Here is a 72,089-nt window from a genome sequence, read left to right as displayed (position 1 = left end):
TAGGGGTTGATTGTGGTCATGGTTTTACAAAATCAATGTCAACTCAAGGTTGGAAACGTGTTAAAGTATGATGTCTTATTGATCCATCCAAGCACCCCGATCTCCTCCCTACACTGACTCGGTCGTTCTTTAATAACAACATCACATCATTTCCTTTTTTGCTCCGTCATAATTAACTAACTATAAGTACTGCTGCTAGAGGACTTCTGTCACTTGAACGTAAACCGCAAGGACAGTCTCAGCTGAACACAACTGAACTGTCCATTGCTTGAACACAACTATGGTAGGAATCAGCTCTGTAAAATGCAATGGGCAATTATGATGGACAATTTGGGTAAAAAAAATTTCCTCTTTGATTTTTCTTCGTCTGAATACATTATGTCTGTGCTTGTCCCATGCAGTCAGCTGCAAACACAAAATTATTATGGATGATGAGATCAACAAGAAGCTGAAGCACAAAAGCCTCCTTCTCTTATTCTACCAATATGACCTGAACCTGTCAGCACTCTGTCAGCCAGGAAAGTCAGCACAGAAGTGTTAGAGTGAGTCCAGTTAAATTCTCCACTCAAAAATTCATGCAGTCTCCGCAGTGTGTCTGCTTGCTAATGAGACATTTGCCAACATGCCTAATGTGCTCAGAGCTGTGTTAGACCCTGTCTTCAATGGTTAGTGCTGCTAATGCTCCACACACACACATGCACACAAACACACACACAACACAGTTTGTTTTCTTCAACTTCATGCAGGTTGGAGATAGATGCCGCAGCATTATGCTAATGAGCATCACTGCTGTCCAATCACACGCTTCACTGGCTGAAAGGGCAGAGAGACAGACAGCAATAGAGAGAGACAGCAACTGGGGGGGGGGAGGGAGTGGGAGCAGACAAGATGAAGGGAGGAGAAGTGCAGGGTTACACATGGAAACAGTTTTATGTTTTCAATGTACTGCAGAGAAGTACCTTGTAAAGTTTCTTTTTTAAGAATTCTCAGTAAGTCATTAAAAGTGTCAGTTTTTCCCCTACGAGCTATATGTTAACAAGCCACTTTCAGGACACAGTATGACTTATCAGTTACATAAAAGAACGCCTTTGGAATAAATGACAGATGACAAGTGCAGTGCATTTGTAGGATAATATGGCTGCCTGCTGAAGACGGAAATAGATTAAAATGAAGAGCAGAGATTGAATAAAAATCAGAATCAGCTGCCAAGCTGCAAGCTGCCAAGAGTTATAAATCTCTGTCGCACTGGTGCAGGGACGCATCAACAACTAATTTGTCATGTACACAGACACATCACTCAGGGACAACAGGACCTCACACTGAGTTCAAGCAGACAGTGGCAGATACACCTTAGAAGACAGCATAAATCACTCTAACGAGAGAATATAGGAGGTTGGTGCAGATTTTCTTGTGAAACACAAGCAGCCAAGGAAGGACCCTACTTGGACTGACTTCTTATTTGAGTCTTATTCTTCTTCTGCACAGCAGGCCTCTGTTAATTTGCCAGTGTTTCATTTTTATTTTTTTAATCAACACAATAATAATCTAGGGTGTATAGAGGTGGAGCCCTCTCAGTCCTCACAACCATATCAAATTTATGAGACAGAACTTGTTTGTTCAAATGTGTAAAATGACTTCTGTTTATGTTTCCTGACAAGCATGCAGCCTCTTGTGGTCATTCAATTAATTACTGCCCTCTGTAACTAACTAAAAGTAGTATGGCAATAGTTATGAGAAAGCCAGAATGGATGGTTGTGTGTTCAAAGCACGTAACTTTGACAGCAGAGACCACAGTCTGCTTCTCATCTCCTAACAATCAATGTTGGTTTATTATAACCATGAGGGCAGTATTTCCCAAACCTCAGCTAAGTAGATTTAGTTGCCTAAACTTTAACCAGATCTTAATGGTGGAACTTATAAAAACAGACCAATTTTGAGCTTTGTTTGTTTCTATGAAGGATGAAACCACAACTATTTAAAGCCATCTTACAAGCCCAAGAGGGGTGATTTTTTTATACTCAGAAAAGTCAAAAGGAGTGTCACTTCAATGTGAAAAAAGCAAAGATTATTTTCATTTTTGTCTTTGTAAATTCATCTCATTCATTCATGAAGTCCGTCATGTTGAATGAGACCATCACTTGAAGATATTTTGATGATGTTTCTCACCAGAGGAACTTTTCAAAATCAGCCAGAAATTCAGACAGGCAGGCACACAGACAAAGACAATCTGTCAGCTAGTCAACTAGCCAATACTGTATTAATCTGCCTGATTGTTAATTTAACTGTATACAAATTAGCACCACACCACCACACAGTGTACTCATAGAGCTTCACAATTAACCACACTGTAAACAACATTAATTAATTCCAAATTGTTTCAGGGAAAAAGAAAAAAAATCTGAATTCTGAATAGTTCCATCATAAACTGTATACCTTTACAATTTATCATACCCTGCCAAAAAATTGTTGACTTATTAAAACATTCACTTGACATTTTTAAAGTCCATACTTTTAAACAGGGGGCCTTGTTAGTACTCAGAGTCACTTTCAGCTGCTGGACTAAAAAAAGAGGAGATGAAAAAAGATGGAATGGAGAATGGTGTTGAGGAAAAGCAGGCAGATAAAGTGTGGCAAGAACAAAGAAAAAAATCTGAATTTCAGTTTGTCTGTAGCTCTCTCACTAACCAATGATGGATGGTGCACTGTAAAGACAAAAAGGAATGGAGGAGACACAGAACACTGTACTTTTTCACTTTTCTCTCCACTTATTTCCTGCTAACAAGTGTACTCCTGCCTAACTTCTTCCTCTCTTCTCTTCTTTCTCTTTTTCTCTGCTCCCTTGCGGCATGAACAAATCCGAAAACAGCTTTGAAGTTTGCCCAATCCATCAATGCAGCTGAGAATTACTAATCTTCAGCATAGTTGTACCAGAAACAACTTTTTGCTTAGAGTTTTTCAACAACTTCTTGCTTAGCGTATTCTCAAACAATTGATTAAATCTCCTCTATTCTTCTATACCTTCTTCCTCTCTTCTGCTTACTTCTTCAAAATTTTACAATTCTGCAGAAAGAGGAAAAAATAGTGTATGAGCTCACTCTCTTGGCACACACAAAATGTAGACACATGGCAACACTGAAGATTTATTAAAACTAAAGTGTCATCTGAATATTTGTGCTGTATCTCCACACCATACAGACTTTCATGAGAGAGATTAGCAGATGTGGAAGGACAACGTCAAAGAAGTTGGGCAACATATTATTTGGTATTTTAGTAGATATTCAGTAAGTTACTTTCACCCATAAAGCAGTAATGTTGGAACATTTTTATCATAAAATCTGACCTAAATACTTTTGCCATGGATCATGGGTTATTATGACTCACAGTATAACAATATAAAGGCTGCTGACAGACTGAAATCTTGTGTTTGTGGCTGATGTAAAGGAGGAACCTGCTTCACAGAGGTGTGAGATCAGGAAGGACAGTAAGGTCTGCATGCTGATACTGTAGACAGAGGGTGGATAATCAATTTAAAGGTCCAGTGTGTATTTAGTGGAATCTAGTGGAACGGACTAGGCAGAAATGGAATATAATATTCATAAGTATGTTTTAATTAGTGTATAATTGCCTGAAAATAAAAATCGTTGTGTTTTCATTACTTTAGAGTGAGCCCTTTATATCTACATAGATATAAAGATATGTTCTTTCAGTAGCCCAGAATGGACAAACCAAACACTGGCTCTGGAGAGGGCTTTGGAAGGGGAGGTTGAGGGGAGGTGTATTCAGTTGGTTGCAATCTGCAACCTCACCACTAGATGCCACAGAATCTTCAACTTATTCTTATTTTATCACTTGATTGAATGGGCGTTATCACTGGTTATCAGCCTCATAGATATGGGTCAAAAGGGGCCCTGCTATACCTACTAGTAAGTGCATGTCAGTGGACTGTGGCATCTACCAGTACGTAATATGCTGCTGCGTTATGTTACATAAATAATTATGTTTTATGATGTGACAACACTGTGGTTAAGGTCTGGTTAGGTTTAGGCACAAAAACCATTTGGTAAGGGTTAGGAAAAGATCACGGCTTGGGTTAAAATGATCACTTGAAATGTGATTAAACCTGGCAACCATCGGTTATGAATGCAGTAAAATGCAGTAAAAATGTCAGGTTCAACGGCAGTAAAATGACGAAGGCGAATGGTGGTCTCAAACTGTTGTCTCTTGCTTGCAACTTGCAGGTTGCCAGCTAGCTATCTAGCCATCCACCCAACACACCTCCTCCTAACAAGGAAAAAAATCATCTTATCAAGTCATCTTATATCAACGTCATCTGAACTACGTCACTTACCTGGGTCATAATTAAAATCGGCCACTAGATGGTGTCTGTAACTAATAGGTGACCTCCACCTTCCAAATGGATGATAACGTCTTTCTGAACCTACTAGTGGGTGTAGCAGGCCCCATCTAACTCATATATATGAGGCTGATAAAGCCCATACAATCAAGTGATAACATTCGAAGCGGGTGACATCTTACACACAAGTCCTGCACAGCAGAAATGATAAGAAAGGGTGCAGAACTGATCGCACTCTACCGAACACTACACAGGCTGGCAGCTTTATGGTTGTTGAGAATTGCTAATCTGACGCCATATTAACACATATAATAATTATACATAGGCACTCACAACAGGATGAAAGCAGCTCATAAAAACATAAAAACACCCAACACATGTCCAGATCAATCAATGGTGCAGACACCTTTAAAATGATAGATAACAGAACATTAGATCTTAATTTGATTTGATGTGTTTCTTATATCATTAATTACAGCACTGGTAATGCTAATGGTTGGAGTTTTCTGGAACATCCTGTAATTTGAACACTGTGTGTGCTATGGTGATGTATAGAGTTTTCTTAGGATAACTGCTCCTGGGATATCAGGGCAACCCACTGTTGTGCTTAGAAAGACCATCCTTTAAGCTGATTACTCACATCAAACCCCTGTGTAGGAAAGTATCTGCCCAACTGTGCTGCTGATGGATGCACACGGTGTGTGTCAGTGATGTCAAATATACAGTGAGTGACTCATATTTTTGGTTTCAACAGCCTTATCAAGAGAGGACTAGGGTTGGTAACAGTGGAGGCTTGAAAGACAAAGCTGGCCTCCAAAGTCCTATGTGTTGACCACTATATTGACTACTATAAAATGCAATCCTGTGGTAAAGTCCATGTAATTTGTAGTTTTGTAGTCATTGGCTAAAACATGGAAAAACCACCACAGAGCGCTGCACTGACAGATACAATCAGTGACTGTAAACCGCTAAGCAAGGTATCATTGACATATATAATTAAAGAAAGGGTGAATAGGCTTGATCAGACAAATGAATAAGGGTAAGGTTGTCAAACTTCCCTGATATCACTGATAAGCTGTCTTATTTATGTTTATTTTTTGTTTTTGTTTTTGTTTTTTACAAATTACCGAAAAGAACACCCACACCTTCAACTATCCTTAGGCATTTAGATCTCTCCATTCTTTTATCTAAAGTTTTCTAAATATGAAATCACCCCAATTCTGCACACCCACAAGACAGCATGTCTCTCTCTGAAACTGTAAATGTGTCATTCCTACTACCTAATTTGCTAGTAAAAATGCACTAATACAGGCTCACACATGCAGACCAATTACTTTTGTGAAGTTATAATTGAAAGCTTGAATGCCATATGGTTAGAAAAGGCTTTTTTTATGTTATGCTTATTTTTTAAATGAGGAGGCGAGAGATGGATTGAAGGATAAAATAAGAATTTAAACATAAAACAAAATTGAGATGAAAGAGATTTCTTTTAGAAAACTGCCAGAAGAGGACAGAGCCAAGGAAACACAACACATGCAATGCATACTCAATCTGCAGACAGAAAACCAAAGTCTATGTCAACATGAATGAAGAAACTCTAAATGTATGTAAGCAAGCAAATACGTACGCACATGTGCAGTATGAAAAACAGTTAAAGTATGGTTTGCAGGAGACACCAGGTCTGGTTGGAACAGTTTTTTTTGAATGGTTTTATAAATTCCACTGAAAATCATGTGCAGTATAAACTAAAAATACATCTTTGTCTATCACACATTAATATACAAATAAACACACACAATACTGTAAATAACTGTAGGTGAACAAATGATGGAAAGGAAAATAAAAGAGGAATCCCATCTCAGTCATTTACATTCTTTAACTGTCTTTACTGTGCAGTTCAATTCAACTCGGCAGAAAAAGCCTACGCTCTGATGGAGTCGTTCTCATCGCAAATAAAGCAACATTTGGTGAAACCAAAAGCCTGGAACAGCAAGCTGGAGGAAGCAAATATATTTCTTCCCAGCAATACGTCTGCACATCTGCATGAAAGTCAAACTTTTTAATGTGTGTGTGTCCTTGGTTATAGATTAGCCTACACAAGTTCCTGTGAGATGAAAGTCAGTTTATCCCTAGAAAAGGGCCTGAACATTCCTGAACCCATAAGATGAGTCAGCTTGTCTTTGTATATGTTATGCTAAGCATTGTTACACAGACTGTGAGAACTATGTGTGAAGATCAAAGCATTTTTAAATCATACTAGGGTATTTTCAAATGCATAAACTTTTACTCCGTCACCAGGAAAACTGATTATGAAACAAACTTTACAATGTCTTGTTAACAAGTTGAATACAAATATACAAATCCAATACTTTAGTAGTGTGCATCATAATGAATTTTATGTTTGCAAGTCAAAATTTGTTTGTCAGTTAGAATCACAATTTACCATCCGATATCACTACCTGCTCCAGTTTCATCATCTTTGGAATAAACAACCTCACTTTACATAAACTGCTCAATTCTGAGTTAAAACATCCATAGGCAAAAAGTTTAAAGCAGACACTTATCACTTCAACAGATTGACATTTTTTAAGATCAAATTAAAGGTACCAGAGTAATTGGTGAAAAGAAAAAAAAAAACTTCTCAAGAGAGTTTTTAGTTTTTATCATTTCTATTTGAGTAAAATATGTATTTGAATCACTCACTTCTACAAACAACATTTTTCCATTTTTAATCATGCTTTAGTAAAACATTTTAAGGCTGCAGAACAAGCTTCATTATATATGCTGCGTATCAGAAAGCTATGAAAAGCTAGGAAAACACTGAACATAATGACATATATTACAACTATTGCATTTCCATGTTATAGTAGTTTAATGGCCTTAGAAGCAGGCCAAGGACTGACTAAATACTGTGAGTGTTCAAGCTCTGTGCCCATAATGATGAATCCTAGAGGTTTAAAGTGTTTAAAGTGGGCTTATTTAGTGAGCTGAATGTTTTCAGTTTAGTGGAGTATTTACTAACACTGATGGTGTAAATGAGTACAGATGTAGTTAAGTGAAGCTAAATACACTGCTGACTGATGCTGTGGTGTTTTAGACACGTCAGCAATGGAGCACAAAAGAAAGTGCAAGTTCCCTGCTAATGAACTTGGAAAAGCAGTAAAATAAACAATTTCAGACATGCTGGCTCTCTGTATTTGCACTCAGTTAAGGTCAGTAAGTAATTTTTAATTGACATTAAATAGTCTTTGTCTGTTGTCACAAAACCCTCATTATATTACTGATTCAATGCTCTGAAGCACTGCTTTAGCATACTCATCTGCATGGAATATGCTATTGTGGAAAACCTGACTACAGATCCCAGTAAGTAAAAAGAAAATACAATTAATGAGACATGGTAAACATAATTATTATTTCGTGCTCTGCACTTACTCTCGATTTAGCAGAACATAATGTAATACAGTATATGAGGTTGACAGTTATATTATGTGAACTAAAGGTTTAAGGGATTTCTAAGATGATTTCTGAAAGATTTCTATGTCAAAAATCTAAGCAAAACTTTATTAAATGGGACATAATATGCTTTTTTGTGATTTTCTGTCATTTATGTACTGTTATAATGTCAGAATGTCTATGTTAAATAAACTCAAAGTTCCAAAGCTCAAGGTGAATATATGGAAAAATGCTGCTTTTAAATCAAAAGCCCAAGCCTGCTGTGAACGCTCGGTTTGCAAAGTTACCTCTACTTCTTCATCGAACTGACATCAGATTGTGTGCGTATGCCCACAAACGGCTGTCTGTTGGTAGCCTTTTTTGTGAAGGTTGTTGCTAAAGTTGTTCCACGGGTTGTTTGCATTGTGCACTCACATATGTTGGATCGAATTCGGGTGCGAACATGTATGGATATATTCGAAAAGTTTATATTTTGAAAAAAAGAAGTGAGAAAAAGAAGTGAAATGCAACTACTACTGTTCATTTATGTAGTCTACCGAGCTGCAGGAAGTCTGCCAAGTGGCAGCTTCCAGTAACTGGATAATCAGAACAGAGTGGGCTCATTGGGAGGGGGGCCTTAAAGAGACAGGAGCTAAAACAGCCTTTTTCAGATAGAGCCTGAACTGAGGTGCTGAATAAAGTATAAGTTAAATAGCTTTTCAAGCTATGAGCTTTTCAACTGTAAATCATGATCAATCAAGATATTCCAGTTTAGCCCCAGAATTAAAACATGACCTGAGAATGGGCAATATATGTCCTCTTTAAATCCAAACAGCTCATTTTAGATCATTCATGGCCTGACAACTTTCACTGTTTATTTTGCACCGCATTAGACTACACACTGTGCACTTGACTGATAGCAGCTAAAGCATCCAACATGGCATCATATCTGAAGATAAAACAGTATTAAAAGGACATGGACTAATGTAAGAACCTAATCTAACAATATTAATATGAGGGAATTAATTCAGTATTTGTCTGCACTTTCATACTAATACAAAGCCGCTAAAGCCCTCCACCAACAGTCTTTCTACTTCAGTTCTTGCTTTTACAGTAACATGACAATAATGCAAGAGCACAAATAACCATTTTGTGCAAGAGCAGTGATCACAGTTAGCAGGATACCCACTGTCAAAACATCAGGTCAATGTTGCACCACTTTTGGGGAGGGGCAGCTCATTTACTCCCTGCTTGTTTTATTGCATGGTATCTGCATATGTTTATGTACAGTGCATGCTTGTTTTACTATTGTGTTATGGTCATTCTCTAGTCCTCTAGCCTATTTTCTCTGCATTATGTGTGTGTGTATGTGCACTTTTGTGTGTATTATCTAAATTATTGCACTGGGGGCTGTTCCTTTGTGCAATTGCCTTGGCCTGATTTATCAGTGCTAAAACCTAAGAGTGAATGTGTTTGTAGTTTGACTTTTTGTCAATGATGAGAGCAGAGGGATTAGAACTCATAACAGAGTAATAAAGTCTAATGGTTCTAGTTTAAGGTAATGGCATTTTTATGATTCTCAGAAAAACAAAGACAAAGAAAAATGGTATGAAAAAGAGATTTTCATTGTGTGGCCAACTTGACCAAAGTTAAGAAAAGGAACAAGGAAATGCAAGAAAAACAAACATCTAATTTAGTTTGATTGTCTAAGAACCTAACATAGACCATGGGACAATTTCCAGGACAGCTATTAAGCCAAATCTTGATCTAAAACAAAGTCAGTGGGAATAGTCAGCAGTAAGCATCCTTACAGAAGAAACTAAGGATGAGAAGATGAAAAGAAGAAAATGTTGAGGGTACCAGGAACCGCCATCACCCCCCCACACTTTGCACCCTGTGGACAGATGAGTTGTGCTGTTGATCTGATTACAGTTACCTGCTGCTTCCACCTTTGTTGTTTAGGTTCACAAGTGAAGTAGATCAATGTAGGAGCAGAGTCTGGATTGAGCTTTATGTCAGACGCAATTCACATTTATTTACAATTATACAACTGTTCTCAGGTGTGATTGGTAACCACGCCAACCTTCTTCCACCTTTGCCATGGCACAGTTCATTTAGTTCATCTTTTTTTCCTTCACTACCTGCCCATTTCTCTGCATCATGAGGGAATTACTTTAGCTCTGCTCAATTCATCTTGTGTGTGGCTTTTCTATCCTTAAATCATCCCTAGAAAGAACTCATAAGTGCTGCTTTAAGGTAGACAGGTAGGCATATTGATAGCAATCTCACATACAGAAATGTTGGGGGATATATCATCATAACAGGCACATCCTTAAGCATTTTGACTTGGCTTGAAGCCTTCAAGTTGTGCTGTTCTACACTTAACCTTGAGAGACTGAAAAAGTTATCTCAGGGCACTTTTCAGATAGAGCAGGTCTAGACTGTATTCTTTAATTATTAATTACCACAGAGAACCAACATTCCCCCATGAACAAGCACTTGGCAACAGTGGCAAGGAAGATCTCCCCTTTAATGAGAAGAAACCTCAAGCAGAACTGGGCTCTAGGTGGGCAGCCATCTGCCCTGACTGGTTAGGTTGAGAGAGAAAGAGGAAGTGGGAGAGAGGAGAGAGACACAGAGAAGCACAGCAACAACAATAATAACAACAACAACAACAATAATAATAGAAATATGACTTATAATGATAGTGGTAGCAACGGGTGTCAAGCGGGACCAGAGGGACAGCAGGTGGTCCACACCTGCAAGACGAGAAAACGACACAATAGGTTGTAATGTCAGTGGCTCAAAAACCACATATAGTTACATTTGTGTGACAGACGCCATCTAGGGGCCACAGTAATTATGTCCCAGAGCAGTGGCACATTTCAGACATCATATATAAAAGTTGACAAATTTCCTCATTCTGTCTGGCCTCCACAATGCAAAAATATGACTATGCAATGGCCAATGTTAAATGCCTACACCAAAAAAAAAATCTGTTAATTTTGCAAGTTTGGCTATTTTGTTCACTTTATTGTGTAGATATTATTGTTTCATCTCATTTTTGGGCTAAGTAAATCAGACTTGTGCCCTGTGTCTTCCTGCTCTGTCAACAAAGTATAGCAGACATAATCTACATCTTCACAGATTGTGGTCCACAGTGGTCCTCCTGGGAACAGTACTGAAGAATTGATTGAGTCACTCTCTAGGGAAGGAGTCCACATCAAACCCCTTTATTTTTCAGAGTTTTTCTCCCAGAGTCTGTTTCTGTCACATTCAGTTTGCCTTTCTTTGTCTCATGGACTTATTTGCTTTTTCAAACATGTCTGTCACACATTGCTCATACCAATGGGTACTGTATGAGCAATAGTGACTATAGAAAAAATGAATAAAAATAAAAAACACAACAAGAATGCAGATTAAATATTGATTTTGACTGAAAATGTATAAGACGTCTTAGTAAAACTACTTTTATTTAACACCCACATCCATGGATTTTCAGGTACACAACATGTATAGCCCCTTTCCCAGCTTACAGTACATGAAGTGATGCTATGTCTCCAAATTTCCGAGTAACACTAAGGAAGGTATATTGTGTTATGTATATGGTGTTGCAGGGTGGATTTTGGTTCCCTATGAACCACTGGAGGGCATCTGGTGGAGAGGGTGACAACAAAGGGGATTTACTACATAATGAATGTTGGAGAGGATGATAATGCCACAGGGCTAGGGACAAACAACCCTATGAGCATCTTTGTACCATTTTCCACTTCACCCCTGGATGATCCATGGTCACAGCAATGCCCCACATTCAAAACAACCCTATATTCAAAACAACTGCAATCTCCTCCAGAGATTCAGGGGGATTTAGTCTCAAGAGCTAGGGGTGGAACAATTCATCGATTTGAATTGATGCACAAGGCTTAATGTCTATATGGCCATTACAACAGCTTGAATCAAGCCAAAACTGAGGGAAAATTGTACCTGAATTGTCCTGTTGTTGTCCTCTTTGTATCAGAAAACTGATAGAACAGGTGTATGTTGTCTATATTTTAGCACCTAATATTTTGTTTCTATCTTTCCCTTTTCACTGATTTGCTGCCAGTTGGACCTCCTACCTCTCACTCAACAAAAACAAACTTTTTCAATCTCCTTCGTTGAATGTCTGTTCCGTCCAATGTGGCTATTTTGACAGAATGAAAAAAGGTGAGTACAGTTACAAGCATAGGCCCATTTTGTAGTTAAGAATTGTCATTATATCTAAAATTTATCAAGCAGCAGATTCGAAAACACTACATATTTACCATGGAGGAGAGTCCCTGCTTCCTCTCTATCTGCAACCAGCAGTAGCCCCCGCTGCAAAATAAACAAATGAACATGAACATTTTTCCATAGTCCATCTAAAAATTGTTTCCAGGTGGGATGATGTTAAAGAAAACCTGTTTGGCTCTTTCATCCACTAATAGCTTCTTTACACTGTGCGATGTTGGGTTGTCGTTGACAATAGTGACACAAACGTAATGAAATCTTTGGTCAATCATGAAAAAGAATAGGGTTAGATTTTACTGTGACACAGTCCACCAACAGTTAATTTAGAGCTTAGGCAGACGTGTTGTTTCAAAATTCTCACAGTGTAAGGAATTTAGGACCAAAGGCCCACAATGTGACTCCCACCACAACCCACATTTATAAACTAAGAATCTTGAAATGTCTGACAGAAATGACATTTTGCTAAAACAATTCTTGTGTAAGTGTTTTAATATTAATTAAATTGCTCTCAAAGTTAAAAATCAGAGTCACTGCAACCAAAACAATCACCACCCTGGCAGCCATTGACAATAAAAACAGCTATAGCAGCACAAACAGTAGTTGGAATTTGGTTTCAGTGTTAGAAGTGCACTACAGGTGCAGCTAATTGGTGTGATAATGAGCATGCTGATTAGTGATTGGCTACAGTGTGTGTGCAAGAGAGGGTAAATGCTAGTTTTAGGCTTGAGATCTCATTGAAGTAAGCCAGGAGAGAGATTCCTTTTGATTGTTAAATAGAATCGAATGGGGAAATATAATACAGTATGAACTGATGGGAGCCAAGAGCTATGGCTTTGATGGAGCCATGAATGAAGAATAGTTGATTGATTTTTTTCTCAGCTCCATTAAGCCGCATAGGATTGAGTGTGATGTCTAAGTTACATTATACAAAGATGAATGACAATCATTCATCTTTTCAATGCATATACTCACCTGAATTGAAACAAGTCTAACACTTGCCATGAAGAGTTTTTGGCTGGTCTGTAATGGTTTATGTGTAGTAAGTGCAGTGTTTTTTTCACTATGATATTATTTTCTTTTGTATATTATTTCATGTCATGACTTGACTCTCAATTATCACTTACTGCAAAATTATTAAAATGTGATATTTTCTCTCCTACATTACTCATCCTCTTCTCTCCGTCACTTTCTAATCTCTTTTCTTCTCATCATGGCTTACATATAATGATGTGTTCTTCATAAAAATGAATACATGTAGGTTCAATACATTATCATAGTTACATTATGGATTCTGTAGGTGTTTTAATGTCATCCATTTGTTATGTGGGAAATGTACTGTATGACAATAAATTGCAAATGTTAATGAATTTATTACCTTGACTAATGTCCTCAACATATTTATTACGCTAATGAATTACCTCATTAATAAGTCTTTAAGCTTAATTAATGGCCCACTTAACAGACTACTGTAATGGCGCAACAAGAGTATATAGAAACGTCATGGGTACAACTAAGATCACCCCCATAAAGCAACAATCTCATTAGATGTTGGAGAGTTACACTGTATATGAATACCACCAATGTCTCAGTTTTGACATAAATGTTTGTTAAGCAATGCATTACATGGCTGGATGATAGCATAACTGACTGTATTAAAAATGTCATGTTTGTTAAGGTGGAATATTGCCAACTGTGCCTCTACAAGACTGTATAATGAATATTCAGGAATTTGTCTTGATGACATTGGTGGTGGGACATTTTCTAAAATTAATGAGGGTTCATCGGTTTAGTGTGTCTTATGTTTTCACATCACCACACAGATTCTGTTTCTACAGAGTTCATATATCCACTTAACATAACTCTTTATCTATCAGCTCATCACATCCTTTGTCATTTCTGGGTTAATTTTCATACTATAAACTTCACTCAGTATTAACAAACCAGCCTACTTATTTTACTTTTGAGAGAACTTTAAAATTAAAACAATGTAAGCACATACTGTACATGGACTGACAAATGCTCACTATATTTGTGCATTGATTATCAACATTCTGTATTTCAGGAACATAGAGGTGATAAGATCAAAACAATATATCAAGATTTACTATATCACAAACTACCGTATGAATAGGGTCAGTTGCGATGATGGCCCCTTTTTATTTAGTTTACAGTTTATCATGTATCCAGTCATGTCTCCCTTTTTCTTATAGCCATGGGAGGTAATAAATGCAGGTATTACACCATGCTTTGTAGAGCGGCTGTCAAAGCTGTAATGAAATCAATGCCTACCTAAAGATAAAGGAGAGGGAGCTCTTCAGACTGAGGTATATATTAGGGCTGTGATGTGTCCAGAAGAAAAAGTGGGCTGCTTGTATCCTTTGCCTCACCTCTCTTTTTAAGTATCTACAAACAACACTTGCGTTGTTTGTAGATACTTTAAAACCAGTCATACTTTAAAATCAGCCATAGAGGATCTGCGCTTGCATTGCCTTGCTGATACCCTGACAAGACTCTGAGACTGAGGCTGTGGTTGAAAAGTATGTCCTATCGTCTGTTCATAGTCACTTTTCCTTGACCTTGATGGAACATGTCACAGGGTTAAGGAAAGATGTGAAGGAGAATTCATAAGGACTTAGGAAAAGGCAACTGCAGTGCTAAGAGAATACGACCGCACTTACACTGGGCTACATAATTATGCGACAGCGGATGTTATTGACATAGGTCTGCTGTTGTGAAAATACAATTTTTGAAGATGGACCATTGAGAATACTTGCTCACGCTCACCCTCTTGAATCACAATCATTGTATGAAAATAAATGTTAAATGTATGCAAGATAGGCATAAAATGTTAGGCCTACAAATCTACTACTGTACATATCATCATTCTTCATTTCAACCACGTTGAATTAAAAACATCATCTGACTAAAAATGTCTCATATCCCTTTTTTCTTGAAAGACAGACTTCTTTGTTATGGCTAATATGCCAATTATGATCTGTTATTAGGCTATGTACATAATTGCTTAAGAACAACCACACAAGTCGGTAAACACCTTGAAATATTGACTTGATTGTGCTTTGAAGTTGTTATGGTTAATAGAGGCTATGGACGCTTTAAATATTGCTGTCGTAAGGAATCGTGGGAAAGAATTATCTGCTTTCCATTCATAAAGGATGGTCAAGTGTACCTTATGCTAAAGAAGATTAGAAAGGAAGCACTGAAACACCTTTCCATAGCATTTAGAGAATTTGACCAGCTTTTATCGTGGCTGCTACTAAGATACTTCCAGGTCATTTCACTCATTTAGGAACCTTCCTAAGCAAAAAAGACTATTAAACAGCAGCCTGAGACAAGTGACAAGCACTGAAGGATAGACACTTGTGTGGGCAGCAGAGGGCGTGATGCAACATATCATCTCGCTAAATACAAGCATAACATGCTGAAGTATTGCCCCAAGTATGGGTTAGATTCTGTTCGACTCCCCATGAAGTACTTAACTGAATAGTAAGTACGATGGATGTAATCAACTTCCCCCATCCAATTAGAGTTGAGGACCTTTGTTTCATGTCACCCCCTCCTGCTCTCTCCCCATGTTTCCTGTCTATCTTGACTGTCAAAGACAATTTCCATCAACCACATGCTGACTTTACTGCACCATCACCAGCATCTGTACTTCGGGGGATCCTGTTCTGTTTCCTATATTTGTATAGGACCTACACATAATGAGTAGGCTTCACATCGATGGTGTCTAATCGCCAAATTGTTATACATGCATGGTTGATCTCTCCTTATTGCTTTACACCAAATGAAACCAAGAGGAAGAAAGCCAAAGATCACTCATTAAGTAATGTTTAGGAGGCAGGCAGGATTTTACACTTAAGGTTTGATTTGGCTTCCAGAGTGTAGAGGATGGACCGTAATTTCATTATGGTAAATTAGATGAATATACAGAGTCTTGGTTTGTGGAAATGGAGCCTTCCTCTTCATTGCAGCCACAATTTGCACTTTAGAATTTTGACTAATAAGATAAGTCTATTTCTACATTCAAATGCATAGTGCATGTTAAACAATTAACATCATATTAACGTTAATATCCCAACAGCATCCTTCCAGTGGTCTCATGCGTTTACTCCAAATGAAATGAAGTTTATTGCTGCAGTTTGCTGATCTGATCTGATTTAATCTGTGCTTGTCAGTGCATGTATTTTTATGCCTGCATACCTTTTGGTAATTATGTATGCAGTGTTATGTGTTATGTGCTTAGTATGTACCTATGTACAATTTTGCATATGTATGTATGTATGTGTGTGTGTGTGTGTGTGTGTGTATGGTGTAATGGGCAAAGCAAGATAATTCCCAGTGAGATTACAGTAGAGTCATTTTATTGGCTGATTAATAATGTAGAAAATGGAGAACGGTGGTTGCATATTAAACATTTAGTCTACAACACGCACGCACACACACATGCACACACCACACATATATCCCCCAACATATGTACACACAGCACATTAAACATTTAGTCTCAAACGAGTGCTTCACCATCACAGACTCCATGTTCCTCCGTTGGGCCACAAAATTAATATGCAGTAATGAAAATATACGTGCTGTAGAGGACGGTCTGTTTCTTTTCTTTAATTCCACTGGATGAAATCTTTTAATTCCTCCTAAGCAAGGAAGTGAGTGTTTTTCCAGAGATGAACTGACCCCTTTTCACTTCTCCTCCCAAGTGGGTGTGTGACAGCATGATGCTGACCACATCAACACTGTCTTTCAAAACTCTTTGAAAGACAGATGGCTAACAAGATAACTACAATTCACAGGAAGATGTGAAAGACAATAAAATAATCCCTTGGTTATTTTAACTGGAGATCAAGTCAAGAAGAAGAGACACTAAAGGAACTGAACAAACACAACCCTTGTCTCTCCTCCCCCTTCTCACACACACACAGATGCAGCACATGTCCAAAGACCTCTGCTGTTATGATCCAAAGATCAAAGAGGACACAGAGGACTGGATGACATGGAGTAGATTTGTCAATTCTGTCTGAAACAATCAATATTGCATGTTAAAAATATCATGTGTTACTGCATTTTATTTTATGGTATAATCCACATTACTGTTGTCTAATTTGTCCATCTATGAGTTGTATTAAGAAACCTTAACAGGTAATCAATCAGGAATGGCATGTTAAATGATTGAAGTATGCTGAAATTAGAGCTAATGTTAAGTATGTGTTTTCTGAATGTTTTATGTAATCACTATACAATGTTATGCTTGACTATGGTGATATTTTAAGTATGTGACCTTTTTGTGTGTAAAACTCCAAGTTTAATTCCTAAGAATTAGGAATTAAGAAATCAAAACCTGCTGTCTCAGGCACACAGAAGTGAAGTCACCATTACAAGTCACAGAGGTAAATTCCTCCATTTTAGTAACACCACATTTCTTTTGAGACAAAGGAATTAAATATGCATGGGAGGTTTAGCGCAAAATGTTTAAAACATACCCAACACTCCGCCTGTCTTGGCTAAACCAGAGTCTGACAAAATTGCATCAGGCTGGCCCTCAACCCAACTCTGTGAGTAGCTCTCTGCTCAAGCTCTCCAAGTTTTATTTTTCAACATGTCTCATTTGGTTTCTTTTGTACATGTGCATTCTGTTTTAGTCTGTTTCTGAAACGAGAGTCAGAGTGCCTCAGTATCAGCTGAAGAGTTGTTCCTTGTGTTTTCTCTTATATTTTTGTAACAATACATTTCACAGTCTTTATAAAGTTTTTTTTTTGAAGAATTACCCAAGCTCATACGGAATAAGTAGCAGTATAGTTGACACACAGCCACAACATCACCAGAAACCAAAGAGACCATAGTTGACTGCTGGTCCACATCTGACTGACCCCAAGACTGCGCCATGACGCCTCAATCCGACCCTCTTCTTATTCTGACCCTCTTAAACTGCCAGACAGCCCAAAGGCTCCGCTGTCAAACCCGTGGTTCAGCGGCCAAACTGCCCCAACGGAGTTGCCTGGAGCTCAGCCGGCCCTGTAGAAACCTTAACGAAGAACCCAGCAGGCTAACAGGTCTGTAGCCTGCTGGGAAGCCACGCTGGCCTGCACACCATCTTCAGATCCAACTGAACAAATTCATTTCTGCACCAAAACTCTTCAGCAAATTAGAGGAGTTAAAGCCCATAGCATCCTTCCGTTTTGTTATAATTTTAAGTTACATACTTCACTTCTCTATTGCCAACTAAGTGAACAGTTTATCTCACAACTTAAATCTTGTTCTTCATTTGCCTTATTATTCTCTTTATCATCTATTATTAAGACAGTTAGATATATCAATAAATGCCTTGATTTATCTAAGGAGTTGTCTGTTGTGTTCTTTGAAGCAAGACACAGAGGTCATTGTTTTGAAAAGAATTTATGGGCTTATACGACTGACTGATCAATTTTCGGCTAATTAACTGATTAATTATTCGAATAAAAGTGGAAAGAGGCTTAAAAATTCTGTTTTGTTTTTATTATGCGTTTAATTTTAGAAAATTAAAGTATTACAATAAGTGTTCATGAATAAACTGCCTTACAAAGGAGGTCCCCACACTGGGTCTTAAACTGGCACACCCCTACAGTGGAAGTACTTCTATGCAGATGTTCTGCACGCTCTAACTGTCCTCTGTGCAAATCTGCATCAGTGTAAACTCAGTTTGACTTTATCCAAAATCCAGTTTGTGATGCATCAAGACCTTGTCCTTGTTATACAATTAGGCAAAATCTCTAATTAAGGTGTCATAACCTACAATACTATGGCAAGGGAAAAACATTTGAATGTAACTAACCTGTAGAAAAACGGCCATAAAATATGTGCTGTTATACAGGTTTTTCTATGAGTGTCAGGCTGTTATAGCTTAAGGCACAATCTGTAGAATATTTACAAAATTATCCCTGTGGTTTATCTGTCTGTGTTACTCAGCCCTTAGCCCATTTGTTTCTACTGAAGACATAAATCTGTAAAAACAGGTCGCAAATATATCCTAATATTTTTTTAATGAAAGTATATAATAGAGAATAGAAAATAGAATATCACCACTTATCATTTGATAAATAATGGCATTGCTTTGCACACAGACAGAGACACAAACCTGAGATTCATGAAGTTCATTTGATTCCCTTCTCAACAACACAACTTGGTCTGAGATCAATGTGTAACACAATGGGCAATGTTACTGGACCAGTTCCAATTTGCACTTTTTATACTCTGACTTACCTTCCCAAGGAAATATGCCATTAAATTCAGCTCATCCACACTCCAAGAGTCCAAGGGGCTCAGTATGAATTTGTATCAGGGAGTGAGTGAACTAATAAATGTGTTTGTGAGTGACTTTCCTTGATCAGTTATGAGCTTTTATCTAAATGGATAGAACCTATGCATGCCTTGCCTCAAAGGAGTCTTATTTTTGAGATGGAATCAAATTTAGGCCACTGGCTAACTTGTGAATACCTACAGCACATTTCTCATTTTTACTTATCTATTTTTTCTTGATTGCAAGACTGGATCACACAGAATAGTTTCCATAATTAAACATCATTTTAAATTAATCGTCGTTGCCCAACCACTTGGTGCCACCATGGCTACAATACCCATCAGCCTGTCCCTTATTCCCTTTTGTGCTTCAGCGTTGTTATTTCTCCAGTTAATCTCCTTCATTCCAAAGCTATTCTCATTGTATTTAGAGACTCTTCCCGACAGTTATTTGTATTGATTAAGTATACCTGACATGCACTTTAAATGCTTTCTGTGCGTGTGCGTGCAGGCACAGCCAATGAAGTACCTAACGCTGTGCTGTACTCCCCTAGGCCACTGAAGGGAGAGCTGTATTTCTTTCTTTCTTTTGCTCCCTATCTCTCTCTACCTCCCTCATTATTATTGATGCTGAAATACTCCTCAGCAGGGTTGTCCACTGGTCACTGCAGCAGAGGAGTGCAGGGAGAAGAGGGAAGGAGGGACAAGTTAGAAAGGAGGAGGACAGAAAGAGAATAATAAGAATACCTGCTATTACAAGCTTAGTGGCTTTCAAACTGCTTAACACACACACACACACACACAAACACACACATACACACACACGCGAGCTGCAAGTGAAAATAGTATAATTCCTCCCTCATACCACTTCTCCTCTCCTTTCTTTGCCACTTTTCAATTCCCTCTGTCCCCTCCCTTAATTCCCTTTCTTCTCCACTTTAAATTTCTATGTCGTCTTCCTGTTTTCTCACCTATCCATCTTACATGCTCTGCCACTAATCTCTCTCCTTTGGTACTCTTCTTCCTCTTCTCTCCTCTTGTAGTCTATCTACTTCTCTTTCTCGCTTCAGTTTTCCCAGGCCTCTCTCCACCATCCTTCATTCTCCCAGACAGTCCCAGTTTCCCCAATCCTTTGTTCACCAACACCCCTTTTTCTTTTTCTCTTCTACTTTATGTCTCTGTTCTTCCAGTTGTTTTTCAGATTTTCCCCCCATAGACTTAACCTCTCTCATTTTCATTATTACACTAGCCATTTCCCCCAAGCCTTTCTCCTTGAGTTTTTTCCTCTGTCCTTTGGGCTTAATTTCCATCGTACCCTGGAAAAAAGAACACACTAAGTATTCACTCAATGCATGTTGCGCTTGATAAGACCAAGGTTTTAATACTTTAAAGGCATTGGTTTCGACAATCTAGGGCTTCAGTTTCAGTACGTCCAGTAATGGTGACATTTTAGTCACCAAATTCACTGCTAATATGTGGGGGCACAGCGACATTGCTGGAACAGAGTCCAGTAGCACAAGCAGAAGAAGTGTAAGTAAATGTCCATTTCAACATTTTTATTTTTTATTTGTTATTTAAGGTAACTTAAATAACAGGGGTGTAAGGAAGATATACTGCTGCACCATCCCCAATCCATAACACACTACTCCAAGTCAGACAAACATGGACACAAGCCAGTGTTTCTGTAATGCTAACATCAAAAGGTACTGAAGATGAATCCATGCTGGATGTTGCAAGAGAGCTGGCTTACTCAGCCATGTTCCTTTTCACTCATGATTTCCTAATTTTGGGTGTACCAACATAAAGAAGCTTCGGGGCAAAAAAACAGCTCTGCATCATCTTTTGTTATTAAGTGTTCTTTTATTTTGCTTTATTTTTGGATGACAGGGTTTACTACTCGCAGGAAAACTTGTTCCAGTTCAAGCGGAGGCCACAATTTATCCCTCCACAGAACATTGGGTCAATTAAAGGACAAGGTTTTTGTTTTTATGAGACAATGGGTCATGCCATAAATCTATATTGGGTCTGTGGGAGTGAGGCAAATTCAGTTCTCAAATGCAGTTAAGCCAAACATCATCTTGCTAGACTTTACTTAAGCCACAACATAACAGTATCCCCTTAGCTTATTGTAAATATACCACACAATAAATTTGACTTATTTATTTTCAGCCACCCCAAATGACAAGTATTGCATAGCTCTCTATAGAACTGTTTTTAGCTCTAGAGATGTTTTGACCAACTCCATCTCCAACTTCTGTTCTGCAAAGCTACAGTACGGTCCCTGCCAACACTGAACTCTAAAAACAAGGGAGACTTGGCAGCACCAAACACCTCACACCCACACACAAACACATGCACACTCACACCCAAAAACACATACACTTACAATAGTCTGCTAGACTTGTGACATATTTTCTGTGTCTGGCTGTGGATTTAATGTTTTTATATCATAGTTTATGGTACAGTCATAGTCCTGGTAAATAAGCATATCACAGGATGAAATGAAGGAAAAACAAACTCTTAAAATTATGACTGAGAAATATAAACTGAGAACAAAGTAAATATGTCATCTGCTTAACTTTAAGGAGAATGGTGGTCCACTTTCATGGCCAATTTTCTGGATAAAATCATATCTTGGCAGTCCTGTTCTTGACAGCTCATACCCAGCTGGTGCACAGACTTATATTTTGGTAGCCCATATTAAGTGCACAAATGGCATAAAAAGACAGTAAGCTGTCATGGCAGGCAATGCACAAATGCAGCACACATTTCTTGGTTGCGTTTGAGGGGTCCCACAGTGTCAGACTTTGAAACTCCCTGTTCAAGAATACTGAATCTTTTTGCAATGCCAGAATGCATGCTCACCCAGACAAGGCCTGGGGCAAAATGAGTCTTTAAATTTGTTTAAAAACCTGATATCTTCCTCTAAAATTCTGTTTGGACCAACAGACACGAAAGCAGTTGGAATGGCTATCCTTGTGAGATGTATCCTAATGGCAAACCAATAAGAGTAGGCTATTGTAAGTTTAGAGAGGCTAATGCAACAACGAGTGCTCATAATGTTGCTCAATGTGGGTAGCCTTCCAACCCAAAGATTGAGAAACTCTGGATTAAACCATTTGGCTGCAACAAATGTAGATAAAAAATAATTACACAAAGTGTGCAAATGTTAACATCTGTTCCTTCCAATTTTGAATCAGTGCTGGCCTGTGATTGTATTGAAGTGTTGTCAGCGCAAACTGACGTCAACACACATATAGACACATGCACTTAACCCTAACCTGCTCTTACCATCCTTATCATTGTGGGCCTGGAAACAAATGCCAACTGGACCAGTGGCCAGTGGAAAAGAGTGGAAAAGCTGTGGATTATAAAATTGGGTACATTGGTGCCCACATGTTTGAATGAATGATAACAATCTACTTTAACTTTACTACATGTCTTAAATGACTGACAATGCTATAATTTTTCAAAACTTGTACTTATCTGGGTATCCAGACATCATGATGTGTACATGACTGATTGGCTGTCCCACTGAATACTTTTCTCTTGGAGGATGTGAAATGTGTACTTAATCCCCCAGCACCTAATCCCTCTGAAGTAGATTAAAGTTCTTTACCTGGAACAATCTGAAATAAAGTTACCATTTTAAAGTTATTTATCTGAATTGTTTCTTAATGTCTTTGAAAACTGAAACTTAATTAATAAGTCCTTAAGGGGGGCAATTTCATCTCAGAAACCTTAATAAACAGAAAAATTGGGAGAATTTCAGATACCACGGTTCCCCATCAATGTTAATAATTAAATAAAAAACAATGTGTTCTGTGCCTCTGACTGACGATTTTATTTTTCGCTGTAGCTGTCTCTATGTAAATATATGCTTAAAGGTTGAGTGAGCTCTTGCACAACTTAAACTGAACCTAAACCCAATTCTAACCTTAATCTTAAAACCAGGCCTTAACCTTTAAACAGTTCTTTGAAGTGCTGAGTAAAAATGTCCTCACATTGCAGAAATGTCCTCACTATGATTGTTTAAAACTCATGTTGGTCTTCACAAAGATAAACATACACACGCATATGCACTCACACAAAATCTGGGCAACAAAGGATCCAATCCCATACTGCCAGTGTGTGATGTGACTCATGTCTTATCTTGGACTCCTCAGAGGGGAAATCTGGACTGTGGTAAAACTGTTGTTAAAAACATCAAAGCATGAATTCAGGTTGGAATTTTAAAGCTGTTTGTAATTTTCTTTAACATTATACCTCAAAAGATAACTATTTCTTGAACTTGTACTCAGAAAACACAAATCCAAACAAAACTTTTACAGCTTCTAAAAATACCTACAACCTATAAAAAGCTGCCATATGGCATTTATTCTGTGTTTAGAACGTGTTGCTGTGTGTCCAGGGCATGTTTTGACTTTGTATGTATGTGTCACACAGATGGAATAGAATACATAAATCCATACTACCCTTTATTACTTACTTAGTAGAGTGCATTTTGTCCTACTGCCAAGTCAACATTTATTAAATCCTATGTTGTATACAAATATTACATCACATTCAATTTTTAAATCATTGAAAATGTCAAGTCAATTCAGTCAAGTCAAGTCTATTTGTAGAGCACAGTATCATACAGAAGCAATTCAGAGTGTTGTGAAATGCTAAACAAAATAAAAAGTTTTAGTTTATTCTTAAAAGAGGACAGTGCTGGTGCAAACCCCAAATCAGCTGGCAGACTGTTCAATACTTTAAGAGCATAAGCGTTAAATGCTCTGTCACCTGTTTTGGAATAAAGTCTGGGAGAAGAAGAACAAGACTGCCCTGGGACCTGAGTGCTCTGCCTTGTTGATAAAATTGAAGCATGTCAGATATATATTCAGGAGCCAGGCCACTTAGAGCTTTGTAGACCAGAAATGCAATTTTAAAATCAATTCGATAATGGACAGGGAGCCAGTGAAGCTTTTTAAGAATTGGAGTGATATGGTCAAACTTTTTGGTTCTAGTCAAGATACAGGCGGCTGCATTTTGAATAAATTGGAGCTACAGTTACAGTAATCCAGCCTTCTTGTGAAAGGCATAGACAAGAGTTTCTGAATCTCCTGAGAGATAAAACTACAGATTTTTGAGATATTTCTGAGATGATAGAAGGATGTGCTGGTGATTTTGCAAATGTGTGAATTAAATTTTAGCAGCATCAATAGTAACTCCCAGTGTTTTGAATTGGTCAGTGATGACAAAAGATTTGGATTCCAAGTAGGTGCAGACCTGTTGCCTTTGTGCTCTTGAGACCGAACATGATTTTTTTTTGTCTCTGTTCAGTTGCAGGAGGTTTTGTGACATCCAGAGATTAATGTCTTTCGGACAGTGGGACATTGAGGCTAATGTGTTAATGTTACAATGAGATGTTCAGTTAGGTATCATCTGCACAACTATGATAACTGATCTTGTGTTTGTTGATGATAGAGCCAAGTGGAAGCATATACAAATTAAACAGTAGAGGTCCAAGAATGGATCCTTGTGGGACTCCATGCAGCATGTCAAATCTGCTGAAATCACCCAGAGAAGCAGTGAAAGTCTGGTGTTGAAGATGAGATTTGCACCATTGTAGTACAGTGTCAGACAGGCCAACCCAGCTTTTAAGCCTTTAAATTAAAATTTTATGTTCAACTGTATCAAAAGCTGAGCTCTGGCCAAGCATAACCAGTGTAGAAACAAACAAACATAATGCTGCATGGTCATTTAGTTCAGTTTGGGTCTATCTTGTGTGCATATAAGCTAAGATGACATTGCAGTACCTCACCTTTGATATATTTTTTATATTTAATATAGTGATAAGATCCTACTATATCATTAGCAAAAATAAATGCACACAAAAAATCAGTCTCCTACAAAATGTTATGAATTGTGTTGTGATAGTGTAAGTTGGTTCATCAAAGATCATAGTTAATCATGTGCAGAGAACTGAGAACATATTTAGACATAAGTTAAGTAAATTGTTGCTACTTTTGCTATATGGAGTTATGGAGTTGTATAGAATATTATATATATAAATATATGTACATATAAATCTCCCTCTCAACCCCCTTCCATGGGAGGTGGTGGTGTGTCTTCCTCAAGCTATACATATATAGCTATAGCTATATATATATATATATATATATATATATATATATATATATATATATATATATATATATATATATATATATATATACATACATACATACATACATACACATATATATATACACACACATATATATATATTGCATCAGTGTACTTAAAGTACCCAAGTAGACATCCTTTGTGCTGTTCACTGTTTTTCATGCTGACTAGTAATCAGTATATTCATGGGAAATGTGTCTAATGCTTTTATCCTGAAAGCTGCTGTTGTGATGCAACATGTAATAAGGGTATTGAATAAATTGTGCTAAAAGGAGAGATGTGATAGATCCTCGTTTTAATTGTGCATGGTGGTGACAGGTGTTTTAAATGTTCCAGCACCTGTTTGTGCTGAAACTTCATACATCATTTGTACAGATGATGTACAAAGCTGTTCTTAACACAATGTCTACACAGGTTGCGTAGCAAAGGCAGCATGTTAGCAGAGCAGCAGCAGTAGCTTCAGGCCCAAGTCTCTTCCTACACAGGATGTGTTCAGGAATAGTATTGGGTGTAGGTCACCCAGGTTTTGACAGTGCTTGGAGCCCAGCACAAAATCGCTGTTGTTGCATGTATGTAATGGAGGAAAATAAACTTTACGTGTAAAAGTAACCTTCAGGTTGTGGTTGCACCGGTACAGCACAGATCAAACATGAGCTGATATGTGGCTTGTGAAGACAGTTTTTGATTGAAGTAGAAGTGTATCTGTTACATCATATGCATGTGAGATGGATGAAAAAATGCAACTGAAATATCTCCTCCAGCTGTTCAATTTCACACCAGAACACTAAGCAGCAGCCAACTGGACATTTGTGTCTAGTGACACTTGAATTGTGTTTATTTATGGTGGGTGGTTTGTTACTTTTTATCACTTCAACCATCCAGGACCCCTTTTACCTAAAAGTTTTAAATGATTGTTGAATCTATGGGCTAAGACCATCTTGGGCATGACATAGTTTTGTGATTCAGGATCCTCTTTTGTCCGGCTAATGTATTCAAACTAATAACATTAATGTGGAGAAGCACCTCTGTTTGACTTCCAGGCTTTCATCATGTGTTTTTAAACAGGAATACTGATTAAGAAGCAATTAAACCCCTGATCCTATAACATTGTCAGACATAGCCCCACAGAAGATTGAATCCAGGGAGTATTGCTATACCACAAAATTACACATACAGTACCTCAACAGTCTGAGACCACTGAAGAAGGGAAAAAGCTGCCTTGTTTCCCAATCTTTAAGAGCAAAACGAATGAATGAATAATAAAAAATAAATAAAAAAAATTGAAAATAAGACATAAGAAACAAGTAGAAACATGTCATCATGTCTTTCATCTAGTTGTAAAAATTAAAAAGGGCAATTCAATTTTACATTTTCAATTTACTCATCACATTAAATGCTACACAAGTGGTTGTATAATGTCCTAGACTATAAATTGTACTCTACTTTTTTTGGTGTGTGATAATTTCATAAGATTTCAGATGCAGGATGAGGTTGTTTTGGAAGCATGAAGACTGACAACCTCTGAAAAACTGTCAGCTTATCATAACATGTCCAGTCCCCATGTCTGCCCTCATGGACTCACAGACTTTTTGATACAAGCCCAAGGATGTACCACTGCAAAACTGGCAAGTGCTTGAGGGCTACTTTGTGGACCTTTTGAGGCCTTTGTGAACACTTTCCAGAAGTCCACAATCCTGCAGATTTTGCTTGAGGGAATAGCCCACAATTTATAGCACTGCAATGTTAAGCCTTTTAAAAAGGCTAGAGTTGTTTGGCCTCTGATGACGCAGATAACTGAGAAAAATCCTGTCATCTGATTTGATTCGACAACATAACTATTTTACTTGATAGCAGAAAAATGTGTCCTGAGGCTTTTTGTAGTTGTATATTAGCTGTTCCTTGAACTTCATGATAAAGTTCCTCCTCTCTTCTGACATTTGGGATTAGAGAGAGATGGACATGAACCCTTCAGTATCAATATTTTTTTTCTCTCATTTTCCATTTTAGAAGAACAATTCACTTTTACTGAAGTACCAAAATGTGATGACTTTTTCGACAGTAATTCAGGTTGACTGATAAATCTCTTTTTCTGTCTTGTACATATTTTACTTCTGTAAATGCTAATCAATCAATCAATCAATCAATCAATCTGGCTTGAAAGGGGATGTATCATGCACATTTCCAGGTCCATGTTTTATTCTGGGGCTCTACTGGAATATCTTTGTGTGATATACAGTTCAAAAAACTCCTCATTTATCTTATACTGGTCCTTTATAAAGCCCCTGAGTTCAACAGGTTCAGAAACAGGTAGTTTGGCTAACCCTCAGCAGACTTTCAGCGGTTCAGGAGGCTACGTAAACAAACAGTATTAGTAGCTGGATTTCACTTATTTTTGCTGTTCTTAACTTGAAATTGATTCTTTGTAAATATGTGAGTGAACAATCTATGGAACAACATTAGCAACAAAGGCTACAGAATGGACAGCCATTTGTGGGCATCTACAAATGATCTGACATCATCACAAGGAGGAAGTAAAGGCAACGTTGCAAAGGAATTGTTCAGAGCAGGCTGAAGCTTCGGCTTTTGACTTTCAGAGACCATTTTTACATATGTTCACCTCAAGTTTTGGACTTTTGACCATGTTTAACAGAGACATCCAACATTATAGTGGTGTCAAAATAACAGAAAATCACAAAACACATGAACTGGCCCTTTTTAAATTATGGCAGAATTTTACTCAGCATATGATCCATCTGTAGTAGAAACTCACATGATTTCATGTAGTTTATTTCTCTCTAAATAACGTCCACACAATTAAACTGGCTACACAATGCAATTAAGTTGTAGTCATATTTCAACATCATTCAGTGGATTGGTGTGTTACTTCAAAGAGATTTGTCCTTAGTCCACTTTTTATCTTTAACTAAACTATTAAAAAAGAGAAAACATCTACATTATGGGCTACCATGTGCAGATAAAAACCCACCAAATGAATCCACTTCTAATACAAGCTGTAACACCATCACAAATGGATAATGTTAAAAAGGGTTGAATCATAAAGAACAGCTGTGTGCTGCAAGAAAAAAAATCAAATGGCATAGCTTGCAGTATCAAATGAGTAAAACCATCAAATTTAAATTATTCTTATTATTTCACAGTAAAGTATTATATTGCAGTCTCAATATAAAGCTAATGCATCAAATCTCTGCCCTGCTGTGAAAGAGAATTCTCTAAAGTAATACACACATCTACACACACACATCTACACACACCATAACCCTGATTCAACCCCTGCTGCTGTCCCTCTCACCAGCAGCTGTGTTTATATATTGATTAATAAGGGTCCTATTGTAATATACTCCAGGGTGTAATACAGCAGGCTGCTGTGAGGGAATTACACACATAAAACATATAATCAAGTTTGTCAAGTTATTGCACATTTGAATACAATAACGGCACATATAATCATGTTTAATTTCCACTGTTTGATCATTCTGAATCCTTTAACTGAGAGAACTTTAGCCTGATTACATACTAAAGTAAAGAATTTGGAAACTGTTAAAGAGGCCATATGATGCCCCTTTTCCACAAATTAACACAGTTCCCTGGAGTCTTAATAAAATTTATCTGACATGCTTTGGTCAAAATACCACAAGGATCAGGCGCCACTGCAGCCTTTTCATCCTGTACAAACAGCCCTGTTCAGAACGGCCGGTTTGAGTCTAAATAAAAATTTTGCTGGGTTTAATTGCAATAAACAGATCAAAAGGATATCGAAATAACTACATCATGATGTCAATTTGTAAAAAGCCTGAATTCATCCTTTGTCAGGTCTGTCTGCACAACAACAGATTTCTGAATGGAGTTTGGATGTATCAGAGCTATGCTAACATTGTAGCTGCTCCGTCCACACTAAAAATAACGTCATCTAAGGGCATAAATACAGCAACATACACATAGATATCTGCATACTGTGTAACATTAAAATCATATCGGCAGCTGAGGTGGTGTGTGACTGCGGTGTTAGCTCCGGCTAGGCTGAGAAGCCAGTTTGAAGATAAATCCACTTAATCCCAAAAGTTTAAAAAACAAGCTCCTCCCGCTGATAAACTGCTCCAGATGAGAGCAGAATCGAGTTTTTATTCCTCCAGAAGACAGCGGTAGCGACGCAGGACTCTTTGGCTCTGTTCCTCGGCCGGCTCTCTCCTGCAGAGCTCACTGGGAATCAGCAGCCATCTGTCAGCAGCAGCTCTGTCCCCTGGTCCAGACCAGCAATATGGGCAAATTTTTCACCCTTAGCTTAGCTTAGCATAGTTTAGCTTTGCCCCATGTGACGTAAGAAGGGGCATCAAATCTGAATGGCTTGTTGAATCACAAATACAGAGCAAGTCAGCCCACACCAAACTGAATGGGTGTTCTGATTTCACGGCTTGTGTGTGTTAGTAGGTTCATCAGAGACCCAAATACATACGCACAAGCACTGAAAAAGTGAGTTTTTCCTAATATGGCCCCTTTAACTGTTTAGAAAGACCAAAGCTAAAATGGTGCATCAGAGGGAAGCAAGATTGCCATAGTAGCTTAAATAGGAACAAAACCAGATTAGGAAGTTTACTGGAAGAAGCAGCCTTGAAAAGAGGAAAGAGTTCCAAGGTATAAAAATGTGTGGACAGTTGTTCATCTGTGTGCATACTACAAAGTAACTTTGTGCTGTGTACCATGCTCTGAGCATTAATAAAGTGTGACAAAACTTTAAGAGATTTTTGTCTCATTCCTCTTTGTCAGAGTGGAATTGCAAAATTGTCACAACAATGCTCTGTGGTTAAATTCTGCTGTGTGTGAGCCTTTTATCTGCATGTGTGTCTGTGTATATGTTTTTATATTTACACTGATTTATAGGCCTGCTGCTGTAATATACCCTAGGCACACACACAACACTTATCATCAATGGAAAAACTATTCTGTGTGTGTGTGTTTGTATTTATGCTGAACACTTTAAGGGTCAAAGCGGCCATGTACCCATTAATCAAACACAATGTAGAGTCTATTGCCGTGGCAACAGTATCACAGAGGTTTCAGCAGGTCTTCAACACTATTATGGGGTTAGAGGATCTAAAAGAAACACCAACTTGGTTCACACCATCATATTTTCCATCAACATGATCTCTGGATAATTTATATTGCTGTGAGTCCTTCTATCACACACACAACATTTCATTTGAAGGACATGAAATATTTTGTATTAAGTTGTACTCTTTGTTTCAGCTCTCCATCTTTCAACATTCCTCATACCTAAATAATAAAATAACTTGTTCCTTCCAAAATTAGGTAAGGTCTGGCTATATTAGGCAAATACAACTACTTGGTTGAGTTTCATGAAAAAAATCCTGGTTAAGTTTAAGGGTTCAGGCAAGACAAGGGTTAGGAAAAAAATCACACTCAAGGTTAATTGAAACTGTGGATTGGACATGAACATCCATGTCTGGAGGAGAGGTTACACACTTTCTACGCTCACACTTTGAGCTATAATATTCCACCTATGCTCCAGACAGGCAACAGTCATTTTTTGCATGGCCACAAGAAATCCTTCTCAAAAAAACAAAAACATTTGTTGTTTAAAGTGTTTGAACAAATGTCCAATACTGTTGTTTTTCTGGTGAAGACTATGTTTTGTGAGTTGAAAAGATAATTATGTTGTAATATATTGATATGTGACAGAGTCATACAGTCTTGCTGTTTCTAAACAAACATTGCCTTCAGGGTGAAGGAACATGTCACCCAGTGAAACAGTATGGCTCGCTGACGTGTTTTTAATAGTGTTTTGGACAACAACGGAGCTCTACAGAGGAAGATGATATCAGATTTTGGATATATACAATACCCTTCATTCACCTGCTTCATTTATATACCATTGCCTTATTTTGAATGATGTGACAGATCTATACATAATTAATATGGCAACTATTTAAAATACAAAATTATTTTAATTTATTCTTTAGTTCCTAGGTAATAATGTATGACCTTTAGTGTTTTATCCCTGTCTTGTATACCCTTTCATTTTGTTATGTAGAGCACTTTTCAGTGGAATAGTACTCCTTTGAAAACAGCTCAAGTTCTTCAGGTTAACCAGTGCAGCCAGTAAATACCATGTTCATCCTGTCTGTTGTTGCTCTTGAAAACAAATAGAACTTGGAAAGCTTTTTAGCCACCTTTGTTATTTCAATAAGCAATCACATTGATCATTTTCAACTTTTTGAAATGGCTATTTGAGTAATGACATATTTTATTTTATTTTAAATTTAAAAAACAAAAACAAAGTTTAAATTTTGTGAAAAATAGTTCAAATTCTCCCTAAGGGCATATATATAAAACAAACAAACAAACAAACAAACAAAAAAAGTCACTCAAATATTTTTAGATTCTCCTCACACTCTAACATGTCAAGTTTTTACAGTATATGACATGTGAAAGGTCATACACATCAGAATGTGATATCAAACATCTATAGACCCTGTGTATGGCACTTATTCAAATACACCATACACTACACTACACCAACACCCTAGCCTAATGTAATTTGGTCTTCATTTAAGCTGAGCAATTTAATTATACAATGTATACCACTCACCTGTTTAAGGTAACATTTAACATTAGTCTGTATGCACAATAAAAGACAAGATGATTAATTTGCTCCCTTTGTCTTCTCCTTAAAGTCTTTGTCTGTGAGGCACTTGATCCAGCCATGCTTTGGTGGACTACACACTCTGAACCATTTATCCAAACTGAGTTTTGCTTGTGTTGCCCCTATCAGTTCCAGTATGATCATGTTTTTTTTATTTTTTACTTTCAGGCGTGTTCTAGTGTGTTGGCACCTTCCTGTGGCCAGGCAACTGCAAAAATTATTTACACCATTAGGGGAAAGAATCTGCTCATAAAGTGTGTCAATGTCTGAACAGTTTGTTGAGAGGATTCGCGTGCCCTTGGTCTAGCAACAGTATTAATGGAATCGGTGGGCTCTGACTGGTCTGACTCTGAACTTTTGTGCCTGTTTTACTGTTTGCCTCTGTGACTGAGTATGGCCAACATTGGCAACATGCCATCTTATTCTAGTCTCTTAGTCTCTCTAAGGAGAGAGTTGACAGAAATTTAGAGTTAGTTAGTTAAGATGATAGGAGAGCAATTTCTCATTCATTGGTCAAGGCAGTCTCCAAGAATTGTTGACGACAGTGAGAACATATACATGGAATGCCAAACATTACCTGGAATTGAAGAGCTGAGGTGCGAAGACTTCGATCTAAGCAGCAATGTCTTCTTTGATGCTCATGAGTCATTTGCTTCAGATGATGATTCTGGAACATCTGACAGCGAAGACTGTGACCAGCTGCAAAGCAATTTGGCAAACTGGGCAGGGGAGCACCGAATTTCCCATGCAGCTTTAAATGATCTGCTGAAATTGCTCTTGGCACATCACACCTCTCTACCAAGAGATTCCATGACATTGCTGGGTACTGTGTGCTCTATGGATGTACTAGAGAAAGCTGGTGGACGGTATCAGTACTTTGAAGTGATAAATGCAAATACAGGAATACTTCATGTAAACAAAGCCCAGCTGGAACAAAATGCGTGTGTCAATTTGCAGGCAAATATTGATGGATTACCACTTTTTAGGAGTTTAACCACCAAATTATGGCCCTTTCTTGGACATGTGCAAAACTTACAGAGTGATCCTGTTTTTCTAGGACTGTTCTGTGGTACAAAAAACAAACTTCATCAGTGATATTCTGGAGAACTTTGTCACTGAAATTGTTAAGTTAGAGAGTGGTTTTGAGTTTGAAGGCCTTACACTAAGACTGAAGTTGATTTCAGTGGTGTGTGATGCACCAGCTTGTGCATTTGTGAAAAATATTAAAGTACACACTGGCTATTTTGGCTGTGGGAAGTGCACACAGGAGGGGACTTGTACCTCAGGGGGGACTGATACCAATGCCCCTCTAAGGACTGATGAGGACTTCCATCAGATGACTAATTAAGAGCACCATCTTGGCCCTTCTCACCTTCTCCCTTCCAAAGAACATCTCTAGGAACAGTGTCAGGATTCCCATTAGACTACATGCATTTCATCTGCCTTGAGATGATGTGGGAACTGTTAATGTTATGGCTGAAGGGTCCCCTTACCTGCAGACTGTCTTCTCTCAATGTCGATAGGCTTTCCCAAAGACTAATAGATGTGATGAGCTACGTCCCTCATAAGTTTTCTTGGAGACCCAGGCGACTAAGAGAACTGGACTGCTGGAAGGCCACCGAATTCAGACAGTTTCTGTTACACACAGGACTGATTATTTTGAAAGGCATTGTAAACACTGCAATTTATCATAACTTCCTGCTATGCTTTGTGTGGATCCTCATTTTTTCAAACCCAAGACTCACAGAAGAGTATATAGAATACTCAAATCCACTTCTGGTTTCATTTGTCCAGCATTTTGGGGAACTGTATGGGGTAAAAGTACATCTGTTACAATGTGCATAATGTAATACACCTGGCAGAGGATGTTAGAAACTATGGGGTGTTAAATAATGTGAGTAGTTTCAAATATGAAACTTTTCTGCACAACCTCAAGAACCTTGTGAGAAAACCACAGTCTCCACTATGCCAAATTGTAAGGCGATTATCAGAGATCCCCCTGAGGCCAACCAGTAAAAAAACAGAACATTTCAACTGAGAAAACAACACTTCTCTGGTGTGGTACTTGAATCATTTGGAAGTTTAAAAATAGCCCAGTTTAGTGAGATCAAAACCAACCACTTCACAATCAAGCTGGACCAGGCAAACAGATTTGTGTCCGGTGGGGGTTCTGTTGTGAAGGTTAACAACATTATTTTCTGCATAGGTGAAACATAAATTGTGTTTAGCAAATTATAGAAATTATAGAACAGGTAGTTCCAACCAAGCAATCTGACTGGTCAACTAGATATTTTGCACATGATCAAAATGGCATGACAGCACACCTAGCCTCATCACTAAAAATGTTACTCTGCCATTCATTAGAACTGTAGACCATGATATCACACTAACAACAGTCACTCCTGGAGCACTTTGTATTTTCCTACAACACGACTGCACAGTATGTTATATTGAAAGCCACAGCTCTACTCCAGCAGTCATAGTTGCTGGATTAAAATACTCACTGGACAGATGTACAAACAAAGCACAGTGATTTTCAGGACATTAAAAAAAGCTTCCAAATGAAAGCTGTTTTTTTTTCTGGGAAATGTGGCAAGCAGTAAAGAAAAATGCATCACCAAAAGCCTATATTTACCAGCACTTAAACTGTGGCTTATTTCAGTATTCCAACCATGCATATGTATCAATCAAAGTGCTGTAAATAATGTACCCATCATGTCATATAATACAGATCTGTTATGCAACATGTTATGTAACATTTTGCACAGGTCAGAGTCCATCCTATGAGACCTACAAAAAGAAGACACATGATATATACATAGCAGAAAATAAGTCCTTATATATAAAGAATTCATATGTTGCAGATGATCGTTTTAATGGCTGTACCGCATCATACAGGGTCTTTGGTGTGCACACTGTCCATTACATCAATGATGGAAACTGATAACAGCGATACTTAATGACATATCAATTCTGCAAGCTAAAGTCCACCCTAAGAAACCTACCAATATAAATTTATTACCCATATATAATTGAAATTCAGTTTTGTGTTATCAATGTGCCTTGTTATAGAAAGACTGAGTCACAAATACTTTTTGGTCTGACAGGCCTGAATTAATCCCAAGACCTCTTCCAAGGTGACATGAGAGTTCTTATGTAACCGAAATTAAAAAGGATTATGTGTGAGCACTTCAACTGCTTTGTCTAACTGCCAGACTTGACAAAACAAGACTCACACATCATTACCTGTAATTAACAGCCGCAAGTCCACCTTGAGACAGGTGGGCAGGGTCCACACCCAGGCCCAGGCGAAATTAAGTCCTTTTTTGTTTTACATCAAATGGTGCACAGTTCTTTGGGCAGTAGTGTGTGACATGTTTGCCCTTACAGGCCTGAATCAATCCCAGGACCTCCTCCAAGGTGATACAAGAGTTATTCTTTTGTAACAGAGATTAAAAAGGGTCAAGTTGAAGTTTTAAGTAAGATGTGTAAGATACCATATGTGCAAAGACAATATGGAGACACCTGGATGCCCACATCAAAATGCATTGCACTTCCAAGGTAAGTTGATGAGCATCTGCTAAAAAATGATATACTTTCACATCAAACTTGAATGTTGAATGACATTTTTGTGTTTGCACATAAAAGTTTGGAATTTGTTAAGCAGTGATATAATGAGTAGCACTACTCTTTACCATTGCAATTACTGGAGATTTAAAGGTCAACTATATGTTATTTTGGCAAAAAAAGCAAAAGTTACTTTCAAGGGGAGAAATGGGAGGTTATTATAGAGTTAGTGTGGTCAATCTTTTTCCACTCTGGAAAAAGTGCATTATCTAGGACAGCACAAGGAATGATTAGATTATTTGCTAACTGTTTTTCAGATTACCATCAAAATCCTCCAGGCCCAAGGACAAACCTGGTACCAAGCAGAGGTCACCATGGCCAGAGGGAGACAGCTTTAACCATCCTATTATGTTCTGAATCAGAGTACTTTTATTGGCAAAGTACTGTATATTTGCACATGCAAGGAATTGGTTGCATGTGTACATTTCAAGACAGAAAGAAGAAAACACAATGTAAATCAATAAAAAGCGTATATAAAAAAACAAGAAACAGTAATAAACAGAAATAAATTACTGCAAGTAATTTAGGGATTTAGGGATGTGTGATTGCTAAACTTGTTATGCTGTGGAATATATCTGTGTGTCAGAGCAATAGAAAATTACTGAAAGGAAGACTTTTGGGTGAACTGTGTATCTGTCTGTCTGGGTTGCAGGTCAACAAGTGCTCATCTCAAATTTACATAGTGTGCTTTCTCACAAATGGAAAGAGGAAGCTCGTTACATCAAAAGAAGAACGACTGTTATACAGATCTTACACTGATGAGAAAGGTTATCTTGCAACACCCACACATGCTCTTAAACTTGTTTGTCACACTGTATAGAAGCAAGTTTTAAGATCCTCTTTCCAGAGAGACTTCTCTAACACTGCATGATTCTCATGTAAGAGTTCTCTCTCCATGTACATGTGTAAGGAATAAAGACTTGTGTTCACAGAAGTCTGAATCAACACATCAATCCAGGTTACTGAGGGGATAATTTTTCCCTGACAAGAGTCACTCATAATCTCTTTCACCCTTCTTCTTGACCTGGAAGTATAAAGGTCCTGAAGGATGGACAGGTCACAGCTGATGATCCTCACTGCTGCTCTGATGACCTGTTGAGTCTGACCTTATCCTGGATGTTGGCAAGCCCATACCAGACAGTTATTGAGGAGGAGAGGATGAACTTGATAGCAAAGTAAAACTGGACCATCATTGTCATTAGCAGGCTGAATTTCCTCAGTTGCTTGAGGATCATTTTCTTTCTTTTTCTTATGACTGATGACAGGGAAATTCCCCATACGATTTTTGATCTTTAAAAAATGTTTCCATGCTTTTGGGCCCTAACATATAATGTTTTTATGTATTTTTTTACTGGTGTTTTTTTTTTTTTTTTTTTTTTTTTTCATTATTGACTAACTGCTATGTGTTCCTTGCTGATGTGGCCCATTTTTAAAATCTGAACTAACTTTAAACTTCTCAATTTAAAAATATTGTTTGAAGCCAAATGACCTTTAAAATATATTTCTGGTGAATAAAATTTGTACATTGTTTAAAATCCATGTGCTACTCCACAGGGAAAAAAACAACAAAAAGAAGACCAACTTCCGCTGCTAAGGTCACATGATTTCCTGTCAACTGTGGAGGTCCAAGATATCTGCTTCTGTGTCTGCCATTTTGTCTGCAGCTAGGTACTCTTATGGTTTCGATTGACTGAACCCTGCAGTACTGTAGCTGACTCTTGCTAATGTGTTCTCTTTGGGACAGGCTGTATTAATAATTGTTGAGAGAGATTATTCATAGAGAGGTGACAGGCGATGTGTGAAGGTGAGAAAAAAGAGAGAGATGGCAGAGTGAGAGAGCAGACAGGGAGAGAGAGAGGACACTCAATATAGTTTGGTCAGCAGTTTGTTCAGAACGATGTGTTTTCAGCCAAGTAGTTCAGCTGATAATTGTCAGACATCCAGGTGGAAGCAGATGGCGCAAATCAGCCAGGACAAAAAGGTCGGGATGGGACACAGACCAGGGCAGCATACAGATACAATATGTATATACAGTCCTTTTAGTCAAAGTTAATTATACGTTGTTTAGTTTAGTATTCCATACTACCCTACAAATGCAAAACACAGTAACTACATTTTTTTTTTCAACCTAAGTTAACTCTTGCTAAATATAACAAGTCTGGCTCACTAGCAGTAACCACCATCTTGGCTTTTAACTCCACTGGAAATCATGAGATACCTTTTAAATCACATATTTAAATGCATTACATTGTAAATGAATGTATTATATTGATTTCATTAAAACTATTAATAGCAGATGGATAGAGAGACATCCAAGCAAAACAGATAGATGATTCCCAAAATCTTAAAAAATTTGTTGGTAGATACTCCATATTCCCTTTGAATTCTGTGAGGATTACCTAAAGGCAGAAAATGCATTTTTTAGCTATTGTGTAGGTTCTATGGTAATGATTTTTTATGGTCAATAATCTGCCCAAAAAGACACAAAATGAAGGTATTCTAATTTTTCTATCTGTTACCCAGTTAGGTAGCCATCCCGAAAAAAACTTTTTCTTAACTTCACTGCTTACATGTTCCTCTGCCTTTGTAGGGCAGCATAGCTTTCTGCACTTCCTTTACCTTGGTACCTTGGTTGGCAGTGATGTAATTCTGACTGGTGGTCACTTCAATATATTCATCAGAATTTCCTCTATTACCCAAAAGCAGTTATATCATCAAAATGTCAACTCATCCCTGCCATTATAACATCCTCTATTCAGGTGTCAAAGACTTAATTACATTCTAAATGAGGAGTGCTGAGGCAATATGACTTGCATATAAAAAGGGAGCATTTATTGAGGTTAATGACTTTTTTGATTGTAGTCCAAAAGACCTGTCACCTCATTAGCCAGTTCAGTGACCTACTAATCTTGTCTCTTACAAATTACATTTATATTGAACTAATTTGAATTGGCAAATACATTTTGAAGAAGATGTAGTTGCTGTAAGGATTCACTAGTGAGGTTTTGTGCCAATGTACTGCAGCAAGAGTTAAGTTTTTATACCCAGAATAAGTTATAGAGAGGAGGTTGATATTGACTCTGGAGACCAGGGTTTGTGTTGTGTTGATCGAAGAGTCAAAGCTGGTTTTCTTCTTGCTGAGATGGAAATCTTAACCTGTGCTTGCAATACTAAAGCCTCACTTTAAATAGCTGTTTAAACCTGTATCCCAGGGTAGAATTTCATTGAATCTGGGCAGAAGATTTTAGTAGGCAAGTCTGTTTAGCTTGCTCATCCTTGATCTGGCACCTCTCTTGAATTTATAATTTTTTTCATTTACTGTGGTTAGTACTTAAGTTGTACAAAATCAGTACAAGGTTCCTTACAAATATCCCATTAACACAATGCTGACTAAAATATTCATAGTAGTAATTATTTTCAGTAGTAATTATTTTCTTAGACTAAACAAAGAATGTTGTTTCACCCAGTCTGTGTACTGTCTGTGTCTCCTCTCTCTAAATTTGATTCATTTTTTAATGTTTCATGTGTGGCTTCACCTTGATGTATTGACTCTCCATTTTTTAAAGATTGATGTTAAAGCTGCACTAATCCATATTTTTATATTAACAATGGATAGAAGGAGTCCTTCATGAGAAAGGTGTCAGTTGTAGTGATAAGAATCATCCGGCTGTCCAATTCCCCTCAAACACTTTGCTACCATCTTTCAGCTTTTTGTTTTGGTTTGACAGCCCGCAACTTCACAGTTTTGGCTCATTCTCATTGCTCTCATCTGTGTTGTTTCCAGACACAGCAGGCAGCTACTTTTAGTGAAAAAATTCAGATACACCTACTGTATGTAACTTGGCCAGAACCAGTGGAAGCTGTTCCATAGAGGCAGAGGAGGTTGTTCCATTTATTTATCAGGTTGAGACAATGATATAGTTTGATGTGGTTTGTTGTAAGATTCCATGTTGGTTTTCCTCCTGTTGCCAAGCAACAGAGTTAGCATCTTAAGAGCCAGATATTTCGCTTAGGAGTTGGTGGAGAGCAAAATAGAGCTTTAAGCAGAGTGGATACTGGACTTAAATCATACAGAAATATGAGTCCACATGAATAGCAAAGTTGTTCATGTCTGCTGAATGTGTAAATACACAACAAGGTAGTAATATGTCAGTGTTTTGTCAGTGTTCTGCTTGTTGCACTGCCCCCACATACCAAAAAAACAACCAAACAAAAAGCCCCCAAACTACTAATGCAAGTTTAAAGAAAAGCTCATCAGAAAACTGTGCAATGAACTACCCTCCATCTCATATTATATGAATGACTCCAGGGCTGCAACTAATGAGTATTCTCATTATCTATAAACCTGTTGATTATATTTAAATCATTTGGTCAATGATAAATGTCAGATGGTGAAAAATGCTCATCACAGTCTCCCAAAGCCCAAGGTGACATCTTCAAATGTCTTGTTTTGAACAGGCAACAGCCCAAAATCAAAATAATAGTTATAGTTAATAGTAGTTTTACAATTACAGAAGACAAAAGAAACCACAAAACATTTAAAATTTGAGAAGCTGGAATCAGAGGATTTGGCATTTTTTGATCCACATTGATTAATCAGCTACTACAATTGTCAGTAAACAGTCTGTTTATGGACTTATCAATTAATCAACTAATTGTTGCAGCTCTACATGACTCAAGGATCCCTGTAAGAGAGAGAAAAAGCCCACACTATGCTTCATAGTTTATAAGTAAAGCCTGTGCAGGACTAATTCTGACTTCAGATAAACAACCCCTCATACCCAATGGCTGACCTTAAATCAAAAAGTAACTTTTAAGTGTTTTTCTTGCTCTATGTTGCTGAATACTGTTTGTGAAATTAAGTGCAAAATTCCACAGATCAGAGATGGTGTAGTAGTGAAGCATTTGTACCCCTCCTGACCTTGGCTCACTTCACCAAAGTCTGTCTGCTTCACTTTTTCACCTTCTTCCTTCAGTTTCAGGACTTAGGAAAGAAACTTTGTCATCCTTCTTAAAATATTAATCATTTTTTCACTGCTTTCAAGCAGTTCAATTCTGTGTATGATGCCAGAGATGCTGTTAAAGGGATCATGTGGTGATATTTGGTGTGGTTGTCAAAATTTTTGCATTTCTGAAACCAAACACTTCTTTTCTAGTCTTATCACATCAACCCTTTCAGCATTCCTTCTCTCTTAGTTAAGGATGAAAACAAGACTTCAAAAGGTCTGACTGCCTGCATAAAAAAAAAAAATCTGAATAAGAACTCTGTATGTAACGGGAAAACATAGCCTCAATCTTTTTTAGGGTTACATAACCGTACCTTAGTAGTACTTATTTTTGTTCATAATAAAATGAGCATTAGTTGTGGGCAATTGACCACTCAACCTCTCTCTGGCCTTATGAACCAACACCTTTTTCATAAGACTTTCTTTTTGCTATTTTGTGTTTATTCGATAGCATATTTGATATATACTCCAGATCTTACACATATTTTTCTTCAAAACAAAGGATAAGAAAGATCTTTGCTCCTCACCATGGGTGTCTGGTTATGTTTTAAAATGGGGGAGCAAACTTGAAAAGATACATAACTGGTGAGGGGGTCTGGGGGTCCTCCCCCCCCCCCCCCAAAAAAAAAGTTTTTTCCCACATTTCTACACCACCTAACCTCTTGGATTAAATCAAGAAACAGCCACCTGCACTAGTTTAGATTAGTTAGATTGAGGCTGCTATGAAAACCAAGAATGCATCAAGAACAGTATGTAATTGGGTGGATCAGGACAAGAAATAAGCCTTACAAATCACATATCACAATATGATTTGGATAATTAAACCTGGTTAGACAATGTTAAACCTGAGGGTTGCTATTCTCAATACTCACAAGGCCATCTTCAAAGTCTAACAAGTGCAACAAAGTACAAACAATGTGGATGAATGAAATGGCCTTACAACTAACCTAAAAACCTATTATTGGGAAAGTTTCAGAGTGACAGAGTCACAGAGCATCTCGTAACCATAGTAACTCACTCTCACTCCTGCCTGTGTGTGCACTGTGCGAGAGGAGAGGCAGAGATGCTGTGCTGCTGCCAGAAGAGCCGCTGACTGAGATTACCCTGAGCAGCATGTATGGGAATGAATTACAGTATAATAGATACATATTTCTGGCTTTCCCCCTGATGGTCTGAATAACTCGCTGCTGCACAGTGCTGCTGTTGCGCTGTGCTGCTCTGTCTTGTCTGTCCATGCGCTGTCAGTGTCCTCTTTTCAATTTGTTTTTTACTGTGTGAGGAAATGGACGTGTGGTGTGAGAGCGTGTGAAAAGTGTCAATTGCGTGAGTCTTATGGTCAATGCATGAGATTTAGCAGCCCTGCATTTTTGCTATGCTGGCAGTTTCCCCACTTGTATGCAATTACCATGCAAGGTTTTGTGAAATTGCTATTAATGACCTCCTAAAAACATTTGAACCTTTCAGGCCATCAACGCTTTTGTAACTTACACATTTTATTGTGTAGTGTTTCCTTAACAATTTCTATGTGCAATTGCAATGTGCTTATTGTTGTGTTGCATCATGGCATTACACACATATATATGCATGTGGTGTGTGCATGTCTGGTAGAAGAAGTACCCCCTGCTGTGAATAAACAGTTTCCAGAGATAACACTTTTCTGGCAAACCTTCTAATTCAGACTGTCTTCCAGATGATGAAATGGCACAAAGTGATCCAAAGTGAGTCTTAATGTGTCATGTTGGTTTTGTGTGTGATTTAGGAGTCACTCCCAGTGATTCCCATGGCTCAGGCAGTCTGATCCTTTGTTGTATCAATTATCCCTGAAGTCGCTCAAGGGAAGACTTTGATATATAGCATATTATATAACGACTCCCTAGTTGGTGCTGTGCAGCTCCGGTTGCTTTCTGTGTGTGTGTGTGTGTGTGTGTGTGTGTGTGTGTGTGTGTGTGTGTGTGTGTGTGTGTGTGTGTGTACATTTGTGTGCGTATTTCAAAGCCAAGTAGGGAAGTGTGTGCATCCACCACAGATTTGGTTTATCACTTAGCTCGCAGCCCACACATACAACCAATGAAATCTGACATTATTGATATATATACTATATATCAGAGGTGAAAACGTTCATATAGTGTACAGTCATGTCAGTATTATAGACCCAATAAAACAGCTGTGCCCACTGGTGTAGATGCCTCTGTGTATGTGTGTTCATGAGGAGGGATGCAAAAGGTTTGAATACAACATGTGAATGTTAAGTCAGGGTAAAGGTTTACTGAGTAACTATCTGGGGCAGAGCAGCAATTTGAACCAAAGAAAATTGATGTCACTTTTGTAGAACTCAGTGGTAGAGGCTTTTATGTTGAGCAGGCATAGGTGATGAGGCTATTAGAGTTCAAACATAAAGAGAAAAATAGAGCAGACTGTGAGGGGTATTATAGCAGTTACAGACATCCTGTAAAATATGAAATTGTTGTGGGAGTAAGGTTATTAAGGACATACACATTTTAGATGATATGATTAAGTATTGGAGCTGAATGGTGAGTTGAGGATAGAGGCTCAAAACGATGGAAATGGAGTAAGATAGCTAGTTTTTTTTTAAACAAAAAGCAAGACAAGGAGTCAGTGACAAAGTTCAGAAACTGGCAGCTCTATGGTTAAGGATTGGTTTTAGCTAAACAAAACTACTTTGCAAAGGTCAAGAAACTAATGCTGAGTATTGGTAAGTAGTATTGGAAAAGATGTGTGGTCTCAGGTGTCAAAGTTAGGCACTTTGTACACCCAACCATGCACCAACCTCCTCCTTATGGGGTCTTTAAGCACTATAACAACATCACACTACTTCTAACTTTTGCTTCTGAGAGAGGACAGTTACTATCCACACAACCACAACAGTTCACTTTTAAGCATTTGGATAAATGACAGGTGAGTTTTTTTTTCCAGAAAGTCTTTTTTTTTTTGAGGACAGTCTTGACAGGGTATAACTGGTTAAGAGTAGAGAAAGGAAAGGGGGAAAAATCAAGTGGTCATTCATATGAGCCCCCTCTCTATGTAATAGCTACAGAGTACGATAGAGGGAGCTCCTCATCTTCAAAAAGGGTAAAATGGCCATGATTAAAATAAATAAAATAAAAAGATGCAGGAGCAGAGAAACATGTAAGCCTCATTTTTGTAAAAGTGGTTCTGGAGAGAAGAAACAGTGGTCTTTGGTGATCGGATGTGAGAGAATAAGGTGGGTGGTGTAACTGAGATGGCTGAGCAGAGCAAGTAGCCGGTGTTCAGTGCATCTGCGGCACTGCTGAACGGGCAGTTAGCTTTTGAGTCAATCAGGAACATTTAACTCCTCTTGAATGGTGAGTAGGGTTAAATGAATCCATGACAATACACATTTTTCTGTGATTTTGTGGAACAGCAAATGTCAACCTGAAAGTTGTGAGCAAAGGTCAAACTGAGCATGAAATCAACTGAATCATAAAGCACAAAAAGAGAAACAATAATGACTATAACAATAGTCAATACTCAATTAATGCCTTATTTACATCATCCCTTAAAATTAAGGGATGATTACGCTAACTAATAGACATGTAGTTTCATACAGACCTCTCTCTCTCACGGTGTTCTCTGTGTCTTTCTGTCTTTCTCCTCCTCAGCATCATTCCCAGCATAAATCCACTTTATGCCCTTTCCATTCCCACTGAAAATTATTCACGCCTGCGGCAGAAGATTGACACTTGGTCCTTAGGCATTTCCTTCTTTATTTTTGTCATAAATCAAAGAGTGGGAAGTGGGAAAGGAAAAACTCAAGGGGTAACAATTTGACATTTGGGACTTAATAATAAGGACTATAAATTAACAGATTTTACTGTACATGCACACACTCACATTTCTACATTGACTGTCTAAATCCATTCCAGCACAACATGTTTTGCTGGCATTAGAGTAAAAAATATTGGCCAAAATATAGGCATAAAAATAGATCAGTAAATTAAAATTCTCATTAGAGCCATGTTGGCATGTGTGTGTGCGTATAAAGACACACATGTAATTAATTTCAATCTTTCTTGTTCTTCCTCTTCTGTACTGTATTTACACATTGCTATCCACACTGGATTTTCACTTGTCTGTGTGTGTGTGTGTGTTTTTAATTTACTGAACAAATACTGCTAAGTTGAAAACAATTACATTCATAAACCACTCATTTGCATTGGCAAATACATGTTATATTTGCCAATACAATGCATACATACTACCTGGATTATATTTTGTATCAACACAACAAGAAAAAACATTTATATTCAACATACAGAATAATCTTTTATTATTATTTAATTTTATATTGTGTCTGCTTAAGTTTCTACTTCTCTGTTTCCATGATGAATCCCATTGCTATTTGCTGCTATCAGAGATCAACATGTGTGTCATGAACTATTTAACATACAGTATATTTTACATTTAGCCCCAAGGCCTTCTGAAAGGTGCTACAGTTTTATGGTGTCCATTACTCCAGTGCTATTACAGGTCAAATAGAGCATAAAATCAAATGATTTTCATGTACAGTTATAATCAATGTTCATACTGAGCATGCTAACACCATGATATGGTCTATCTTACATGAACACATATTTTTTGTTTTGTCTGTCACATGGAGCAGTGAAAGTCACATCACATCTGTTAAGGCCAAGAAGATTTTCAGATTAAATGTCCTAAAGGAGTCACCTGAGACAGTCATTGCAGACTTTACAGTAAAAGAAAACAGTAAAGACAAAGCTTTTGTTACAAACCAAATGCATGGCACATAACTTTCACAGAGGCTTCCGTGCACACAAAGAATAGAGTTAGCAAAAGAAGACTCTGTTTATGAAGATGGAGAAACAACCTGCCAAATGTTGACCATTAATGTTTATCATAATGGTACAGTCATGGTCCAAGGATCTGAAACCTGCCTGGATAATTTTCAGACCATGAAAGAAGAGACTGAAAAGAAAGAGAAGGAAAGCTTAGCACACTTATTGGCAGATAGCACAAACAAAACAGAGCTTCACTGCATCCAACAACCCCTCAGTTACTCTCTCTCCTGGGACCACTCTTAGATTCTCCAACAATCTAAAGACTCTCAAAGAAGGAGTTTCAGTGTTGGAGAGGGAGTTCATGGAGTTCAGAGAGAGAACTCTTGTCAGCCTGTATCAGAAAACCTCCAATGACCAACCACAAAACAAGACTGGTCTCTAAGGATGATGCTCTGGACAATAAGAGAGGAAATCACCAGCGTCAACCAAAAGCAGAACCAGGCAAGATCTACAGAAAGAGGATCATCCCCAACCCATAACCCCTACCCCCTCCTACTCCACCCTACTAACTTTTCTACCTCTTCCTACTCTAATCCTACTAACCCTTCTACTTGCTGTCCCTCAGACGTCATCTCACTTCCCTCTGAAGTCAATGTTCCCCTCCCTCCTAACCCCCCAACCTCCTCAATATCCTCTACCCCTCTGACTCTAGGCCCACCCACCCCTCCAAAGACCTCAGAAACAGACACACACATCTCCGCTGACAACACACCTGACAACAAACTCAACATATCCACACACAAAGAAATTTGGTTTCTCTGCAACTCCAATGGGAAACACATCAATATGACACGTCTGTTCCCAGAGAAAAAAATCTGTGAAACTCTGGAGTCCCACCACAGAGAAGGCCATAGAACACCTGTCCAGTGGAGAGTTTGTAGGTGTAGAACATATCCTCATTCATATCAGATCAAATGACCTCACCCGGAGAAATGGTGATATCCTCATCGGGGCAGCTGTTGCTCAGAAGATAGAGTGTGTCGTCCACTAATCGGCAGCTAAGATCAGTAGTTTGATTCCCGGCTCCTCCAGTCGACATGTTGAAGTGTCCTTGGGCAAGATACTGAGCCCCAAATTGCTCCGAAATTGTGAATGTGTGTGTGTGAATGGGTAAATGTGGCTTGAAGTGTAAAAGCAATTTGAGTGTTCGGAAGACTAGAAAGGCGCTACATAAGTGCAGTCCATTTACCATTTACCCACAGCACTATGGCAGCTGGCAAAAAGAGCCATTGAGAACTTCCCAACTGCAAAAGTAATGATATCCACATTACTTCCTCAATCAGACATTCCCCAAAACATTATCAACACCATTAACTCAGAGATCTTCAGAAGATGTACTCATCTTTCTAACGCGAGTGTGGCACACCACAGTAGAATAAGTTACCAGTCCCTGTATGATCACATTCATCTCAATGACAGAGGAGTAAACTGCAGTTGCTACCAGAGCAAAGGTTTCTCTAGCACAAAACCAGTTAAGAGATATTATCTATTTATTTGTAACAAAGTAAATAAGCCATTAACTGGCCATTTAGTACAGTTAGAATTTTGAAAGAATGAAAGACTACATATTTAAATGAGAGAATAGCATCCTTTTCAGTTAGTAGTTGGAATATTTAGGGACTGAACTCAACTTTTGGACTGAAGATTACAAGTCCTGAATTTACAGATAGTATAAACAACATCGATCTAATTATCTTACAAGAAACATGGAGACATAAAAACACCCCTTCAAACTGCCCAAGTACACTGAACTGAGTCTACCCTCCTGAAAATACTCTCACATGAAAAATGGAGGACAATCTGGGGGAATAATTATTTGGTATAAACGGGAACATCACAATTATACACTCACTGGCCACTTCATTAGGCACACCTGTGCAATCTAATGCAATCCAGTAGAACAGCTCTGCCATAAATTCTACATTTACAAAGCTCATACATTTTCAGTTTTTGTTGACATTGTCAGAAAGGTGATAATTCTACTTAATGTTTATTATTGAGGTTGGTGGTGGATTGGATGGTGGCAGTGTACAGGAGTGCATTATACTGAATGGTGTTCCTAATATTTTGTGTCATGTGTTAATGGAGTGGACAAAATATTAGGAACACTTTTCAATATAATGCACTCCAGTACACCACCAGCAGCCAGAGAAAACACCAATGCATTTAACAAGACTAACATCCAAAACATGCTAGATAACTTTTTATGTACACAATACCTGATAAACAAAGGTATAGCACAAATCTGGCCACAAAAGATTTGAATCATATATTTATGAAACTGGCAAAAGAGCCCAAAATGAAGAGACCAAACTCTCAATCAAACAAAAAAACAAGCAAAAGAACAATGGTTTGACAGTGAATGTTTCTTTTTCTGAAAGCATCCCAGAAACCTGTCAAACAAGAAACACAATGACCCTGAAAACCAAGAATTAGGCCATGAAAAGCACACAGCCCTTAAACAATACAAGAAAACTATCAACCAAAAGAAGGCTAAATACAGAGATGACAAATAAGTCAAGATTGAAAAGGCAATAGACCAAAACTTTTTTTGGAGCCTGTGGGGAAAAATGAATTCAACCAAATATAAAGATAGTATTACAATACAGAATGGCAATGTTTGGAAAAACTATTTATAATTTATATCAAAATCTAGAAAATTATGGTTTAAACACACATCAGTTGTCCACAATTGATAAATAGAAATCATTAGAAAATGCAATAAAGGACAATCAAAATGCTTTGGACAGTGTGATTACAATGAAAGAGCTACAAGAAAAACTGGCTGGTCTTAAAAATGGAAAGGCTTGTGGTATTGGTGGTATCAGGACAGAAATGTTGAAACACAGTAGCAGTAAACTTAAAATGGCTGTACTAAAATGATTAAATTTGGTATAAAAAGTGGCATATATCCTGCAATTTGGAACCATCAAAGTTGCAATATATCCCCTTTTCAACACTTTTCAACATATACACTGACCAATTATCAAAACTACTTGAAAACTCTCCAGCACCAAGACTTGACTTAGAGGGAAAGAAAGTTAAGTGTTTTTTATACAGATGACCTATTACTGCTATCAAAAACAGCAAGAAATGCGAGACCATTTGAACATACTCCATGATTACTGTGGAAATTGGGCAATCAGAGTAAATCTAGATAAAACTAAAATTTTAATATTTCAAAAAAAGGAAGATCGCATACTAAAAAATGAAAATTCATTTTGGAGGAGACAACACTGAGTCATACAACAGAATAAACATACCTAGGCCTAACTATCACTGCTTCAGGACATTTTGTCAAGGCTGTAAGTGCACTGGCAGATAAAGTTAGTAAAGTTTATTACAGTATAAGAAAACTCCTATTCAAATTAAACCCCTGAATAAAGATTTGGCTCAAAATTTTCTTAAGTGCTATTGAGCCAGTCCTTTTATATGAAAGTGAAGTTTGGTGCCCGTTAATTAAACAAGAGCACTGGGATTCAAACCCAGTTGAAAAAGTACATCTTGAGTTCTGTAAAAACATATCGAGAGTCCATAGAAACTGTCCAAACCACGGGTGCAGAGCAGAGCTGTGCTAATTCCCCATCTTAATTAAAATTAAAAAAAGAACAATCAAATTTTGGAACCTCTTGATAGAGGCAGATTCAGATTCACACCATCACAGAGCAAACTTAGAACAGCAAAGATATCTGAACCCAGATAAAAATACCTGGAATAGAACAAATGAGGAAATCATATTCATATGTCAAAGATATTTCGAGCAGTGGAAAACATAAATCTAATCAATAAATAAACTAGAATGCTATAATTCACTGGACAGAGAATTAGCCCTATAGTTAACCCAAATAAAACATCCTATAAAAAGACAAACCCTAACTATATATAGACTTAGTGACCATTAACTCGCTATTGACACTGGTCACCATAAGAGAGAATGGCTAGAAAGAATAAGGAGAATTTGTACCCATTGTGGAAGACGAGAAATTGAGACAGAAATTAATTTTCTCACAAGTTGTCCAAAATACAAAGACATTAAAGAAGATTTCATCCTCAAATTCAACCAGAAAATCCCAGACTTTCTTACCTTCCCAAAAGACAAACTAATCCAAACCCTTCAGAGAGAAGACAGCACTACAGTAGAACTAGCAGGAGAATATGTCACTATATTTCACAAAGCAAGACACATTTCAGTGTAAGATACTTTTTTTTCCTTTTCTTTTTTCATCTTTCTTTTATTTCACTTTATTATTAACTATTTATATTATATTGTTTATATGTGACTTTTTGCTTTGGCAACATGTTTGATCCACAACATCATGCCAATAAAGCCAATTAAATTGAAATTGAAAAAAGATTGAGAGAGAGAGAGAGAGCGAGCGGGAGAGCGAGAGAGCCTTCATTGCTGTATAGTCCTCTGTCTCATGGTTCAATGTGGGGTCCAAAATCCTAGTAAGATCTAAGGATCATCCCTGGATAGCTGGAAGGCTGTGTGTGTCTATGTTTGTGTCTGTGTTTTCTGACCTCGGTGAACCAGGGACAAACTGTTATATGACAATGAGAGACAAAGGAAACAAAACAAGATCAATAGGAGAGAAATAAGGGAATAAAGCAAAGGTAGGTGGGGGATAAATAGGTAAAGATAACAAACACGTATAGGAAAGAAGAAAACAAACATTTCTGATGAAGTACGGCCTTATAGTGTATTTCTGAGAAAAAGCAGACGGACAGAAAGAAGAGAAAGAAGAGGCAGAAAAAGACACATCATCTCATTTCCCATGTTGAAAAATATTTTTGTTTTCATAAATGACTTGAGTGCCTCTGGTGCACATGGAGAGTGCAGAGACTGTGTGCGTGTGTGCGTGTGTGTGTGCCTGTCTCTCCCAGGTGCACAAAGAGAAAAAATGTCTTCCTTTTTTCCTCCTTGTGTTCATTCGCTGGCTCTCTCCACCTCCTCTTCCATGACCAATTTTAATATTATTTTTATTGCATTTCTGCTTTATTGGACATTATAGTTGAATATAATAAGCATGGGGAGTGATAAAAGGTGAGGCACAGGCTGAGATAAAGGGAGAGAAAAAGAAAGAATGAGGAGGTAACAAGTCAAACTGCAGCAACCTTGAAGCAAAGCATGATGAAAAATGCAATTGAAAGAGTTTGATGGACTGCTGTTGCTCTCTTTAACAGACAAATGTTCTTCTTTTTTCTTCTCTGGTCCCCACAAGAGTCAGGTTCAGCTACAGAACAGCAGCCCTTGAGCTGATAAGGAATCAGTAGTTTGTGTAGGTCAGCATCGCTAACAGCAGCACATCAAGTGTCTCCCCTCTCTGACTGTGAAAATGTGATTTTAAAGAGAGAGAAGTCAGAGAGTTTGCATAGAGCTCCCAAGAAGTCGTCAGCTTTATAGAGAGAAATTCTGGGTATATTATTTAGGGAAGCAGCAGCTGTGTAGGGGAAACTACATGGTTTAGGGATTAAAAAGTGAATCACACAGTCATAACCTACAACTCCCACTCATCCAAACTTTAAACCATGATGTCACTTCATCACCTTCAACATCTTATCCTAAAACCATGGACATTAATCTATTACTCTAAATGCCTTCACATTCTTCTGAGAACGCTTTCCACACGGTGTTTGAACAAAGCTGCAGGGATTTTCTTCCATTTAACTGCAAAAAGCATCAGTGAGAAATGATGAGAGGTGATAAGGCCTGGCTCTTGGCTCTAATTCATTCCAAAGGTGCTGGATGGGCTTGAGGTCAGGGCTCTGTGTAGGTCAGTCAAGTTCTTACGCACAAAACTCAGAAAAGCAATTCCTTATGAACCTGGCTTTGTGCATGGGAGCATTGGCATGCTGAAACTTCCCCAAACTGATACCACAAAACTGGAAGCACACTATATTTAATATATATATATATATATATATATATATATAATATAATTTTATGCTATAGAATTAACATCTCTTTCCTTGGGATTAAAAGGCCTAAAATCATGAAGAACATCCTATGACTTGTTGCTGTCATGTTATTGCCATTGTGTTCACAAAAATTAAACCAATTTACACATTTGGCAGATGCAAAGCAATATCAGCATCTATTAGGAGTTGTGTTTGTGATGGATGTAGGTCCATCTCAAAGTATCTTCTCTGTTATGGTCTCAACCTACTCCCGAGAAAACGGCTTGTCTTAAGCTAAATGCTCCACTATGGTCACTAGTTAGCTGCTAACCTTGTCTTTCTGCAGTTTGGCGATGGGCAGGTACCATACAAAAGGTTTATCAGATTTTTTTTGCTGAACAGCTGCCTGCTGTGGCTGGAAACGGCACCGATTAAAGTCTAATTTGTGGGCCACACTGCCAAAACAATGAGCCAAAAGAGGCTAAAAGTTGTGTAGAGCTGAGTGAAGTTGCAGGGTTGCATCATATTTCTCTGTGGGTTCATCACTGCAAACACACCCCTTCCCCATTAGTCATTTTAGCTCTAGAGCCTGAAATATATTCAATGAAATATGAATTGGCATAGAATTTGGTTAAGACATTCATGGTTCCAGAGGATGAATTCCACTGATGTTGATGATCCTCTGACATGTTAACATTTTGGGCTTTTAGAGAAATATCTTGACAGTTATTGGATGATTGCATTGGAATTATAACAAATCACCTTTGAATTGTAGTGTATTGAATCATTACAAGTGTATCTATTGTTTTCGTATCAGTTTGTAAACCCTAAATCTGAATGTGTATTGAATTATCTGTGAGGGATGGATGTACACCACTAGATGCAAGAAAAAAAAGTGCAGTACTGTGCCTGAATTTTTTGTTTACAACTACAGTGAATACTCTGTAATGGTACCACCAATAATGCTCTCCCCCTCTGCTACCTTTGGCCCTCTCTCCTCTCCCTTTTCTCCATTTGAGATGGATGGGGCCCTTTGGAATGAAGGATATTAAAGTGAGATAAAGAGACAGACTGGATAGAAGGATGGCGAAATGTTAGAGAAGGGCCAGCAGGGACATACAACAGCGAGTGAAGGGAGAGAAAAATACATCGTTATAGTTATGAAAGGAACATCTGTGGGGAAGAATTGCAAGAATTGCCTATAGAGAGATTAGATGGAATAGAAACAGTGGGGGACATAATAAATTCATATAGTTATGGAGAAATGTCTAGAAAAAAGGGATTCTAAAGAACAGGCAGTTAATGGAAAGAGGAAGGAGAGGTCAAGATAAAATGATCAACTGACCAAAAAAAAGGACTTGACATTCCTTCTCAGGAAAATAAGCACATACATGTTTCAGAGCTATACGAGAGGCTGCACTTATATAAAAGAACAACACTATTATTTGTGGTACAATGAAATTCATCTGCACATTCTTGCAAAATCAGTGGTGCTTCTAATTTTGTGATGGGGTAAATACTTGCAGGGCTGGTAAGCAGTTAGCAAGCTAGCTAGCTTGATTACTAACCAGACAGTAAATTAAACCATTAATTACTTAAGGGGACATATTTGCACCATCTACTGCTGTCACGACTAGCTGCAGACTATGCTGCATCTCTTTTTGGAAGCAATTTTCACTCTGACTAGTAAAATTGGTTGGTGCGCTGCGGCTAATATTATAGTTTCCTCTATTTTGAACTATCTGGTGTAATTGGATAGTGGATGCCTACACAAAAGAACCATTGGGGCTGACTTGTGGTGGATCCATTGAAATTAGTTGATCTCGGATGGATATTTGTCATGTTTGCCTTAATTCTACTGGTGTTACCTCTTCATTCATGAATTGAAACAGAACCACTAATATAAACCATCTACTCAACAGCAGTACGTGCAAAGAATGCTAAACTCACCAACTTGAAATACAGTATTTCTTATTCAATCCCTTTATATCCTTTGGTATAAAGCAGCTTGCGTAGCTTACTGAATGTAACTACTGGGGTTCTAGTACTTGATTCATAGGCTTTCAAGTTGAAGTGTTTCAAACTGTTAACCTCTCTGCTACCATCTAGAGCTGCCAAAGTGCAGATTTGGCCAGTGCAGTTTTAATGATAATTCTGGTTATTTTCAACTTAGGCTATGTTTGTTTTGCCAAAATTTCATTAAAGAGAAAGAGAAAAATCTTTTATATGATATAAAAAAGTAGATGAAGAGTGGCTGGAGGACAAGAGAAGAATCTATAAGGTTAGAAGTCTAGAGAGACTGAGAAAGGAAATAGAGCAAAAGAAATTAGAGCACAAACACACTTATGAAACCATACACACACATTCACACACTCTATATGTTCAAGGAGACACTCATACATGCTACATTGTAACAAGGTGAAGGCATTTACATGTGCTATATTCCCTATGGAGGACCACTGATGAATATGAAAAGAAACAAGACAGAGAAAATGAAGATTATGGAAAGAATAAAAGGATAGACTGACAGAGGCATCATGTCTGTGGAGAATGCAATGTTTTGGAAGACAGGAGAGATTGAAATATAGTTGATTGATGGAGGGATAATCATAGCTATACTGAGAAGAGGGGTGAAATGCCCTATGGTTTTGGATGCGCGCTGCATGCGTGAGTGGAGAATTTATCACATGCATGCATGTAATATATGCATGTAGTTGTGTGTGTGTGTGTGTGTGTGTGTGTGTGCATGTACTACAGGTGCACAGAGAATAGTGATTAAGATTTATGTATTCTTCCGAAATGTCTGCTAGCCCGTTATTTCATATACAGTTTACCATTTAGAAACTAAAGATGTACTGCCAGAATACACATAAACACACACAAATGAATGCACACACACACACACGCATATACACATGCACTTTTTGACAACAAGTGCGTGCTGGTGTGTCCTCTGTGGAAAACTAGCTACATGCAGGGGCGAAGAGAGGAGGAGAGGAGAGGCCGAAGAGGAAAGGAGAAAAGTGAGAAGTAGAGTGAGGAAAGGCGGAGAGGAAAAGGGAAGGAGAAGATGGACAGTAATGAAAAAATAAAATAATGATCATATATTGGTGGTTCTTATAAATCTTCATTTAAATCATGCTCAGTGGGAGAATTGGGAAAATATCAAATACATTAGATTTCACAGGCAGTGTATAAATACATTTGTCAGCATAAAGAATTTCCTGTTTTAGCTTAGGCTTAGTTTAGTTGCCCAGACATTTATATGCTATTAAATCTATAACATCAGAGAGTAAATCAACATTTTGTAGGTCAGAAAAATACTCAAAAGGAATGGGAAGAAAAAATAAATAAATTAGCCCATGGTATGATCATGGTGATGTCCAGCTACATGTAGCAGAGAAGAGCAATGTAGAGAGAAGTCCATTCCCTTTGAGGGATATAAAAGCAAAGCTCATGTTTTCACCAAAGACTTTTCAATAAAGGCTTTATTGTATTCAGCCACTTGAGAGTTTGCAAGCGGTGTAATTATAGCATATATAATGCCCTGGATACAACTAGAACAGTTCACTTTTATATGTTCACAAAAGAATTATTTTATCTTGTAGTGGCTTGAGAGCTGCTTGTGTCACTGTTTAAATTGCAGCTCATGGTAATGTCAGTATAGCTGACATTACCATTCAATTCAGTGTCTTGAAAGACATTTGAACAGAGTTTTAACTGAGTGAGTGTGAAGCATCATCTTATCTGTCCACTACACAGAGGTCAAAGAGCAAGACTTTCCTCACAAAGGAAACCAAAGGAAGAAATCAGGTGATGTTACAAAATAGCGTTTAAGTCCAAAACGAAACATCGACTTTAACATGGCTGCTGTTTGTTTCTCATTTCTAACTGCAAGTCAACATTGTTTTTTTTAACACCATAACCGCAATCATTCCCTAACCTTAACAAGGTAGTCATTGTAACCCAAAACACAATGTTTCCCTAAACCTAATCAAGTTGTTTTTGTGCCTTGTGAGGGACCTAGTTGGCAGGCCTGAGGATATTTACCAAAAAAGAAGAATTAATTCACAAAAGAGTTCTGAGCCCATAAAGGAGGTCAACTAAACAGAGCCAAACATAAGGCTGTGACAACTTAACATGAACTGAATAGAACTGAACACATCGGGGGGTCATATATAATGGCTGATCAGACCATTTTTGAAATAAAGGCGTATCACAAAGACTAATCACTAAAGTACACAATCACAACAACACAGAACAATGTGTCTGTCAGTCCAAATATTTTAACAATTCACATAAAGAAAAGTGCCAAAAATACCCTAATATATTCTAAAAAAAAAAAAAAATCTTTAAACCAGAAATCACAATGTCCCTCATCATGAGGTGGGTATAGTCTGGCCACCTGTGTGCTGTATAACCTGTACTTAACAGCATATCTTGTTCAGGTCTGTCAAGATGTCCCTCCAGCAGTGGCAACTATTAGCAGTGCCCTCAGCACTGGTACATCAGAAGAAATAAAAATAAGAAAAACTTCGGATAAACTTTACTAAACACAAACTAAGATGACTGTACAATGTGCACCCTACAGACTGCACTAATGTACTGTCAAAAATACTCAATAAGATATGATTATGATATATGAAATAAAAGCTATGTGTCATTTATCTATTTGCTGATGCACAAGCAAATGTGTATATAATGTGCGTGAGGTCAAAGTAAACTACAAAGTGTAACCTCTACCATAGCGTTGTCATATCATAGAACGTATTTACTTTTCAACAGTGATTTGCAACAGTGTTGGAAGGCATAAACATGTCATCGTAAATAACTGCTGATAGGGATGTCAGATCAGAAAACACTTCTATGTGTTGTTCTGGAGTGCATGGACCGATGACTGATTTTGCAGTTTAAATTGGAGGATTTGTTGCAAAGGGCTTTTAGAAATGCAGCTTAAATCAGGTGCATGTCTGTAACCCAATCAGCATTGAATAATATGTTCTGGAAGTTGTTAAATGAGATGACAACTGAAGTCTATTACACAGTGGCTGAAGGTTATTGTTTCAGCCCAGTGGAGGATCTCTGAGGGCTTTTTAACATTGTCTTGTCTAAATTCATTGAGAGAAGTTTATTAGTTAAATGAATAAAGCTGTAAACATAAAAACAATGAAGCACGGCAGGTCATAAATGGACGGACAGGAATTCCCCTTAAGGGAAAGACCAAATAACTTTTGTAATCAACAAAAGCTTGTCAAAACTGCTTTGCAAAATCCAAATTGACAACTTTATGATTTTTATTATTCCGCCTGTTTATGCTGCATCTTTTCATGCTGCATCTAACTTAACCATCTATGACACATTGAAAGTTTTTCAGGACTGCTGGAACATCAGATGCAAAACTAGAATGTTTTTTTGTCAAGATTTTCCATTTATTACATATTTTTGTTTAAAAGAAACTCTGATTTTCTAATACAAGCAAATGTGATTCAAATTAGTTATCTGCTAAGGAGTCAAGAACCATGTCTAGGCAGTAGAAAAATATTTTAGTGACATGAAAACGTTGGTGTGATAAGACCACAGAACTAAGTCAAGTTAAGAACTAAGTACAAGAACAGACACACAGGAGCTACTGACAGGGAGGGAGAAAGAGCTTAAGAAATGATAGAGAAAAGAACAGTGACAATTACCTCAGAAATGTTCTCAAACATGAAAATAATACCTTACCTTATTTTTCTCCACCTTATTTTCAATTTTCCAACCCAGTTCCACTTGTTCTGTCTCTCTGTTGCTTCTAAATGAGAGAAAAGAGAGTGAGGGGAGAAATGAGGTGTGAAGAGAGCTATTTAACTAGATGGCTCCAATCTGATTTAATGGACTGAATAACTGACTGGTTGAGTAACTTACTGTATAGACTGATTGGCTAAGTGACAGGACGGTGGGCTGATTTGCTGGCTGGTAGCTGAATTACACAGCGACTGAACGCTAGCTTTCTGTCCAGTTGTTGGCATGTTTTAACTGGATGACTAATGCAGGTGGCAGTCTACACCACGCTAAGTCACTGATGGAGCAAATGAGTCATTAGGTGATTTTTTTTTTTTTTTCCACTGAGTGACTTTCCAACCCTCGGCTCACTGGCATGGGGTTGGTTAACAGGCTGGTTAACAGACTGATTCCCCTATTTATTCTCCAATATGCATTATGTTTCATATTTCTAGTCCATATGCCACAACAGTTATGAACCTGAGTATAGTAAAATGGGAAATAGAATAATAAAAAAAACACCATACAAACACCTACTGTAACACCATGCCTGAATAGTCACACAAATTAGTTTCCCATTTTCTCTCAACCTTACACTGACCTGAGAAGCTACACTTCCATTTAAATGCATAATTTAGCAGCTGATATAAACTCTTTTTTTTTTCTTTCTGCTGAGACGTAATCTTTAAAGAACAGTTTATTATATTTTTTTTTCTTACTTTATACTGGTGAGCATGAAAGGGGGAGCAAGGGATCATGGTTGGACTCTGTGAAATTGAACATGAATCACTTTCTGCAGAGTGGCTCTTTTTAACGGCACTTCGAGGAGAGAAGAGGAAGCCAATTGTGGACATATCAACACACACTCATACACAAACACACACAAAAACACACATATAGAGCTAGTGACACTGAGGTTGACATACACAGCAAGGGAACTACACATAAAATGTAAGCAGGCAGGTATGTGCATGTGTGCACAGGGCTGTAAAGTGGACGCAGGGCTCCCACTGGAACCTCAGAGCCAGGATAAATTGTGTTGAAATTGAATGGGATAGGTCTACATGCAAACTGCATTTAAGTTAATTAGGACACACATACAGTATCAATGTCAGTGTAAAGCAATAATAAATAGGCTATGTGTTCCGAGTTTGTCATGCCACAGAAAAATGTGTAATTAACTATCCTGACAAAACAGATATACACATCCAACAGATACATAGTGACCTCAGCATTCATGTGGACTCACGTTTTTATCACCTGACAAATCAAATAAGTCCAATATTCACTCTCTTTTAAGCTCTGTTTTGGTCTCCACCAACGTTTAGGGAAATTTTTGAGTCTTTTGTGGTTCACCAACTGGATGCTAACTTTGTTTGTCTGCTGGTACTGGGTACAGTGCTTTTTCACTGAAAACAGCTGCCTGCTCAATGAGGTTGATGAGAGCGGTGAGACCGAATCAAAACAATAGTTGTGGGCTGTACAACCAAAACAGTGAGTTGAAAGACCTAAGAAAGAGCTGAGGGGAACTGACAAGCTGCATAATAGTTCTCTGTGGGTTCAACACCTTTCAAATTATACACATGTAACTTCTGAGTATGGAAAATACCTGGAATAACCAACTGAAGGGAGACACAGCGGCTCCAATAAAGAGGCCACAAGAGGCACTGTGTTCCACTGCAATAACCAGATATTTATTAAGAACAGAGAAAACCCTAAAAGAGAGACAGAAGAGAGGACAGAGAGCTGCACCATGGCCAGAAAGGAGAGAGTATCCTACCTGTGAAAAAGATAACACGAACCAAAACCAAAACACCACATTGCCACCATAAACCACACCACCATCAATTGACTGGTGACAAACAGCACTAAAATAAACAGGAGTCAGCACTTTTCCTGTGAAAGGAGCAATGTTACAAATTTGTTGCAAGGTGTATGTGAAATTTTTGCAAAACCACAACAATAAAACACAGGTTTGGCTTTCCAGAGTATCAAGCACAAAGAGCAAAAAGTCTCAACAACATGGCGGAAGAACACAAAGCATCAGTCTGATGCAGTCAGACCAAAATTTGCCTCGCAAAATGTACACATGTGCTGTGGCTGAAAGCAGGGGAAACAGTTAATAGTGTAGGTAGGGTTGAAAACATAAACTTTTGGGGCTAGCATTGCTAGCAGGCTAACGACAGTGGTCCACAAGGTTGTACATTACACAGTGTTTGTCAAGCACTTTATTCTCATTGACCTCTGTCAGTGTCCTTACACTCACTGCAGCCAGAATGTTTTGCGCCAGAGTGTGGAGGCAGCCTGCAGTCTTGCACACCTGTTCCCCCATGAGCATACCTTTTACTCACACCAGTCAGGCTCTCCCCTGACTGGCTTCTGCTCCAGCACGGGTCCCAGTGTCCCTCTGCTATACATAATAATTTGATTGTCAATATGTAAATAGTATACGGAGCCCCTAAGAGGACATGGGCATAATATATATTGAGGCCACGTTTTACTAATTCAAGCGCTCTAAATGCTGTTGCGTATGCATGAGATACAATTTGTTCCCATATTTTGACTAATTCGTGCGCACAAGATGGTAAAGTTCATTCCCATGTTTTGGTAAATTTGTGTGTACTAGATAAGTAGAAAGCCCAACAGCACAACAGACCAGCCTTTCTCCCCAAAGCATGAAGTGCAGTGCACCTGCTTCAACTATCAGGTGTCAGACTGTGGCTGCCCACTGCTCCTAAATAGTTAGGATGGGTGTATAGTATAACAATATAATAGGATGGGTAAGGAGAAGATGCAGAGTATAAATGTACCAAGGCAAGCTGTACATCCTCTGAATGGCCTTGGTCACTAGTTTCTGAGAGTGCAGTTTCATGAGGCTGTGATTATCCTAGATGTCACATTAAATCCTCTTTGTCTTCTCTCTCTTCCTCTCTCTCTATATATATATGTATGTATGTATATATGTGTGTGTGTGTATATATATATATATGTGTGTGTGTGTGTGTGTGTGTGTGTGTGTGTATATATAAATAAAACATTTACATTGTGAGTAGTTGTCACAGTCTGGTTCTATGTCCCTCAATCAGTCCACCCGATGCCCTTGGATTTTTTCCAGATGCCCTTGGATTTTTTCCCGTTTGTTGAACTGGACTAAGTGGAAGGACAGATAAGATATGTTGCAGATTATATCAAAGGACCACTTGAGATACTGTTGCGCTCATTGCATTGAACCTTTGTCCAGACTTTGTCCGAATGACTACATCCATCTGTCCAGCCCCCAGGCTGCCCGCTTGAGGTCTCTTGCTCTGCTCTAGCTCAACCCCCAGGCCACCCACTGAGGTTTTCTGCTCCACCCCTGTCCAGCCCCCAGGCCACCCGCCTGAGGTCTCATGGTCCACCCGTGTTCTGCCCCCAAGACACTTGCCCCTGACTGTGTTTTGGGCTAGTTTCTCTGAGCTTCCAGGTTTAATGCTTTTCATGCAATTCACACCGCGAGTGGTGATGTATCAGTTTTTGGATATGGAAGAGATCTATGTTTTTGAATTTGAGAATTTACATGTCTCGGACTGTCTTGCAGCCCACTTGGCTCTGTGGCACAGAATGTTTTTTTGTTTACATTTGGCCTGCTGGCATTTGGGGCTATCTTGAGCCTACTTGTGTTTTCTGTGTTTTTGGTTGTCTGTTTGCTCTGTTCCCCTCCTGTGTTTCTGTGCTCCTCCTCAGCCTGCTTTTCCCTCACACTTTCCCTCCACACCTGCCCTGCATTAGTCTCGTTAGCCCTGCCCTGCTCCCTGTGTCTTCCCCAGCCAATCAGATCCCAGGCTGCCCTTGTGTCTTGCCACCTGTTCCTTGTTGTTTCATTAGTTCAGTTTGTATTTTAGTCCTGGTTTTCAGTTCAGTCTTGTTGGATCCTCTGTTTTGTTTTGTTCTGCTTTGTTCAATCTTATTCTATATTGTTCTGTTTCTGGTTTGTTCTGCCAGCTTTGCTCTGCCTGCACTCGAGCATGAATGATAATTCTTCAGTTCCTGCTACTTCTGAGTCCTGCATTTGGGCCCATTCCCTGTTACTCCCATGACAGTACTTCTATTTAAGCAAGATTTTGAATGCAAGACTTTTACTTGTTAAGGAGTAGTGTCACTTTTTGAGTTAAAGCAGGCCCAGCGCTAGGATGAAGTGACTGAGGAGGCTGTTAAAAATCGTGAGAGGGCAATTTTACGTTAAATAAAACTCATTGATTTGACCATGCAATAGCCTCAGAAAGGCATAACAACAACATAAGGCTACTGTTTCAAAATCAAAGAATACATTTCTTTCTTTCTTTTGAATCATTCTGTCAAAATCAGCAGGGGGAGGCATGTGGAAACAGTTGTTTGCGGTGCACACACCCCCACAAACAGCACTGTCAGTGGTTCAGAAACAACAGTGGCATTAACCATTGTTCTGAAACAACAGCTAAGCAATAGTCACATGTATCTCAACCAATATTTTTGTTGTTTTTGCTATTTTTCTATAGATACACAAAGCTTAAACAGAGGGGGCAAAAAATAAAACTAAGGGGGCTATAAGACCCCTGGTGGCACCAGGCCGAGTAAAAGGTCTCAGTACTTCTTTCAAAGAGTTCACCCAATGTTCATAAACCTTTTGTCTCAACTGTGATTTGATGTTCCAACTCTGTGTTCACATTTACCAACCTGATGGGGAATGTGTATAGTCAGTCAGTCTTGGACTGATTAGTGCTTGTTGGCACTTGACAGAAATCAATTCATCATTCTGTTAGAATCAGAATTTCCTTTTTTTTCTAAGCCCATTTTATATACCAGGAATTTATACTCTGCATCTTATCCTTACCTATCCTATTATATTGTTATACTATACACCCATCCTAACTATTTAGGAGCAGTGGGCAGCCACAGTCTGACACTTGATAGTTAAAGCAGGTGCACTGTACTTCATGCTTCGGGGAGAAAGGCTGGGCTTTTTGTATACAGACACATCTAGTGCGCACAAATTAACCAAAACATGGGAACGAATTTTACTATCTTGTGTGCACTAATTAATCAAAATACAGGAACAAATTGTACCTCATGCACGCGTAATAGCATTTAGAGTGCTCGATGTAGTAAAACTTGGCCTCAATATATATTTTTCCCATGTCCCCTCAGGGGCTCCAAAATGTAGACTAGTGCAGCTTTAAGCAAGTGTGATATTCAGTAAAAAAAAAAACAAAAAAACAACCAAGATGAAAAGCCAATACCAGATTTGTGTCAAGAACAACACACAAAAACAGAATTTACTGCCAAGCTTCCTTAAAAGGCTTCATTAAAATCATTTCAGATCAGTAAGGTGTCAGTTCACCTTAACCTCACTGTGACCTGTAACCATCCTAACAGTCACACTAACCTAAGCCCAGACCCCTGCTGAATGATAACATCAAAAGAAAAATCAATGAGTCTATATCATCTTAAGAAATATGCAAACAGTTTTTGATGTGAAGGCTGAAGACTAGACTGAGGGTTTTTGCATACAAAATGTCAAGAATGTCATCTTTTGATGAAGCCGGTCAAGACACAGTGCACAGGCTGCTGGGCACTGTTGCTATCTAAATTTGAGTGTATCCATCATATTGTTGATCAAAATACCTGCAGCCTTCCATAGCCCATCTCTGTGTTTCTGCAGCTGCTTATCTGTGGAAGTACTCCTGTCTCAATCTGATGTACTGTTTCTCCCTGTGTAATACTTTCATTAGCAGCTGTTTATCTGCTGGGCCATTCACCTCTACAACAGGAAGGAGCTCAATTGGTTGACACAAGGGTTGTTTCTAAATAGAGTTTTATTTCAGCTGTAAAAATAAGAGCTGCAAAATGCAATACTTTATTCATCTGAGGTTGCATTTAGTGCATGTGTACATTTTCTGAGCTTTATGAATACATTTGCTGTTATGATATGATTGTCAGTTAAATCATCTATAAAGAAGAAATCAAAGCCTTGGCTTATGTAATACTTTGTTTTCTCAATGTAGCCTTAAGTGTTGCTGGAGTACCACTTTTTTAAATGATGAAAGAACTAATAGTTTGTTTTTTTAACTTCATCATTTACTTTTGCACCAGAAAAAGAAAACCAGCTTGATATAATGTAGCATAAAACCGCATTTATTGCTGGTAAACATAATCCAGCCGTTTTCTCAAAAACATATTTAGCAAGACAAATTTAAATAGAAACATATTTTGTCGGAGACTGGGCTGGATGGGTCACTTGCAGAGAGCGTATTTACCGATGATGCATATTATTATCATCATCATCATCATCTTATACTTCTACCTACAGTATTTATTCTCTTCCATATCACTGCACTTCCTATCTTCTCTACAGATTGTCTTCTCCTTTCCACCAACTTAAACATGTAGATACACACAGGGGCAGACTGTACACTTGCACAAGGCATACATAATAAGACAAGGTCCCAAACAGAATGAGAGGGAGTACAGTGAAAATTATCATAATAAGCGGTGGGAGGTTGAGAAAGAAACGGGAGCAAAGAATGAGAAAAAAGATGTGCAGAGACAAAGAGTGGGGAGGCGGAACGATGATGGAGTAGAGTCCAGAGAGTAGACAAAGAGAAGGAGAAGAAGCAGAGGTATGTATTTATTCTAACAGTACTGTTCTGGGCCACCTGGGTGCCACACACACACACACACACACACACACGCACATAAATCCATAAATCACATTCCCCGGATAGGAGTAAAAGCAGTTAAGTTTTAGATACTGGAAATGTCATTAAATTTATCGTATGTGTCTGCGTGGGCTCACAGGTGCAGTAAACGCGCATGCACATGTGTCTGTATGCATATAACCCTTGTGTAGTATTTACCATTTATGGTATTCACTGGGCTGAATAGACCAGAGACATCATTTCCATTTTAAATCAATCGGAAAAGATTATATTTTCTTAATGTTTGTAGCAAACATAATGAATAACTTAATTGATTATTTTCTTAAATTGAAATTTTCTGGAAAAGATGACGTATGAGGAAATGTGAGATATAACCAGTACTTTACCTAACTCCTGTTGAAAGATCCCTCTCTCTCCTAGAACTCTACAGTGTGCCAGACAGGTTTTTTTCTTCTTCTATAAAAATGTAAAACAGGTCATCCTGACACCATGATTATTAAGGATATTTCCTGTTTAATACAATCTGGCTTTTTTGTATCTTTTCTTTTGGTAACATTGTACTTAATTGTACTATGGATGATTTTGGTAGTAATTTTACTGTTTGCCTTTGGTTCATCTCTCTAATATGTTTGTCAAACTAGGGGGCTTCTCTGATCGTCTCACTGCTTATATTTCTTGAAGAAAGTGAAAATAAGGCCCAGGTTGCATGACACTGGAATTTTCCCTTAAAATATGGATGGCGGTGTGTGTGTGTGTGTGTGTGTGTGTGTGTAAGTCCCTGTAGAGATGATTTCCGTGAACGGCAGGATGTGAGGCTGGATAAACACTTTCACCGCTCCTTCACTCCTCCTATTTCCTGTTTCACTCCTCTCCCTCACCTCTCGGTCAAAGGGGAAGGGGATCGCCACCTTTATCCTCTGCTGGGGTCTCCATTTATCTGCTTCCCTCACCTCCCCCTCCTTCCTCTCTATCTACTCATCCTCTGCTCCTGTCTTATGTTCTTATCCCAGGTGACACTCCTCTCCTCTACCCTTTGCCTTATGTCTCAACTCCTCTGCACCCTTGTCATTTCTAATCTCCCCTCTCCTCCCTTCTTTTCATGTCTTATCCTCCCTCTTCAACTGTCATCCCTCTATTCTATTCTCATGCACACCCTGCTATTCTTGTCTCAGGTACCTCTTCGTTTCCTTGGTTTTTCCACCCTCTCCTCTCCTCTCCTCAACAAAACACAGGACAATCTTCTCTCCCGGTGACACTCGATGAGCAAATAAGACTGTGGTGTCAGCAAGACACTAACCATATGCCAGTACAGCGATGCAGCAATGCCATTTATACCCACTATAAAGCGCTGAGCTGTGATTATAGCGGTATGCTAATAAAACAGTTCTGTGAAGACAGAGCTGGCAGAGTTGCTCTATCGGAGAGGTAAAGAGAAGGGATAAAACAGCCGCATAATTATGAGGGAGGAATATGTGTGTGTGTGTGTGTGTTGAGGTGCTGGTGTTGAACATGTGTGTTGGAGACGTTTAATAAGTGTGTGAGGCTTTATACATGTCAATGTGGTTTTGTTAGAGTTTGTGCATTGCTGTGCTGAAGTGATTTCATATGTGTGTGTGTGTGTGTGTGTATTTCTGTGGTTTGCTATGTGTGCCAGATCTGTAAAGAGCCTCTCATCTGCTGCCCAGAATTAGTCAATAACTGGCACCTTCCCTTGATAACTAGCTCAGTTAAAATGCACTGAGTTTTAATTTACTCTCTCTCTCTGCCTTCATCCATACAATGCTGTCTCACTCTCTCTGTATCTGTCTTCCTTCAGCTTGCAAAATCTTTATATGTCCCTGTCCATCGCTTAAAAATATCACTTGTCCGTCTCACATACACACACATATGTTTGTATTTCGTGTGAGCATCCTTGCTGAGATAAAACCACAACGATGAGGCAAGAAACAGATAACCAACAGTTAGGTCAGAATATTTTAAAAACTTTAGTTGGAGGTAGAAGCAAGAGTGACAGCACGAAAGGTGGGTGAACCCCTCTGCATTGCTGTGGAAAACTGCGCACAATTACAGTAAGTAAGGTAGGTCAAAGCTGAACTTGGAAGAACAGGCAATAATTATTACATTCACCTTTCTCTTCAGCATAGGTTTGGCTTTCTTGCGTGTTTGTTTAAAACCTGTGTGATTTTCTGTTCACTCGTGTTTCTTTCATACTTGGATTTCCTTTTTAGTGATGTTGCTGCATTCCCAGATCTCAACAATCAACTCAGTGAGCACAACACTACGGTAACCAATAAAGCCAATAGAAGAATGATCTTTTAATAATCTCATCTACACTCATCAAACACTTTATTAGGAACACCTGTGCAATGTAATGCAATCCAATACAACAGCTGGTAATTTTTTTTTTAGCTGGTCCTTTTGACCACCCCATAAACATAAATGATGGTGGCAAGATATTAGGAAAACTTTTCACTATAATGCACCACCAGCACACCACCGCCAGCCTCTACCACCTCAATAATAAACAAAAAGTAGAATTATCACCTTTCTGACAATGAAGTGGCGACGAGCCAAAATGTCATTCCTTTCCAAAAAATCACTCTCTCTTAAGGTCTGAAACTCAATATGGTCCTCGCAAAGACAGGAGTACAAGAGCACACACACACACACACACACACACACACACACACACACACACACACACACATACACAAATACCACAGACCCATTATTGAGTCGTGCTCACTCCTATCATTAACTCTGGAAACTGTGATCAAACAAGTGTTTTGCTAATGATCAGCACAATTTTTCTAAACCACTATCATATGTGCGCACAATACCAGATTGACACCCAGACCACAGATGAATTTACTCTTCTGTGTAATGTAATTTTCTGGATGGATGTTTGGACACAAAAAACAGAGGGGGGGTATTCAACCCCTTTACTGTGTGCTGCAATTCAATGCAATCCAATTTTGTACTATTTTTATGACTCTGACTCTATATATAATTACACATGTGCATGCAATAGAGATAAAGAGATGAACAAAATAAAGCAGAACACATAAATAACCATTACATGGTATGATGGTAATGTTTTTGACAAAAATTTGACGTTTTTGGCTATAGTTTGTGCTGTTACATTGGAATGAATCATACATTTTACATAAAAAAATGCACCAAGAAATTGTGACTACCTCTAATTAAAGTGAATTGAAGTGAATATGTGACAGCAAAAGTGTCATCTCTGTTCAGCTTTCTGGCAGTTTTAGTCATGGTAAGCAATACACATCAGTTAGAAACTTAAGCTTTTATTTCCCATGTGTGTGGCACCTTGATGAATAGGTGCACTGGCTGAACTTCCTGACACTAATGCCAATGACAAATCCCAAGCTTGACAAGAGGATGTCACATTTTCTAACTAATCTTTGAGTTTGGTTTAGGGAACCATGGGTGTATGGCTTAGTTTTCAGAACACTGCATTAAATATGCGTTGCACAGAAGAGTTTAATTACATAAGTGTTTCAAAACTTACACTGTTCTGTCCTTTAAAGATAAATTCATTCAGAGATTTACAGTACCAGTCAAAAGTTCGGACACACTTTCTTTCACATTCAAGTTAATGGGAGGGTGTGTCCAAACTTTTGACTGGTACTGTACATCAAGAGAGATTTGATCATTTTATGACAGCGAGAGCACAATTCTCTGCAGGAAGCTTTAGATGTTCAGGGTAACAAATGCATTTCTGGGAGGTTAGTAAGGCCTATGGCTTAAGGCTTATCATTAAACTATTATCATTACAAGCTGCAGTTTATTTAGCTCACAAATGACTCTAACATCTGAGTATTCTGAAGAATTCTAGGTTTGCGTCAAGTTTGTGAGGACTAGTTAAGCTTTGTGTTTTATCCATTCAACAAATAATAAAATGTAGCGGATGTTCAGACCAATCAAACTTCTGTTAAGGTGTTTTCATTAGATGTTCAAGCGACACTAGAAATAGTTGGACAAGAGAAATTGGCTTAGTCTGAATATGGGGGAAACTTTTCATATCAGAGCTTGTTATGTTTTTGCAACACAAGGACAAGGATCCGTCTGTGTGCAGATAACAGGCCCTGAAAAGAAAATTATAATCAGTCTCAGGGGAGAAAAGAGGGCACTGCTCATGCACTGCAGCCAAATTTGCTCATTTATAAAGAGTCGATTAAATATCTCAAAAGCAAAGTGGCTTCCCAGTCTGCTCACTGGTGATTAGATTGAGGATTCTGTGTCTCTGTGTTGCCTGACTCTATCTTTCCCTCACTTTCCTCCATCCACCGATATCATTCCATCTCTCTCCTTCTTTTCATCTCGCTCTGTGCTTTTTTTTTTAATCTTCATCACTTCACATTCTCCCTTCTCTCTCTCTCCAACTTATCTTTCTCGATTTTTTTCCTTGTCACCCTCTCCCCATCTTTTTCACCTCAACATTTCTGTCCTTCTCTGCTCCTCCAACCTCTGCCAATTCAGTAGCTGAGAATCGATACTTGTTAACATAGTTTTGCCCTATGGCAGCTTCAGAAGACTTTACACACATACACACACAGACTGCGGAGTTTCTCTACACTAACTGATTAGCTATATTAACGTCAAGGCCATGCACTAAATGCCCAAAGCCAGCAACTTGATTGGTCAATACCCAGCGGCCTGTGTCCTAATTGGCTGGCCTACGAGAAAGAGCAGAGGGACTTACTACTTCATTAGAAAGCAGAGAGATGCCAAGATTAGACCCACAATCACAGTCAAAGTAAGTGTGTGTGTGTGTGAGAGAGAGAGAGAGGGAGAGGGTGTGTTTATGCCTGCCCTGCTCTATTCAGCTCATTTCTGCCCTGCCAATAAATCCATACTTACACAGAGGCCTTGATATTTAATATCCTCACCCTGGAACAGAACGCTTCACATTTGGCTTCCATGAAAGTCACAGAAGTCTTTTTAACTCAGGCCAGCTTCTTTTAATAAAGAGCTACCATAAGATAGATAGATAGATAGATAGATAGAGAGAGAGATAGATAGAGAGATAGATATAGAGAGAACTCATATCATTCTTGATCTCTCAATCTTCCTCTTCCCATCCACCCTCCCTTTCGTTCCTCCTGCCTCACTGTTTCTCTCTTCTATCTTTATCTCCAGCAATAGACTGACCCCCTACCAGCTAACTCACACTGTCATTCGGATGAGAGTGTCAGCACAGCGTCTTTTATGTGAATGAACCCACTGAGTTGAAGTTCACAAACCACACAATCAAGATAAAGCACCACCAATCTGTCAAGACAGTACCACAGCTACAGTAATACAACCCTTTTTACACTGTGAGTGAGCCTACGCGAGTGTGTATCTACATGCATAACAAGCGTAGTTTGTGTGTGCATTGGGGAAATTACAGTCAGTTGTGTGCGCCTGCCTGTGCTTGTGAATTAATATACTGTAAGTAAGTAGTTGCATAAGGTGTGTGTGAATGTCCTTTTGTAGTGCATTACCCAAGTGCATGTCTGCTACTGCCTCTGCAGGTCTTTTCGTCTACTGAGAAGATAAGTGAGGCATGTAACAGCCGTCAGAGCAAAAAGGAACTGAGTGATGATGAAGAGGTTACATTTGATCTAAAGCAGGCCCGACTATACGTTTAAAAGAGGAACGATCAAAGAGTAAAAGCTCACGATGACATGAGTCTTTGTTTCTGTGTCTACACATGCTGCACAGGTGTTGTACTATGACAGCTGTCACTAAACAGGCGATGACAAACACTACCTGGTTTCACCTCTTAAAAAGCACCTTGACTTTACTCTATGATTGAATTGCATACAGATATACACATGATTGCTTTCTTTTCTTAATCAAACATGGTGGTATAATTATACTTAATTTTCTGCTTTTCTTCAGCACAAAGATTCTGATGTTTTGTATTTCTATAGCTTGTTGCACGTAGAGTAACTTTTAACCCATAAATAAGAAGCAGGCTCTATTTAATGCTTATGTAATGCCATTTGGTAAATTAATTAAATGTCATCGACTGTGCTCTGTTTTATTGCCTGTTGCTGTAAACATGCCATAGTTAATTAAAGAAGAAAATTAATTAAAGTGGGATTACAGAATAAATTACAAACTGCAGCGCTCCCAAAAATATTATTATAGTTAGGGTCAACTGAAGTGAATACTGGCCATTCTTTTAATTTTCTTAGCTCTATTTTTATATAACATCCTCAAGTGAGGAAAAAAAACACCAGTGGGGAGGGTTGGCTTCTGAGTGAAAGTCTTTATACAGCCTATAAATTTTAGGTTTGGTATGTAAATTACTTCTCTCTGTAGTAATTTTATTAAATGCTGTCACCACATCAGTCAACGCACTGCACTCCTCCACTTGTTGGTTAGTGTATTTTAGTGAAAGGGATTCTTCATATAGAGGAACACACAAGTTCAGTCAGGACACACACGTCAAGGTTTTGACCATTTATTGTAACAACATGCATTTTATTTGGCTGTTTGGCTCTGCTCATGTAGTGCTCAGGAACAAAGCTGAAAGCTTGATGCTTGACTGTCCCTGAGCTTACACCCCCCCCCCACCCCCCCAGCAGACCCTGAGATACACAACATTTAAAGAACATGATGACAAAAGAAATGTTCAACATCACAATTAACTGAATGCTAATACAGGAGGAGGCAGGGGAGGTTGAGGGAGTTCAAATTTGAAGCAGGCAGCGGTGTAGCAGCAAGGGAGGAACTCAGCGTTGCTGTTGGCAGACTGAATGCAAGCCAAATGTTTATATAGACCACCTATTGGCAGATGTAGGTAGTGGACAAACATGATTGGAGGTTTTATGGAACATGTGACTATAAATGTCCTTTCGTGCCTGCCTGAACTACCTCAACGCTCCATTATGACAAGCTAAAGATTAGACATATTCAGCATAAATTAACTGTACAACTGCACAGCTATTGCAATTATCAATAACAATTAAATTCTTAACAGTATTCCAGCATCTAATACTTACTTACAAGGCACATTAAAGGGGAACAAATGCCGCATTTATTAAGCTACATCAGCTCTAAACAAACCGTCATGTTCTTATTAGAACAACCACGCTAAACTAGTTAGCAACATGTGTCTGTGGGTTAACAACTTTCCTAACACAGATGATGTGCAAGCAAACAACGAGCAGCTTCCTAAAACTCCATAAAAGTTTTCTTTGTAACTTTGATTCAAAATAGTGCATGCAACACAAAAAGCATAGATTTTTTTTTTTTTTTTCATGTCGGTGTGGTTTCCTCTCTATTGTGAAGAGTTTAATGATCTCACCTGGGTTTTGCGGGTATTTGAAAATGCAAATTGTTACCTCCCGCTGCCATTTTAAACAAGCTTTCCAATTAGAGTTTTAATCATCTTTGTCGCCTTTCTAAATCTTGTGACATCCACACTCATAGCCATTCTCCTGTGAAATGCTCTGTGAAAACTCACAACAGTGGGCTAATTTGGCTCATGATGAGAAGGTACAAGGTGATGGATCTACGTGATGCAGTCAGTTAATTAATCTCATCTCTGTGACTCTGAAACACCTCATAATGTTGAACAGTTTTGGTTATGAGGGTCTGAATCCTTCCGTCATTCATGAAATCTTTTTGTCTGTTTAACAGATCATCATTTTTAAATGACAAAAAAGTAAAGATACTAATTATGCATCCCTCAGTTTGAATCCAGCCTGATGACATCCAATGTACCCACGTAGAGGTGTGTGTTTGTGTGTATGAAGGCATTAATGTTTTTAACATCTTGACCTCATTTCTTTCTCTTTCTTACTGTACACAAACAATGATAAACACAGGTAAAGGTACGTATAAATAGGCACAAACACATGAGGGACATGCATACACTTTTTCTGACACAAACTGAGAATCACAAAAGAATGAGTTATTGTGTGTGTGTGTGTGTGTGTGTGTGTGTGTGTGTGTGTGTGTGTTTGAGAGAGCAATAAATAATTACACGACTGTAACACCTGATTTTCATGAACACTGACACTCTCTCACACTCGCATGCACAACGTAATTGAACCC

This window comes from Thunnus albacares, chromosome 18 (genome assembly GCF_914725855.1).
Source record: "Thunnus albacares chromosome 18, fThuAlb1.1, whole genome shotgun sequence".
Classification (NCBI taxonomy): domain Eukaryota; kingdom Metazoa; phylum Chordata; class Actinopteri; order Scombriformes; family Scombridae; genus Thunnus; species Thunnus albacares.
This window is presented reverse-complemented; position numbering follows the sequence as displayed.